Source organism: Dryas octopetala, chromosome 1 (assembly GCF_963921425.1).
Source record: "Dryas octopetala chromosome 1, drDryOcto1.1, whole genome shotgun sequence".
Lineage (NCBI taxonomy): Eukaryota > Viridiplantae > Streptophyta > Magnoliopsida > Rosales > Rosaceae > Dryas > Dryas octopetala.
Genome location: NC_141366.1, coordinates 25,438,694 through 25,507,161, shown reverse-complemented (window position 1 = coordinate 25,507,161; position 68,468 = coordinate 25,438,694). Strand labels below are relative to the sequence as shown.

Sequence of the window (68,468 nt, the reverse complement as noted above, 5' to 3'; positions counted from 1 at the left end):
CCCCAACCAAGCCACCCGCTCGCAGCCCAGCTCTCCGGCGGCTTGCCCAGCCACCCGCGCGCAGACCACCCCTGCCCAGCCACCCACTCGCAGCCCAGCTCTCCGTCGGCTTGCCCAGCCACCCGCGCGCAAACCACCCCAGCCCAGCCACCCGCTCGCAGCCCAGCTCTCCGGCGAAGTCGGTCTTTGTGTTTTCTGTCTTTTCTGTGAGATTTTTGAAGTGGGTATTGTCTACTTACTTGGTTTTTTTCCTGATTGTGCAGTTTGGTTATCTGAGATTTCATTTGGTTGTTGTAATTTTATGAAGTGGGTGTTAAATTTTCTATCTTTTTTGTTATCTGGAATTTCATTTCTGGTTTGCGTATGAGATGGATTCAAATCTGTATCTCCACCTTGTTAGTCCTGCACTACACCAAACATAAAGGCAGTTCTTAGCTAACTTAGTCCATGCCAAGCTAGTCCATGCCAGTCCCTATAGATAATCCATGCCAAGACAGTCCTGTGAAACAAACGAGGCCTTAGATAATAAATACATGCATGACTAAAAGATTAAAAGTCAAACAAAAAAAAGTAAAAAAAAAAGCAAGTAGAGGATCTAGATCAAACCAAGAACTACCTGTAAATTAATCAATAGCTAATTAATCACCGTCAATCAATATTAACTACATTGAAAATTCTCACATGAGCACCTGGGTCATGAGAACCTGGTTCTATACCCGAATACTGTAAGGTGCAGTGGTTTTGGGTGGGCCAACAGTGGCCATGGCCACCCCAACATTTTCAAGAAAAGAACAATACATGTTAATATAGCATATCAATATTAAAAGATGTCAAAATTATTCCAGTTAGTGGCCCTTCCAAAAAATTATATAATCTTGTAAAGTTTTTGCATTTGTAGTAATCATTATTTTATCTTTGTTATATATATAATTATATTTAATATTTATTTACACGTATATGTATATATTAAATTTTTAATGCACAAGATGTTATAATTTTTTTTTTTTATAGTTCTAGTATATATAATTGATTCTCAATGTGAATTGTAGATTATGTTTTTTTATTTTTCTTTGCTTACAATAGGATTCATCTATTGTAAAATTTGTGTGCATGGCATGTACATTTTTTGTTAGTTACACATACATTCTAACTAAACTCTAATATCTAATGGCAAAAAATAAAAAATAAAAACCTCTTGTTTTGAATTAAGCTTCTATTTGTTAGAATCGTTCAAGCTTATTTTATATTTTGGCCCCTGCAAAGTAACACTACTACAAAAAAGGCCTCTAATATCACTAGATAGATATCAGTTTGGAACAAAAGCGATATTATAGAAGTTTAGATATCAGTTGATTTTTCTGATGATATCTAAAACTTATTAAATATCAGCAAGTTTTAAAACTGATATCTATACGTTTACCCATAAACCAAAAAATCCTAAAAACTGATATCTAAAATATTAACTGATATCTTTAATTTCATTAAGTGAATAGGCGCTGAATTTTCCCCCAAACTTAAAATTTTTTTTGCCTACCTCCTACATCCCAGACACAACCCCCCATGACTTAGACTCACTTTACCCATTCGAAGACCGTACCCCCCAACACTTAGACTTAGACTTAGGACGACTCAGACTTAGACTCACTTACCCATTCACAAACTTCATCGATCTACATCCTGCCCTCATCGTTCTCGATCTGCATCCTGCCATTCTCGTTCTCTCCAAGCTCAGTCTCGCCATCCACAAACGCTGCGCGAAGGTCTATCGATCGATTCGTGGGTGTACGGTTGCGGCGTCGTCCACTAGAAATTTCGAAAAAAGGTTGGGTGTTTTATCTCTTCCTCCCCGTCTTCCATTCTCTTGGTTATATGAGCTGTACTTTTATGGTTTAGGGTAAAGAAATTAGGGCTTCGGTGGTTTGGGAGGTTCTAGGTTTTTCCTTGGGTTTCTGAAATTTCCAACATTAATGGTTTGGGTTTTTCTGATTGGGGCTTAATATCTAATTTGGGCAGAAATGAATTGGTAAATTTCAGGTTTGCTGAATGTCATAGAACATGACAGAAATGAATTGGTAAATTCCATTCTCGTTCTCTCCAAGCTCAGTCTCGCCATCCACAAACGCTGCGCGAAGCTGTATCGATTCGTGGGTGTACTGTTGCGGCGTCGTCCACTAGATATTTCGAAAAAAGGTTGGGTGTTCTATCTCTTCCTCCCCGTCTTCCATTCTCTTGGTTATATGAGCTGTGCTTTTATGGTTTAGGGTAAAGAAATTAGGGCTTCGGTGGTTTGGGAGGTTCTAGGTTTTTCTTTGGGTTTCTGAAATTTCCAACATTAATGGTTTGGGCAGAAATAGTTTGACTGCTTATTTGCTAGCCTATGATCATTTGAATGCTTGTGTGATTGATAAATCATGGATGATATTGCATTTGTTTAACTCATAAATCATGGATCATTTGACTGCTATTTAGCTTAATTAGTTGGAAAATGCATTGCTTGTTTATGTTTTGGTACTGTGGCTTATAAGATTGAATGATATGTTATTGCTTGTTTGCAAAACTTGTTTGCAAAACAAGTTTGACTCATATATAGGGGGAATAAAAGAAATTAATTACCTCTTCCATTCTTAGGACAAATAGGTTGTTAACCTGTTTGTTTTTTATGAGCTAAGAAAACTGCATATTTTCTTTATATGTTATATTGAACATGTGTATCTTTATGTGAAGTTCATATTTCTAAGAGCCATGGATAAGGCTTGGATGCATGCTGATAGACGGACCAAGGAATATGATGATGGAGTAGAGAATTTTTTGAGGTTTGGTTTAGGGAATGCTGCCAATCCTGAGTACATTCATTGTCCTTGTGAGAAATGTGGGAACTTGAGTAAGCATAATGTTAGGGTAATAAGGGAGCATCTTTACTTTAATGGTATTGATCAACGATATAAGAATTGGATATGGCATGGTGAAGCTACTGTTAAGCATGAAGGGGTTACGGAACATAGTGTCTTTGGGTCTGAAACAGTTGATATGTGCGAGGGTGCGTTTGATAATTTCAATGATGATCCGGATGAGTTTAGAAGTTTCGTTGATGAGGGAGTGAGACCCTTATATGATAATTGTGATAGGTATAGCAAGCTATCTGCATTGGTTAGGTTGTTCAATTTGAAGGCAAAACATGGGTTGAGTGACAGTAGCTTTTCTGACTTTTTGGTTGCTTTCGGAGATATGCTCCCAAAGGGAAATCTGTTGCCCTTGTCTATGTATGAGGCGAAAAAGACACTTTCTGCTTTAGGAATGGAGTATGAGAAGATACATGCATGCCCGAACGATTGTATATTGTATAGAAATGAGTATGAACATGAAACAAGGTGCCCGAAGTGTGACCTCTCTCGGTGGAAGGTCAATAAGGACGCAATTGAGAAAGAAGGGGTGCCGGCAAAAGTCTTGTGGTACTTTCCACCTATTCCAAGGTTTAAACGAATGTTTAAATCTTGTGAGACATCAAAGAACCTAACTTGGCATGTCGATGAGAGAGTAAGTGACGGCATGATGCGTCATCCAGCTGATTCTCCAGCTTGGAAGTTAGTTGACCATAAGTGGCCAGATTTTGCAAGTGAGCCTAGAAATCTAAGGCTTGCCCTCTCGGCTGATGGGATTAATCCACATAATGAACGTAGCCGATATAGTTGTTGGCCCGTCATCTTGGTGACTTATAACCTTCCTCCATGGTTGTGCATGAAACGGAAGTTTATGATGTTAACTTTGTTGATTTCGGGTCCGAAACAGCCGGGAAATGATATAGATGTTTATTTACAACCATTGATTGATGATTTGAAAGCACTTTGGAAAGGAATTGATGGAGTGTACGATGGATATAGAAAAGACTCATTCACTTTGAGGGCTGCCCTTTTATGGACAATCAATGATTTCCCGGCCTATGGTAACCTGTCTGGCTGCACGGTCAAAGGGTACAAAGCATGTCCCATATGTGGAGAAAACACGGATGCTGTTAGGTTGAGGAATGGTAGGAAAATCAGTTTTCAAGGCCACCGAAGATTCTTGCCACGCCACCACCCTTATAGGAAACAAGCAGCTGCCTTTAATAACCAGGAGGATGATCGGGAAGCTCCTACACCTCTAAGTGGAGAGGAAGTCTTAGAAAAGGTTTCAGTTATCAATTGTAACTTCGGGAAGCAAGTGGCAAAGAGCAGCCAAGGTAGTGAAACCCATGCTCCGTGTTGGAAGAAAAGATCAATATTCTTTGATCTTGAGTATTGGAAGTCTCTTCACATTCGGCATGCCCTAGATGTAATGCACATTGAGAAGAACGTGTGCGATAGTGTTATTGGAACTTTACTAAACATTCCAGGAAAGACAAAGGATGGGGTGGCTGCTCGTTTGGATCTTGTGGAAATGGGGGTAAGACTTGATTTGGCACCAGAAATTAAGAAAAATAGAACATTTTTGCCTGCTGCCCCTTATACGTTGTCTAGGGAGGAGAAAATATCAATATGCAAGTCTTTGTTGGGTATCAAGGTTCCGGAAGGTTACTCTTCTAATGTGAGAAACTTTGTTTCTATGCAAGAGTTGAAATTGTATGGTCTTAAGTCTCATGATTGCCATACCTTGATGCAGCAATTGCTACCAATCGCCATCCGGGGGGTTTTGCCCAAAAATGTGAGATATGCGATCACTAAGCTTTGTTTCTTCTTTAACTCTCTCTGCAGTAAAGTAGTTGATGTGTCGAAGTTGGATAAAATTCAAAATGATCTTGTAGCCACATTGTGCTTGCTTGAGAAGATTTTCCCACCTTCATTCTTTGATATAATGGTTCATTTGACTGTTCACCTTGTTAGAGAGGTTCAATTGTGTGGACCGGTTTATTTTAGATGGATGTATCCATTTGAAAGAGCCATGAAAGTGTTAAAGGGTTACGTACGGAACCGTAATCGACCGGAAGGCTCAATTGCTGAAGGCTATATTGGTGAGGAAGCTGTTGAGTATTGCTCAGAGTATTTATCTGATCTTGATGCCGTTGGAATTCCGTCGTCGCGCATGGGTGATTCAAAGGGCAGTAGACCTCTCTCAGGTGCTAGGGTACGTTCAGTCAGCCGGGAAGAATGGGAACAAGCACACCGTTGTGTATTGGAGAATGCCGCTGAAATTTCTCCTTATGCGGAGTGAGTTATTTTATTTAACTACCACTTAGAACATGGTTTCCAGATTTCAATTGGTTTGATTTTCTAACATCATTTACATGTTTCAATTTTTTTTTTTTGGAAATTTGATTGAAGAGCACATAAGGCCCACTTGAATGCTTTATATTCAAGTAAAAAAAAGAGTGAGAAGTGGCTGCGAGAAGAGCACAACCGAAAATTCATGTATTGGTTACGTGACAAGGTATTATTTCATTACCTTTATAAAGATCCCACACAAATATATAAATTTCAGTTCAAGGATCTTTATTAACCTTTATTCCTATAGGTGGCAGCCGACATAGGTCATGGAGCCAAGAACATCACATCATCGCTGAGGCGGCTATCTCAAGCTCCACCTATGAGTGTTTTAACATATGAGGGTTATGAGATTGGTGGGTGCCATTTTCACACAAAGTCACGTGATAATGTACGTGCTGTCCAAAATAGCGGGGTTAGTTTGGTGGCAAAGACAATGCAAGTGACGAGCGCGAAGGATAAAAATCCCGCTTACACGGATATGTGTTTTTATGGGGTTATCCTAGAAATTTGGGAGCTTGATTATCATGATTTTCGGGTGCCTTTGTTTAAGTGTCAATGGGTAGAGAATAACAAAGGCATAAAAACAGATGACTTAGGGTTTGTTTTGGTTGATCTTAATAGGGTAGGTCACAAGAGAGATGTTTTTACTTTGGCTGCCCAAGTAAAGCAAGTTTTTTATGTTGAAGACCCATTAGACTCTAGGTGGTCAGTGGTACTTGCAGCCCCGAATAGAGATTATAATGATGGTGGTTATGAGGATGAGTTTGGGGACATCGTCGGTGACCATGAATCTTTTAGCAATGGCCTGCCAGAGGTTGAGGAATTTGATGACATCATGGGTGAGGATGGCTCGAGTTACAGGAGAGACAATTGTGAAGGGATTTGGATTGTCCACTCAAAGAAAAAAAAATAACTATGAAGCTAGGCCTGCCAAACCTTGATTATTTGTTGCCATATCATTTGAATTGGAATTCAGACTTATGTGTTGTAATTGTGACTTATTTGATTGAGACTTATGTGTTGTAATTATACTGTGGCTTAAAAAATTAGAATTGACACTTTTGTGTTGTAATTAATAATCTGGTATATATATATCCCATTTTTCTATTACTAATTTGTTATATATATTCTGGTGTCACTAATTTAAAGTGTGGTTCTGCTCTTAACAGTTTTCAGGGTATTGTTATGGCTACCCCAAGAAGAAAGAAACATGTACTGTCTAAATCTAAAGCCACCACAGCACTGCAGCCCAAGAAAGTATCCACTCCCAAGTCCAAGGCCAAGAATGCAACAACACCCAAGTCCAAGGCGAAGACTGCAGCAACACCCAAGTCTAAGAATGTCTCTGCAGCAAAGTCAAAGGATGCAAGTGAGGTACCAGCCAAAGCATGCTCGAGTTCTAAGGCGACTGTGACTAGTGATGGCAATACCATATACACACGTGGTGTTACAAAGATGCACGGCATTGTGTTGAAGAAAGCTTTAGGGAGAAAGACAAATGTTGAGTTTAACCCGTATGGCATGCCCATAGGAGAAACGCGCAAGGCTCTTGCTTCGTACATAGGGGTTTTGGCAAGGACCACGGTGCCAATCATTTACTCCAGCTGGCCGAAGGTGCCGAAAGAAATAAAAGATAAAATATGGGAAGACGTTGAGGTAATTAGAGTACTAAATGTCTGTCTATTGGCCTTTTTTTTGTAGGGTACAGATTTAATGCATATAATGCTTAACATCAATCTAATATAATATAATGTCTAAACCCTTTAGGTTCATATATATTATTCAAACATATTTTAGGGTTTAAGTTTATTTTCTAATGGGTTTTGTTGCTCAATGGTTGTAGGGTTCATTTAACCTTGAATCTACAAGCAGGAAATATGTTCTATCTTCAGCTGGTTGTAAATGGAGGACATTCAAGACTTCATTAACAACCAAATTCATAATGCCATTCAAAGATGATCCAGATGCACTAAAAACCCCACCTGCGGAATATGAAGAAATTGAGCAAACACATTGGACTCAGTTTGTTGCCAGTCGATTGAAAGATGATTTTCAAGTAACTTGGTGTTCCAAATTCCCTAATGAAGGCCTTGAGTGTTATATTGTGTATTTACTAGCTTGGTTTTAGTAAAATGATTTTTGTGGTGGTGCATGTCTTGATTGTAGGAACTGCATAAGGCTCAAAGCCAAAGGGTAGCCAAGAGGAAGTACCATCATAGACTGGCGCGGAAGGGTTACGTTGGATTGGAGGAGGAATTGGTAAGCATTCGTTCAGATTTGACTTATATATTCAATTATTTCCCTTGGTCTAACCATATATGTACTTGTATGGACAGAGAAAACAAATTGGGGCAGAAGAGAACATTGACCGGTCTGTGTTGTGGAAGAAAGCACGCGAGGACTCGAATGGCAACTTGGACGAGGAAGTGTCATCAGTGGCGAAAGTCATAGTAAGTACAGTATCATGTATAGGATAAAGCTTTTTTATATAATCATGCATATATATATATAGCTTGCAGGATCAGTATCTTGTTGAGAACATGATGATGGCATCCACCTTAATTTGGCATGCAGGATGAGTTGTTGGAGAAAAAGAAGAACGGCGAGTTGCAAGTCGAGGGTGCAAACGATATTCTTACTAAGGCTCTTGAGACATCTAAGCATGGTGGTCGGGTTAGAGCTGTGGGGGGATACGTCAACCCCTCTACGTACTTCAACCTCCCAAAAAAGCCAAGGGATGCCATTACAAAAGATGAGATGTTGGGAATGCTCCAAAAGCAAAACAAAGAGTTGTTGGATAGGATTAAAAAGCTAGAGTCACGTGATAATGTGGATGCACTGGCTACACCCAAATTGGTTCCAGGGCAGGGGTAGGTTTCCGATAAAGGAAGTTGCTACTTCCCAGAAAAGGCTAAGGTTAATGCAGATGACGAGGCAGCAGGGAAAAAGAAGGAAAATGATGAAATAGTGGATGTGGAGGAGCTGAAAATTGAAGATCAGGTTAATGAAAAGGCTGGTTGCTTGAAGTTGAATATATATAAATTGGTTCTGTTTTTAAATTAATTAATAACCTCCTAATGAATTGTTATATATGCTTAGGGTCAAACATGCAAGTTGGCAGTAGGTGAAATCACCAACGTGGTTGCGTATGGTAGAGTGGTTGAGTTGGCATCCTCAACCGTGCACGGTGTTCCTTTAGGCGAGGGCAATGTCCGGGTTTCCATTGACCGTGCCACTAACTTGGCTGCCTTGCTTCCAATTCCGGTGAAGGATGAGTTATTAACTGTTGGACAAGCTGTTGGCAGCCATGTAGCTTGGCCGAAGGAACTAGTTATCCAACAAATTGAAAAGGTAAATCTGCCATCACTTTTACTTTTCCATGTACATGTACATGCACTCTTAATTAACACTAGTCTGTTTGTTAAATTCACCTTATAAACAGAAAAATAGGGTTCCTGTGATGGTGAAAGAACTATTCAAGCATGATGCACCCTCAAATAAAGTTCCACTGGACTGCAAATTGCTGTATTGTTTTGCGAGGGATACGATGGCGGCTACTGGCAAAGCTCTAAGGACTGAGTTAGAGGAAGAGGTTTTTGGGGTTGTCCGCAGATTATACATATTAAAGGAGGATATTATGTCTGTGATGGAGATGCAAGAACTATCTGCCTCATGCATAGTTGTTTACATTAGTTAAGTTTTCTGCTTCATTCTTCAAGTGATTTTGTAAATTATTTTGCCATGTGAACTGCTCTAATATGATTTGATTCTAAAAACTGATTAGGCACCTATATGATATGCTTGTGAAGTCACAAATGCATGAAATGGTTGCATTTGTGGACCCATCATGCGTATCTGTTGGAGTGGGAGTCCCTGAAAAAAGATCAACTTACTTAGCAGACCGTTTCCAGCAAGGGAAATCTGATAGGGTATTTTTAGTGCCGTACAATTCGGGGTAAGGCTATTTAATTGATGAACAAGCTTGTGTGTTTTCTGATTTTATGCTTAATTCCCATGGTTTTGCATGCTAATTATCATTAACTTTGAAAGGTCGCACTGGGTTTTAACCATTATTAATGAAGACAAAGACGTGGTCTATATAATGGACCCTCTCCCAAAACTGACCCGTGACCAAGATTGGATGGACATTGTGAACACGTAAGTTGCTGTGCCCTTGCTAGTATATTTAATTACATATGCACTGTGATCAAAGGTTTTTGGAGAATAACTTAAAGTTTTGTTTTGTTATTAAGTGCCATTAGACAATTCAATGGAGTTACAAACAGGACATCTCGTAAAACACCACAATGGAAGAAACTTAATGTAAGTGTTCGATTTATTACTTCAGTTCTTATGTTCCTCAATTAGTGTCTGCAATTGTTGGTTTCCGATGCATACTAAATGTCTCTATCATTGGATTTTGTTCCTTTGTAGTGTCCAAAACAGCCAGGTGGGGTTGAATGTGGCTATTATGTCATGAGATATATGAAGGAGATAATTGAGGATACCAACCTTGCATTTGAGGCAAATGTAAGATTAGAATTCACCCTTTAGTAATTAAATATGCAACCATGAATCTGTTTCTTTTTATTTTTTTGCTTGGTTATTGAGGTTTTGATACCTAACCTTGGATTTTGATCTTCCACTACTTTTTTTATGGGAATGACTGGAAATGATTGGAAATTTGCATTTTTTTTCCTTGTGGTGATGAATTTGAGTTATGCATGTAGTCAATTAAATTCACCACTCTATATAACTCACCCTTATTTATTTTGACTCTGCCATGCATTTTCATGTACTGCATGCATATATGCATTTAAGTTGTTCTCTTGCTGGGTACAAGCTTAATTTTGTCATTAAGTTAAAGTCAAAATTATGTACTAATTAATTTGCTATATATGCTATATATTTTCAGTGGTCTAATCCAAAGCACAGGCGTTGCGGTTACACCGAAGCACAAATTGATGAGGTGCGGGTTGAATGGGGACAGTTTGTCATCTCGACTTATATATAGTCATGTCCGTACGTATGGAGTAGGGTATGTTAGCCATTTTTTGGTATTTAATTAGATGGCCAAGCCAACTTTTTGTAAAGGAAGAACAAGTGCATGCAGATTTTAGAACAATATATGTAGTCAAAGGTTAGGAAAATTGCTGCCATGCCAATATTTTGAAAGTGTAGGCAGCTTTGATTTGGAACAATTGATGGGGTTATGGAATGTTTTGTAAAGGAAGAACAAGTGCATGCATGCAGATTGTAGAACAATGTAGTCAAAGGTTAGGAAAATTGCTGCCATGCCAATATTTTGAAAGTGTAGGCAGCTTTGATTTGGAACAATTGATGGGGTTATGGAATTTTTTTGAAAGTGTAGGCAGCTTTGAATTGGCACAATTGATGGGTTTATGGAATATATTTTGATCATGGCAGCTGTGACTATTGTTTTTGTGGGATTAATTTGTAATCCTTTTATTTTGTACTTAATTGGAATGATTGGATGAATGGAATGCATTTATGTACTTGGAATGTTTGAATGGAAGACAAATTTGTAAATGCACCAATTTCAGGCCACACATTTGTGGACATGCACATTTGTGTACTTGCATGTCCAGGGCATTTATATGAGTTTTTGCACAAAAAAAAAATTATTTCATACCAACCTTACATATCACTTTTTCCAGAGATTTTAATATCGGTTCTATTAAAAAAATTGATATATAAAAATGGGTTTAACATCAGTTAATAACTGAAAAACGATATCAAAGTTAGTTTAGATATCCGTTTAATAGGTAATGCGATATATAAAGATGGGTGTAACATCAGTAGTTTGTAGTGAAAGTACATTTACATATCAGTTTAAATTAAAGAAACGATATTTAAAATATGTTTACATACCAGTTTACTACAAACTACTGATGTTACACCCATCCTTACATATCGCATTACCTATTAAACGGATATCTAAACTAACTTTGATATCGTTTTTCAGTTATTAACTGATGTTAAACCCATCTTTAAAACATGTAAAGATATCATTTTAATAATAAATACGATATATAAAGATCTTTTAGTATCAGTTAATAACTGAAAATCGATATCAAAGACCATTTAAATATCGGTTTAAAATACCAAAACGATATTTAAAATATGTTTAGATATCTGTTTTACCTAAATTCTTACCCTTTTTGACATTTTAGATATCAGTTTGAGATGTTTGGATATCAGTTTTTCCAAACTTCCTGATATTAAAAGTGGAATAGAGATCAGTGTATCACCGATATCTATTCTAGGGGTAGAATAGATATCACCCCTGGAAATATCAGTTTTTTACCCTAATAGATATCGGTGGATTACCGATATTAGAGGCCTTTTTTGTAGTAGTGTAATAAAATCCTAGCTTCGCCCTTGGTACGGTGATACATGATGTTCATCTCATAGTAGAATGGTCTTATACGGCGATACATGGTGCACATCTTATACATGCATAAAGACATTTTTGTATAAAATAAATGTAATATATTAACGTATAGTATCCGGGTTTGGACTAGAGCCTCTTGACCCGGGTGCTCATGAGAGGACTCTTAACTACATAGTAAAAATGTATAAATATATAAGTAGAATTTGAAGCTAGGAATCCACTATATATATAGCTAGCAAAGCAAATGTTTTTTCTTTCTCAGGCCAGACAACAAAGTAAATGCTGGAAGCCTAATTTTGAGTAGTCTTGATCGTACTATTTAAAGCCTTTCGTTGCTTCTGAGACTCAGTTGGAGCTTTGACATCGGTTGCCAATCCAATTGCTTGTAAAAATCTTATTACATACCAAGTCAAGTCAATTTGCCACCACTCCAAACCTTGTCGAGCTGAGTGTTGAAAAGCATGATGATTATTGTGCCAACCTTCTCCAAGTGCAATCAATCCCAACAACCTTATAAACGTACAGTTCAAAATGCATATACAGAACATTTAGTATCTCTCCGACTTAATAATAATAAAAATAAAAATAAAATAATAATTATGAAAAGAACATTTATGAACCATATATAGTCATAGGAGCCAGACCCAGTGGGCCAATTAGGTACAATACCAGTTGTTTCTTGAGGTATCACCAGTTTTATATACTTGCTTTCCCCACAAGTGACCAGCCGAATTTACTAGCAAAGTACTGTGGAAAACACATACCATCCGCACTCCCTGCAATGATATAGAAATTTTAGACATATATAATTAAGGGTTGGGAAATACCAAAGATGATCATTGGTATTTGGTAAATTTAGCTAATTAATTTTTATTTTTTTAATTTAAACAAAAGCATGTATATGGCCTGGGACAAGAGTTGGAACCGTACGTGCGAGAAATAATTTTGTATAATAGACCTATGTATTATAATATGGGTGTACGTTATTAATACTATACCCTACAAATATGAACATGTCGTTTAACAATACATTTACACGTTAAATTGGTTATATCACGTGACGGTATATTGGTTATACCCAATAATTTTTCCTAATTACCTGCAATGCCTTCTCATCATAAGATCGAAACAAGCATAAGTCTAATTTTGTCAAAGCTATGTACATATATCAAAAATGTTCAAGACCTCCCCTAAATCTACATCTACACTTGTTATTTGTCCTTAAAATTTTAGTAATAAGAATTTCTGCTAGACTGCTACCAACAACTTGGCACGATGGCATGCATATATATAGTAGTCAACTATATATCATCCTTCTCAAAGATATTGTGCCAGGAGAATAGTTCAATTTAATTTCATGATCAATATAAGGAAAACCGAAAAGAAAGCTCACCATTCCCCAAACCAAGAAGGAAAGTCCACCAAGGGCATATAGTATACCTCCAGCTACAAGAATTGAATGTATAAGGTAAGTACGATGAAGAAACCTATAGAACGCCTGCTTTTTCAGATCTTCAACGTTCTTTAGTCCTCCATACTGCAAATTTCTCATGTAAGTTGGTGTAGTGCAAGTGTATGTATGTATAATTGTATATATGTATGTGTGTATAGTAAAGATTGAGAGAAAGAGTAGTGTATTTTTTACTTTTCCAAAACGAGTACCGCTATCGAGGATCCAACCCATGTGACTGAACCAAAAACCCTTAAGAGGGCTATGGACATCATTGTCTGTGTCAGTAAACTGGTGGTGGTAACGGTGTGAGCTCACCCATTCAATTGGACTACCCTGCAAACCCAAAACCTACATTAACATAAAGACATGCTACTATATGTATACAAAAGATCATACAAATAAATAGCCCAGAAAAATAAAATAAAATGTAACAAAATGAACTAATGTTGCTAGCTCACAATGAGGTTTGACAAACGTACCTGAAGTGAGAGAACCCCGCAATAGGCACAAAAGTACTCAAGCCATTTTGGAAGCCTAAAACTCCTATGAGTAAGATTTCTATGGAAAGACAGAGTGACTCCTAAACCCGTCACAAGATAGAGTGCACAGGCCACCAAAACTGCAGACCAGTTGAAATGAAAGGGTGCAAATAGACAAAGGCAATGCAGAGTCAAAAACACAATGGTTGTGAGTATGTCTAGTAAATTCCATTTCCTACCCCAATATTCTACACAGGGAGTCATCACAATCTTCACCAAAATCCCCATTATAAAATTGCTGCCTCTGCTTCTTGTATTCTATGGCTTGGCTAGCTTCTATTGTTTCTAAGAGTCTAAGGACTTTGAATGAAAGCTAATGGTTTGAGTTCAGAAAAGTTGGCTAGCTATTATATATACAAGAGTCAATGCTGAAGCAATTAATAGCACATGCAGTAATGTTTTTGCATATATAGTATATATATGGTACTATGGTAGGTGAAACAAAACGAAGTGCTCTTTGCAGTGTTTACTAATTTTGAAATATATTCAATATAGAATTCTTGTGCTAAATTCTCATTTTTGCTGCTTGTAGTTATTTCACTTTGGTAGTTGGCCGGAATTATGAGAGGAGAAAACACAAAAAGATAAAATTGTCCTCGCACGCATAAACTCACATCACCCTTTTATCTACTAATTTCAAGAAATCAATTGTCTTCATTTACAGACATTGTAAGCTAAACAATTTTTAATCATATAAATTCATTAGCCCAAAAATAAATTATATAAATACATTAATAATTATGTCAAATTTTTTTTTTGGCCACTAATTCAGAAAAAATATAATAATAAATAAAAAGAGATGAATACAAAAAAAAGAAGAAGAAATCGGTCCACTTTTTAGTTTTCTTATTGAACATTTGACCACTCTTCTAGGTTTATATCTACGAGTCAATTACTTGTAATTGTTAATCAATTTACTTGTAAATGACTGCATATAACTATTACCCAATGATTAGTCATTCACTTAAATAATTATTTGTATATTTTTTTACATATTACAATGTTAATATAGTTACTACACAACTACATAAAATTAATACAAATAAAATATAATAAATTAAACAGTTACAACCGGTCATGCTAATAATTAACCTACAGTCATAATGAGTGTTCGCACACCAAATAAGCTAGAAGTATTTAAATGCTCGTTTATAAAGTGAATCAAATTTGTTAAATCGTTACTTGAGGGGTTCATTTCTTATTAAAAAATGTGCAACATAATTTGGATCATCAAATCTACGTTCCTTCGATCCATGAACCGCCTACAGTACCCTAACAAGAACATAGTAATTTCTCCAACTACTTGGAGAAATCTAATTAATATGCTACCTGCACGACAGTAACGTACAGCTGAGTTACTTTGAGGACCAACCATGAAGTCGATCATGAACTACCCTGTAGTAATATCATAAATATTATAATAACTTCTCCATTCGTATCCATGGGCCATGCATGGGTCGAACTTTTCAACTAACAGAATTGGGAATCATTATGATGGGAATAATTTTTTAGTTTTTATTCCCATTCTTGTGTTTAAAAATATATAGGAATCATTCTCATTTCATTTATGTGTTTATTAACATCTAAGAAATATTCACATTCTTTATTCTTGTGTTTACTAACATATTGAGAATCAACAGTGATGTGGGGTTCACATAAAATTAGGAATGTGATTCCTAATATTGGAGGAATATGATTCTTTAGGGGGGTCCGGATCGGAAGAAGGGGAATTGGAATGAAGATTTTCATGTCAAAAATACCCGTCCATTTTTTTCTGAAAATTAAAAAATGTCCTCTACATATAAATAGAATTAATTTTAATTGAAGGCATAAAATTAAAAAAATTTAATAAAACTTTTTTAAAATTGAAAAAAATTAAAAAACTAAATATATATATATATATATATATACTTTTTAAAAATCCAGGTTTAATTAGGAAACAAAAGTTTGTGTAGGGTTTAATAAGTATTTAGTAGACTATAAATATAATTTTCTTTTGAGAAATTGTGATTATAAGTAAAAGTAGTTGGTAGAAAATATAATTTTTTTTTGCACCAGGGCGCATCATCTTGGTAGTCAAATTGGTTTTGATTCCAATTCTTGATAATTAGTAAGCGCGTTATTGAGAATGTCTGATTATGATTGTGATTCCTACCCAATTCAATTCCTACTCATTCCGTCATGCTATTCTTATTCATTTTCATTTCGATTTTGCTCATATATTCCATTTTCTTCTTATTCCAATTATGCTCATTCCGATTCATTTTCATTATGAATTCTCCTCATTCCGTATCCTTGTTATAATTCTAGTTTAATAAATTAACATGCCAAAGTCATATGTTTCTATGAATGCACCATGCGTCGAACATAAATTTCTTGGTCTGACAACCAAGAGTTCATCGTCGTCAGATTTATGCTGGAGAAGTGTTCAACTTGACAACTACACTAATAAAGTTGATCCAAAAGTCAAGATCTAAATGCCCGTTGGGACATAACTTCTGTACATATATAGGTTGTTGATCAGCTGCTAGCTACACTGCATTGTTATGATAACCTTGGAATAGAAGCTGGCAAATTAAATAGATACATTAATACTTATAGCCCTATCAGGGTATGTGGTACTTACAAATTTTTAATTGACTTCCGCTACACTAGGCCTTATTTAGGCAGCTGCCCAACTGTCAGGGATGGAGAAGCAATAAAGCCCACTTGGATGATCAGCCCTTACTCCATTTTTCTCTGAAAATATACTATGATATATATTGAAGATTTTATTTTAAAAACTAAACAAATATACTATGACACTTTTGGACTTCATGCCCATAAAAAATGCTTACACATGTCAAGTAAAGCTAGGATCTAAGAATCTCACCTTGTTAAGTAAAGATTATCCACATCTCCTCAATCACCACCGCAAAGTCTCCACATAAGATCTTCTTAGTCCCCTTAAGCACAGTTTTCAATCAATCAAACTAATCCAAGAAGGAACCATATTATAATGGGAAAAATTTACAAACATGACACATACTTTGATGATCATTTTATTATAAGATATTAATTTTGATTCGTGTTAATGAATGACACATACTTTTATTTTGTGTCAATTAAAGACCCTGTTTTATCTCAACTTTGGCCCAACATTGGATCCATCAAAACTCCACCAAATTTAGCAAACTTATATTTGATTTAAAGCTATCCATCTCCTTTTTACAACCATATAAAGATCACTCAAATCAAACATCTATAACTCCAGATAATTGGCCCAAAAGTAGGGTACCCGAAACTGTCCAATCGGATCTCTGGGAAAAAATTTGAAAAATCAGACAATTTCGGGTACCCTACTTTAGAGCCGATTATCTGGAGTTGTAGAGATCCAATTTGGATGATCTTTATATGGTTGTAAAGAGGAGATGCATATCTTTAAACCCAGTATAATTTTTCTGAATTTGGTGAAGTTTTGATGGGTCCAACGTCTGGCCAAAGTTGAGATAAAAACTGAAAAAAAAAATATGATCCTTAATTGACACAAAATGAAAGTCTGTGTCTTTCATTAACACAAAGCAAAATTAATGTCCTAAAATGAAACAATCATCAAAGTATGTGTCCTATTTGTAAATTTTTCCCTTTGTTGAACCATATCAACGGGAAGGACTAAGGAAAGTTTGTCCTTATTCCATTGACAGTTAGTGATAAAAGGATCCACTATAAGAGACAAATCAATAGAATTTTATTGTGTGTCGGGAAGAAGATTATCAAGAGAGAAAGGAAAAGGCAATTAAAAATCCAAAAATTAATAGCTTTACCGTTATCAACCACCTAATACAAACCTCTAAGGGCATGTTTACTAAACTGGAATTGAAATGAGCATTAATCTGAATGAGCATGAATCAGAATGAGTAGAAATCAAAATGAGCAAGAATTCAAATGAGTAGGAATTAGAATGAGCATGAATCGGAATAACCAATTCTCATTAACGTGTTTACTAACTATCAAGAATCGAAATGAAAATAAAACTGATTTTCATAAACGTATTTACTAATTGACAAGAATCGGAATCAAAACCAGTTTAATAACTAAAATGCCCTCATTCAAGATTAATTATATTTATGTCAACTATTAAATAATCACAATTTTTAAAATGAAAACAAAATTCATTTTACTATAAACAAATTGTACCTCAATATATTGAAAAAATTAATTTGTATACTTTTAATTATAACTGATAATATTTTGAAAATATTCACTACAAGAAAAACTACATTTAGCGACGACTTTTTGGGCGACCGATCTCAATTTCGTCACCTATATGTGTAATTAGCGACCAAATATATTATCTCGTCGTCTATGATTTTATGTTTGGAAAACTAATATGTAAATTCATTGGCGATGAAACAAATACAAATTGGCGACATAATATTTTGTCGCCTATATATTATTGGGCGACGAAATAAACATTTGGTTGCCAATGCCTTGGCGGTCTACGCCCGAAGTGACTGAACTTTAGGGCGACCAAATGATTGGTCGCCTATTGTATTTAGGTTGGTCGCGTATAATTAAGGCGCCAAATTTTGGCTCCCAGAATATTTTTCCCCTAGTTTTTTTCCTTTTCAATTTTTTTTAATGATTTTTTACATTTCCCAAAAAGAAACTTCTCTTGTTCTGAAGACTCTTTCAGAAAGAATTCTTTCTCATTTGTCCTAATTTATCTTTCACTCTCTCTTTCTCTTGCTCACTCCGATTCGGCCCACTCCGACGGCGGCGCTTGATTCTCAGCATATCTTCCCAATCTACAAGCGCCGAGCGTATTGGTTAGCTGAGAGGTCTTCCATTGTTTGTCTTCAGGTTTGCATTTCCTAAACCCTCTGTGTTTGTTTAGCCGTATGTCTGAGTTGGAATGGCTGTTTGGTTAATTTTCATGGATTAGAAAGGAAATGGGGATGCAGTATTTCTCTTTTCGATAACTACATGGAATGAAAATTGCATAAGATTGCCCTTTATCATTCGAAAACCATACAAATAAAAAATAAAAACTAGAAACCTTCTTTATCAGAGTCGCGTATAGCCTCTAGTAAATTGGTTCTTCACTCTGTATCTTATTGGTCTCTGAAAATAACTATATTATTTTCAAACCAAAGACAAAGTAAAAACTTAAATTATCTAGATCTCTAGCAACCTTTTGAAAAGTCTAAACCAAAATGTGCTCTGCTAGTGCTGCCTTCTCCAAATTTCTCATTATTTCATTCTCTCCCTTCGTTCCTAATTGACTTGTCATGAGTCTCGATGACAAATGTTTTTTTTGCTCTTTCTAAGTATTTATTTATTTTGGGGTGCTGCTTTTTTTTTTTTTTTCCTGCTCTTTCTATGTAGTAGAATAGCAATCTGGACTGTATTGAAAATGTTCCTCCTCCGTGCCAAGTTGTTGGACTTGCTGGACAAGTTGGTCAACAAGTTGAAGAAGTAAAAGTTTATGAACAAGTTGTTGGATTTGCTGAAAAAATTGCTGTAGAAGTTTCTGAAGAATCATTGTTTAGTTTAGGTTGAGTGCTTGTAAGTTTTAAGGCACATGTCCTATAACACTGAGAAAAGGCTTTCTTTTAGCTTTTAGTTGGGGACATGGCCATCCCACTTTTATCTAGGGAATGCTAAAAGGGAATAATGTTGATTTGTAAAATGGGTTCGTCCAATATTTGCTTGGCTGGTCTACTTACGCTAAGACACTCTTATGTTGGCTTACTGTTAATGGGGAGGTATTACTAGAGTGAAGGTTCTCTATAAGAAAGGATGTAGGCAATGAGAGACATGGCAAGTTATTATTTAAACAGTCTTATGATGAAGGCTGTTGCGGAGGCCCATTCCTAGCCCATTTAGGTTGTATTCAATAGCTATCTTTGGTTTTGAATTGCCAGCCTGTTGTTCAATAGAGGTTATAAGATTGGATGTAGAGCAAATTTCTTTGTTGTTGTGTGTGTGGTGAGGCAAGAGGTAAGTGGTAAAGCTTTCCTTTTTAGTCTCATTATGGAGATTCCCCCTTTTCTCATTTTTTATCTTAAAGGATTTTGGTTTATATGTCACTTCCTCCAATAACAAATAATGGAGAGTTAATTATAACATCCTGCCTCTTCATTCCAAAATTATACAAAACCCAGATTGCCATTACAACCCATAACAAGATTGACCAGCAGATTATATACATACCCATGATATGTTACTAAAAAAAGAAAAAGAGACAAGAATTATGTTGCCAATCAGGTTTATATTTGACGAAATCCAAACAAATCAACAAGGGTCAACCCAATATGCTTGCATAACACAAATGAATTGATCTTTCCATTACTTTTACAGTTTTACAGAAACAGAACACATTTTTCATATATTAGTTCGAATGAGTGTTAATGGTATCCTGAATGTTTTCAAAAATTTGGAATTAAGATGATTTGTATTAAGTTCTTCTTTATTAGTACATTGCTATTTTTCTTTTCATGCTGAATTTGAGTACGTGGTAGATTTTGCTATATAAATTACAGATTCACCAATGAGTACTTATATGTATGTGTGTGTGTGTGTGTGTGTGTGTGTGTGTGTGTGTTTTTTTTTTTTTTCTTTAAGAAATGGAATTAATCACACGGAGAATAATTAACATGTTAAAATTTGTCTAAATAGTTTGTATATATGCCCAATTTCCAAATAAATTAAGGTAATGTTAATGTAAATGTACCAGTAGCTAGCTAGCTTAGTTATTACTTTTATCGCTGCTTTATATATTAAAGAGTAACCAATTATATGTGTGAGTGCATACAGTTTATAGACATCTTGGGTGGATAAAATGAAATGATATCTTCTTCTGGAGTCCATGGTCATTTTTTAACCCCTTCTTTATCACAGCAAGGAGGACTGCCCATTTCACCTTTGTTTTTCTTTTCTTAATTTATTTCTCTCTTTATATTGATGATTTTCACCACTACACTAGCCTCCTAAGTTTCTTCTTATGCTCAACAAATAGGAACAGGTCTTCCCTAAATAGATAGATAGATATAGCTAATAGCCCCTCTCTCTTAAACTAAACTATGTTTTTCTTCTCCTTGGAAAATGCTGAGAGTAAATAATAAAAAAAAAAAACCTTAAAACTGCTGTCCTTTGGCGCTCTTAGTGTTCATGATTGATTGAAGATATTTTACATTATAAAAATGTAGAGTAGACAAATACTAAAGGGATTTGTTTCATATGCATTGCAACTTTGCAAATGTAAAATACTAAAGATATGACGCAAACTTTGCAATTATAGGGATGACTTTAGTACTTTATTGACTTTAATATTGCCCAGCTAAAGATATGATGCAAGCTTTGCAAAGATATGACTTTAGTAGTCAGTACTACTCTACCTCTAATATTTGCAAAGATATGACTATATTGACTTTAGTACTACTCTACCTTTAATATTTGCAAAGATATGACGCAAGCTTTGCAAACAAAAATTTAATATTTAATTGAATAATGTGCTTTCAGCTGACTCTACTCCTAGTAAAAACCAACACCTCTAGTAATGTTTTGCAAGCAGAGTCTTTATCTCTCTGTCAATTAAATCGTTGCCTCCAAAGTCCAAAGCATTTATGCTCACTTTTATGTTCCTTTTTCTTTTTTACTAAAAACAAATACCATGTTAAGGTTTTCTAGAAAAGCTAATAAACGGACGGTATTGCTTGTGCTTGTGCCTGTGCATGATTTCGCTTGTGATTGCCTTGTGCTTGTGTGTTGCTGCCTTATTGATTGAGACAATTAACCTTAAAAATTAAAATTAAAAGTAGCAGTAAGACTGCAAGCACATAAATACCATTAATTCAAATCGTATGAAAGAATACTTACATTATGTAAACGATTTAACATAGATGCAATGCTTAACTAGACTAAATATTTTTTGACAAATCTGGGTATGTTTCTTCAACCTTGAATTTAGCTTGCTTTTTTTTTTTTTTTCCTCTTTCAGCTCTTTAGTCTCTCCTCATCGGTCAAATCTCAGCTTGGAAATTGCAATCGAGACGAATTGAGCAGCTGATTGTAGGTAAATAGGCCTATCAAACCATATTAATTGAATTGTAATGTGTGCATAGTCAGCTCTGTTTATTTAAAAATTAACAAAAATAGGTTTCTAATTGTCATGCACAACACAAACCAAATGGGAACCTCTAGTAGCAGCAAATGCATATTAGTCAAATTGGGAACTTGTATTTTAGTCATTTTTGTTTGTGTGTTGTACTGGAATGTATCTGCACTCTCCTGAAATGTTCTTACACTCTTGCGACAACTTCTTATACTCTTATGAATGAAAGCAAAAAAATTAAATAGGTTATGAATATCTGATTTTAATTTGTGAATGACTAGTTAAAGTTCATTGATTGATTGAATATATTTTTTTAAATTTGTGAAGTTGACAAATGTGTAGCTTGTTGTTTATTAACGATTGAAAATGATCAGACTTGGTAGCTAGATTAGAAGAATAATCAATCAGTTCAAGATGGATAGAGGATGGATTCACAATCCCAATAGAGTGAGTCAGCAATATATAGAAGGTATTCAATCATTCATAGAAGTTGCAGGCCAACATGTGAACTCTAGTAATGAGACTCCATGTCCATGTGTGAAGTGTCAGAATCTGAAATGGTAGTCTTTATCGGTTATTGAGAACAAAGACCATCAGAAGACGAGGAAGATAGTGTCCAAAGTGATGAATTTAGTGATTTAGAATGGATCTAAGCAAATGTATTTACAATTTAATTTTTGTCAAACTTGTCATTTTCTATCTATTTACAATGTAATATGTACTGCTATATTAACTTATTTTTCATTGTTAATGCTTAGGATGACTAATTTAACAGGTCCTGGAAAGAGGAAAAAGAAGACATCATCTGGGCCACAGCAGCCAGCAACCTCTGCCCTAGATGTAGGGTCAAGCTTGAGAGGTAATTCCAATTTCCAACATGTTACCTTAATTTTTTGTAATTATTATTGTAACTCATGACAAAACTGTAAATTGTTTTTTCTTTTTAGTTACAAGGGGGACATCAGCTAGGCTGCCACCACCGGAACCACAGCCAGATTCACCAACTACCAAGAGTATATATTCAGTTGCATGTTTAATTTTTTGGTATTTTAAGTATGTATTCAATATATTTTTCATTTGTTGGCAAATTTAGGAGGGTCAACAAATTACATATATTGAGAATTGGGGCAATATGTATAAGAGCAAATCTGGCAACTGGAGGGACGAGAAAGCCAAGGAAAAACATGTAAGGGATTAATTACACAAATCTGCTAGGCATATGACTAAATCCTTGTGTTTGCAGTTGTTTGTTTTTTATAATTATAGGGTCAGTTAATGATTGCAGCTTAATTGAGAGTCTTTTATGATTACCAATATGAATGAGTCTTAATCTTAATTGTAGCTTAAATTAATTCATGAAATGTCTCTTAATCTTAATTATATGGAGTAATTTTTAATGAACTATAACAGACAGTAAGCATGCCACATAATTTACATAAACAATAGATTGGAGATTGGCCATTTTTATAGTTATCATTATGGGAAAGGTTTCTTCAAAAAATGGGAAAGGAATATAAGAATCAAACGGTTAGAAATTCTTGATCATCATAGTCATCTTAGATGGAATGATAAGGGATACATGCATTCATTAACTAACAGGCAATGCTTTGAACATCCTACAAATTTGGTGCACATTTGAAACGTTTGGTGAACTGGGTAGGCAATATACACATATATATATATATATATATATATACTGGAGTTGGTATAGGAGTTTAGCTAAAAAACTCACCTGCGTTTATGGGAACAGGGCTCCAGCAGCTATGGTCATTTTATAGGATGTGGTTTCGAAGCCTTTGGTCTTTTTCAGGAGACCACAATTCGTTTCTGTGCTTTGGCTTTGGGTTTTGCTTATCTGATTACTTGCAGCCCATTTTGCCACCAATAGAAGAACTCTACAGCTAATTGTATATATATGTGTTCTGAATTATGAGAGACAGCGAGATACATGCAGAGAGCTAATTAAGTTAGGCTATGATGGGGTTGTACATGAAAGAGCAATGAATAGCTGACCTCTGCTTTACTTGGGCATTCAGTTAGCCCCTAAATTGTTTTTCTTCTTTTCTAATATAGTTTGTTATACCTATTCACATTGAACAATCAGCTGAGCTTGTCAGATGGTTACCAGGAGTGAAGAATTGCAAATTTACTTTTTGTGGTGTTTTGCAGTAATTAAAATACGTTGTGAAGAATTTTTGTAGTTTTTTTATGACCCTTTAGACTTGTTTCTTTGTTTGTGTTAAGGCAACTATCAAATATGTGTGTGTGTGTGTGTGTGTACTGCAGCAAAGAATTTTCCTTTTCTTTTTTGGAGGGATTGCATTATGAGGAAAACAGTGTACAAATTGAGCATGTTGATATTGTTGGATATGCTTTTGAATAGTCCTTCACAACAATAATAAGGCCTTTTCTATTTAGTAATTATTGCTTCCAACCTTGAAATCCCTAATTTTTGGTCACTTGAATATTCAATGGTAACTTTGGGATTATTTAGATAAGGAACTAAATGGAAAATAGAGAAATTGTTTGTTTTGTTCTTTAGCTCAACTTTGGGATTTATTTCTTCTTGTATTGTAGGATAAGATGGTGGCAGAGTTGATTGAAAAGAAGAATGAGCTGGCTGAGAGTGCACCTGAGGGTACCCCACTTGAGGAAATCATTGTACCTGTTGAAGATCAGTTGGAGATCTTGGGGAGAGGAGTTGGGGTTGCTAAAGGTACGACTATTCGAGGTGTGGGATATGGTCCTTGCCGAGAAACTACTTCTCACATGCATACCACATCAATTGCTTCAGCTGCTGCAAGAGATAAGAAAATTGAGGAGCTTACAGGAAAGGTGGATGAGCTTACCTCTTATATTATGCAGATGAAAGATGAGCTTGCTGCCATTCGAGGTTCCCAACAAAACAATTCTCATGGTGTTTTTGGTAATGATGTTGGTGAAAATGATGACACCTTTGATGATCTTGAGTATATTAGGTCTACTTAGGCTGTTACACTTTTACTTGTGAATATGGTATGTGTTTTGGGTATTTTGATATTGTGGTCTTTTGGCTTCATGCAGACCATTTGGTAATCATTAAGTAAGTTAGATGTGCAGTAGAAGTGCATTAGATATGTGCCAAATCAGATCTACATGCATTAGGTAAAATGCTAGCTTTCAATATTTTTGAATTGTTTATAAACTTTGCTCCTTTTGAAGTGTAATTAGATACTTCGATCCTAGATGAAGTGTTCAGATATTTAGGTCCCTTTGGCATGTATATATTCATAGGCTTTGGTCCTTTTGAAGTGTTGGAACACTTGTGTATGTGTAAGTTGTATGTTACATTTAAACTAAAATTATCTTTATCTTTATTTTAGTATTTGTTTCATATTAATATTTACATAAATTTCATTTATATTTTATAATATGATTTAAAATTTCTATTAATTTATAAATGAAAATATAATAAAATGAATCCAAAAAATAAAGAATATGAATTAAATACAAAAAAAAAAAAGCAATAAATAAATGAATTGGCGACAAAATTAGCTTTCCTCGCTTTTGACAAATTCATCATTTTGCAACAAAATGAACATAATTGGCATCAAAATTTTGCGACGAAATGAATATAATTGGCGACGACACTTGCTGCCAAACATGTGTAGTTCGCGCCATATCCAGGAAAATTGGCGACGAAATTTTTACAATAGGCGACCAATTTTGGCGCCAAAATTTAAATCTCGCGCACTTTTTATTGGCATATTGGCGACGAAATAATGCTATTCGACGACGAAATATAAGTTCGTCTCAGAAAGTAATCCACGACGAAATCCTTTTTTCTTGGCCAATTATCAAGGGCAATGCCCTATAGGCGACGAAACGGGCGACGAAATATTTCGGTCGCCAAACGTTTTTCGCGACGAAACATCAGTTTTTAACGACGAAATTGGTTTGTCGCTAAATGTGATGTTTCTTGTAGTGATTCATGTGGTGTAAAAAGAAAAAATAGATATCGCATTCTGATGTTTACGAACATTTGGGAATCATTCTCATTCTCATTCCTGTGTTTATTTAATATTTGTGAATCATTCTCATTCACATTCTTGTGTTTACTAATATATGAAGGAATGAGAATGGATGTAAGGCTCACATGAAATTAGGAATGAAATTCCTAATTTTGGAGGAATTGAATTCCTTAGGGGGGGTCCGAATTGGGAGAGGGACAATCATAATGGAAATTTTATGCCCAAAATACCCTCACATATTTTTTGATAGTAAAAAAAGAGGGAAATATTCCCTAAAGTCAACTAGGAGATTCGTGAATTAATGACTCAGGGCTATTTCAATTAATGGGCATGATTATTAGTAAAACATTAATGGGCTATCCCTAAAGCTTACATTTGTTGTTATGATTACATTAGAATAATGTGTCCCTAGATCTCTGCGAGATGAAACATGATGAGCCATGGGAGAGTATTTAAGACTCATGTTATTTGAATCCCAGATTTCCTTAATGTTCCTAGTCGAGAGAATGTTAATTGGGGTGTTAACATTCCAACCTAGAAGAAGACTAGCACGTGCTAATGCTTTTCTCATTAGAGGAGTTGGCAAGTCTCGAGCCACAGTGAAGAGTCACTAGAGCAGACATGTAGGTGCGTGCTAGTAGACACGTACACTAAATAGACCAACAGAGAGAACTTGCATGGTGTGTTTATGATGTGTCAAACAAGCTCCTCTAGGGTTATGACAGGTATGAAATAGTCCTTAGCTAGACCTGAGGCACCATCGATGCCTTGTGTGTGGCATCAATGTACTTTGATTGTATAAAATAGACCAACGCAATTAATTAAGCACAATTTATGTACGTATGTTGGGTATAGTGGCACACACATGAAGGCATATGAGTGCACGACATGGAATCTCTCAACTTTCATAAATGAAGGAAATGTCCAAGGGAGTGTTGACTCGTAAAGTCTTTGGCCAAAGCATTAGAATCGTGAATATTGATTATATGTTATAGGCAATGAGATTGACACTCACACCATGCCCACAGTTATAGTCATATGGACATGAATGAGAGAAGGACGTAATCATACCGATCGTACTCATAATCAAATAGGTTCTCACACTGTCATTCTTCTTAGTTTAGGTAGCCATGATGCATAGCTAAGTGCCAATCATGAGCCTATGGAGCCCAAAGAATTAATACAAGGTTTTATTAATTCTAATTATTGGGAAAAGTTAAAAGGGTTTAACTTGGTTTAAATTCCATGGCCAAATTAAGAGGAACCCATGGAGTCTCACACCTATAGATGAATGATGGAAATGACACATGTGGAATGAGAAAATAAATTGGAGAATTTATTCTAGAGAACAACTATTTAAATTAGTGATCAATGTATGAGAATTAATAGGATTAATTTCTCATAAGGTATAATGTGTAACATATACTTTAGGACTTTGACTAGTCAAAGACATGAGGTCACAAACATAATTTTAAATAGTTAGTGGGTTAAAAGAGAAAATGACAAAAGGACAAAAGTTCCAATGAACAAGGATGAGTCACTTTAATCTAATGGCCATGAGAAAAGATGGAAATTGATAAAAGAGAGCTTTGAGGGTTCAAACCCTAATTCTCTCCATGCTTGTTGCACCCCTCTCACAATCCTTTCTATCTCATTTTTTTCTCTCTTTTCTTCTCTACCTACTTCATAGAGATCAAAGAGAAATTTAGCAACTCTTTTCTATACCCATTATATTAGGCCCCAAATTGGGGCCCAGGCAGAGGCACCCGCCCCAAGAATCTTAGAATACGATACCACGCCTTAGCATATGAGTTGAGCCATTTATTGATGGAAAATGGGTTGGATCGGAGAATAAAGTACACAACGAATATCACAAATACATGCTTCAAAATATAATTAGAATAAGCCAACCTAGTAGGGTACTTAGAGTTATACAAAAATAACCCTTAGCACAACATGTCATCAGTAAAGATCATGTTTGTATAACAAAAACCCAAAACGGGATACCAACCGAATACTAGAAAGATGTTCCATGTAATTACAAACTGGATAAAACGATAGGTACTAAAATGGGTAGAAAACCCAACAAAACAACATGTTTAAACATGAGGAAGACCTGAGAATGCCCAGCAAGATATATGAGTGCATCGCTCAACCGATTAATCAAGATCGTCAACCGGAACATTATCTGTGATCATAAACAAAGAACAAAACAAACAACGTAGAAACATCACATACGATCATAGCTTCCTCTCGGGAAACCCTGGTTGAGTTTGAAAATAGTAAGTTAAATAATTAATAAATATAGCAAATGATAAAACAGTTCAAGTAGATTCACCAACAATCCAATATTAAAGTTTAATCATTGAAATCCATGAAACCTTTGATAATGAGCATGCAACTTCTTTAAAAGGTTTATGGAATCCCAAAGTATCATTATCTGATAATCTGACAAGGAAAGAGAGAGGAGAAGGAAAGGAAGAGAGTGGTGGTCATCTCGCTGGCCACACTCGCCGGACAGCGAGAAGGATAAGAGATCCAGTTCGCAGGGGGGGAGAGAGAGAGAGAGAGAGGGTTAGTGTCTAACAGTCTGTTTGTGGGTTTGTGGGTGTGTGTGTTTTGGGTTTGTGGGTTTGTGTCTGAGCTTTGTGAGGGTTAGTGTCTAACAGTCTGGTAGGACAATAATTTTAAGTGGGGTCATACTATGTAGATAAAATATTAGTTGACATGTTAGACTTTATAAAATATAAAGAAAAATTAAAACATTAGATATCAGGTGATTTGGGTGGTAGGAAAAAAAACTTATAAGTAGTGTGTTAAGATATCAGTTGACAGTCTAAACTGATGTTTTACAAAATTTTAGAAAAAGGGAAAACATTATATATCAGATGGAAAAAAAACATGTGATTTCTATTAGAAATTAGATATTAGCAAAGAAATTAACTGATATTATAACTTTTACAATATCAGTTTTTTCAAATCTGATATAAAAGAGGTGATATCTATTGATATTTTTCTTATAGTGACAACCAAATGTTCGAATTAAGATTAGAGTAATTGGGAGTTGACTTATATCATAAAGAAAAAGGATAGGCCCAATTTAATGTAGCAGAGAGAAGTAAATTAATTAAAGGGAAAATTCGAGCAAAAGGATGTGACATTAACACCCATTTGCAATTGAGAATTGATCTGACTATTATTTCATACATTTTTATACTCTTGTTCTTGGATTCTTATTATATTTTTAGGTGAATTTAGTTCGTTTTAACTTAGTTTTGTATTTTTATAGATTTGAAGAGCAAAGAAGAGAAAACAAAGCAAAAAGGACACTTTTGGAGCAGAAATTCTTGTGCAGATCAGCCAGCTTGCCGAAATAAACTGCACCTCCTCGAAACAAACCAGATATCGAACCTTATACCGTTAGAAAGATATGGATGTTAGCTTTCTAAGAAATTTTACGGTTCATGATTTTCATTTTTCTATGAGGAGTTATGGCTATTTGAGTGAAGATGGTTTAGGCAGGAGGTTTTGTGCGAAAATGCAGAGTAATTCCTTTTAGATTTCTTTCTTGGAGCCCAATTGATGTTACATGTATTTGGGAAGTATCTAGAAGGATCCAAATTTATTTTCTAATGTCTGATCCTATTTTTTTTAGAATTTTGGATGCCAACTCATAAATGACAATTCATCAAAAGAATAAACTCAATCAAACAAGAAAAGTCTTTACCAAATAAAAAAAGGTTTTGTTTCTTATTTAAAAGGAGGAGATCATCATCTCAGGACAGTCTTTGGTGGTGAGAGAAGAGAAGAAGTGGCTGCCATCATCGGTTTCTTTCATCCATCGTCGTAGTTTATAAGTTTTTAATGCTTTATAGATTTTTAATTATGTTTTCTTAATTTGAACATGAATAGCTAAACTTTTTTTCTAGGGATAGGATGATGTTCTAGCATGAATGTTTATGATTTTAAATATATATTAAATGGATTTCTAGTTTCTTTAGATGAATGGTTAACCACTGTTTTAATTGTTGCTATTTGTTAAGTTCTTTGACTGCATACCTTAGGGCTTTGCATCTAGTAAATTTGAAGTCGAATTTGAGGCTGGGAAGCAATATAATTTGAATTAGCTTCTTGTGGTTGAGTGTGGTAAATTACATTGTTGCTCGAGAGAGAATAATGATTTTCTTGGTTATCTTGTTTTCTAGAGCGTAATGAATCCTACTTGTTAAATTTGCACTTGAGAAGGATAAATTGCATGTTAAGGTATATGACCTTTGCCTGAGAAGGAAAGAATCACGCACTTAAGGAAAACTATGGTCTAAGTGTCTGAGAGGAATTTAGATACGAGAATTATCATCTAAAGTATCAAAGGAATTTTTTGAATGTACGTATTAAAACCTAAATTGAATTGCTTGTGGTTGATTCTGAATTCCTAATTCTTCCAATTGATTGTTAAACAATATTCTTGTATTTTCATTAATTTACTTATTGTTCTTGATCTTTGTTTTTAATTGTTGCGTTTTCGTTTTTAAATTACTCTTATCACAATAATCTTCTCAAAGTCGTTTTTAATTTTGAAGTTGTGTTTTAGTTAGAACTAGATAGGGAATTTAAGTTCTTGAATTGAATTAAAAATCCTTGTGGGTACGACAACTCTTTTCCATATACTATACTATCTCCACCCTGTATACTTGCAGGAATCCGATCAAGAATGCGACATTCAAAGTGTTCCAATTAAGTAACTTTTACTTACAATTCAATCAAGGACTTTTCGTTAACTCTGTTATAACATCCGTTAAAAATTAATCATGTGCTAGGCACATGACCAATTTTTAGGGGTAAATGTGTAAAAGTGTCTATTCTTCTAAAAAATAATTATAAAAATAAAACTAAATAATTACAAAAAAACAAAACAAAACAAATTAAACAAACAAAACTAAAACTAAAACAAATACAAAAAAATTAAACTAAAATAATTAGAACAAAATTAAACTAAAATAAACTTAAAAATTAAACTAAACTAAAACTAAAAAACTAAACCCACCACCCAGCGTCGGCGGCCTCTCTCTCCCAGTGGCATCAGCGACCGCTCTCCCCTCTGCTTCCTCTCTCTCTCTCTCTCTCTCTCTCTAATCTTTCTCTAATCAATTTCTTACTCTTAATTAATATGTTGCTCCTTTTTGTAGAACTTGTTTTACTTGGAATTAGAATTGAATATCAAGTTGTAGCTCGCAAGTATACGTATCGCTTGGTGTAAGCATATCGTATAAGTACGAGGTCGATCCCACGAAGAAAGTATTGATCATAATACTAATTAATTCACTTAACTAGCATTTATTGAAAGTATTAAAAAGCAGGGGGTTGAGAAGTGATGACTAACCTAAGTGCATAAAAAGTAAAAGGTATTCCATTGACAAATAGCATTCAAAATTCACCCTAAATCTCAATCCTACCCCAAGTTATAGTGTAACCTCAATTCAAATACAATCTACTAAAGTTTTGTCTACCAACTACTATTGACAACTAGCGACGACTGTCACCTACCGCTAAGTTAGTCACTAGTGATAACTGTTATTTACTAGATAGATCTAGTAGTATTGTCATCTACCAACTAAGCCTACCAAATTATTAGTAGCAAATATTCAGATTTGTGTTTCCTTAAGCATGAACTTAAGGATTTGATTATTTCCTTTAAGCAGTTAACTACACATGTTTCCCCTTCGTGCGGTCAACAATCTCGGAGCTGTTAACCATGCATAGAGTCATTAAGCTTTGTGAAACAGCAAAACTTGTAGACCTTCGAGTTTTGATTATTCTCCCTAACCATCTACAAAACCTAATCCCATGAGCAATGTGATGAAGGCGTCAATTTCATGTATGACAAGCCATTTTTAACTTGTGCATGATTTTAGTATCTTTGATTATTTCACACTTAAACCTAACAAATTACTAGATGCATAAAACCCTAAGGTGACCAGTCCTAGAGAAATAACACACTAGCATATTTAAACAGAGATTAAGAATTTAACATATGCAATTTATTGAATTAAAGATACAATTATCTACTTCTAGGGAATTAAGTAGCATACCAAGATTAGGGTTTCATCCTAGTTCTAGCATGGCAATGAGATTATAAATTAAATCATATTAAAAAGGAATTCTGAAACCAAACTTCCATTAAATAATCAAACATCCAATCCATAATTGAAAGTAATAAACTAAGAAGAAACAAGAAAACACAAGAAGAACATGAGAAGAAACAAAGATGGTTGCGGCAAGGGCTTAAGCACAAGCTAGGGTTTGGCAATTTTCCTCTTCCCTTTCCTTGTGGCGCCTCACTCTCTCTCTAATGCTTTCTAAAATTTCAGAAAATAAAACCCTAGAATAACAATGTCAAGTATCCTTCTATTTGTGAGAGAATGATGGTCTTATATAGTAGTGAAGAGGTGGAGAGGTTGCACTAATATTTCAATGTGGGACAAGTGCATTCCTTGCACCTTAAGGCTTAGAATTTTCGACAATAAATGGGCCTTGGGCTAATTTGGGCGTCACTTATTTTTCTGGCAGCGGAATTACTGCGCTACCTTCACTAAAATGGCCATATCTTGAGCTAGACACCTCGGTATCGAGATCCGTAAAATTTCATGCGAAGCTAACGAATTTATCTTTTCAACCATATATTATATAACATCTTGAACGATATGAAAGATACAGACTTAAAGTCAAAGTTGGTGCTCTATTTTCCAGGGTTTCCTTTCCTTTATTATCTTAGATTCCTTAATATCTTTGACTAAATCTTCCAAGATTTTCCTTACACATGAAGAATTCCTTGCAAACTAAGACAAGTAAATGGGCTCTTTCTTTGGGCTAAGGTTGGGCGCATGGCCTATGTGAGGTTCATGTCATGTGATGATGTGGCATGTTTGACCATTGACTTTTGACCAAAAGTCAACTTTGACAAAAAAGATTCCTCCAAAGATTATGTCCAAGATTCCTCCAAGATTCTAGATTCTCATAAAAGATTACCTTAAGATTCATTTTTCCATTTTTAGCTCTAAATTGCCCATTATGTTTCATTTTCATTCTTTGCTTCATTTAACCTATAAAACAATAAAACAAACAAAAAGACACAAAAGTATAGAGTTCTTGCACTCTAGGTTAGGGAGTTAGTATCATAAAATAACGGAAATTGAGCACTCAACATATATACGATTTAGTTGTTGAATTCGATTTCTGGTTGTGGGTTTGTTGCAGAAAACTAAGACAAAAGAAGGTTGTGGGAGTTGCAGCTATAAGTTTAAAAATGGCGGATATTCCACCTGATGATTACTCTCTCTTGGAGAAAGTACGGACATGAACCCATCAAGGGTTCTCCACATCCAAGGTATACACATATTTTCCAATTTTAATTTCGCCCAATATTTCAATCCGGCCAAATAGATGATCATTATGCTCAAACGTTGACCTTTCAAGTTCAAATACTTGTTTGATTGAAACGCCGTTTTCATATTTCTTGTTTTAATTTGGGAGGTGGTTTTTTATAACAGGGGGTACTACAAGTGCAGCAGTGTTAGAGGCGAGAAGGACAGCCTGAGGTGGGTCATATTGGAGAGGGACGATGGAGTCTTCTTGGGGGGGAGGAAGGAGGAGAAGTAGCCATGGATATGGAGCTTTTTGAGGGGTTTGGTTTGTTTGGGTTGTTGTTATGGTGGAGGAGGAGGAGGAGGAGGAGGAGGAGGAGATTGTTTTTTGCATAACTATCATTATGATTCTTATGTTCTAGATAAATTATTCTCTTTTGAGTTAAGTTACATACCCTTTTTATTTATTTTGCAAGACCTTTTATTTCACAAAATTATTTGAAACTAACAGAATCACAAAACAGTTTTGTTTTAAAAACTTATAGGTATTATGATAGCGGGGAAGAGAATAACAATGATGAAGTTCAGACCTATCTCAACAATGCTTTGAGAAATGCTTCAGAGGAGCTAGATTCCACTGAAGGAAGTGGAAGCTATGGACCAACTTATGATGGAAGTAGGAGCTGGAGAAGCAAGAGTAGTGGAAGAAGGAAATATGGAGCTGCATGATAATCTTAATGAAAGTGGGGAATCTGAGATATATAGAACCATCTGATGAAATTGAATTTGAGGAATCAATTGATGAAGTTGGGGACTCTTGTAGAGTAGGCATCGAAGAACAAGAATATTCCAATGATGATATGGATATGCAGTCTGAAAAAGGGGAGGCTGGATTTGGATTAGGATTGATGGGAGATGTTGTGTTTGATGACGAAGGTAACCTTGTAGATAAGGAACTTAAAATGTTGATTGATTTACATAAGAGCAATGGAGAGGAACACTCGTTTTCTGTGAATGTTAGTGGAAGTAGACTAGCTAAATGGAAGGGAACTAGATGGTCCTGTGCAGGTTAATCAAGGCAATATTGGTGGAGACTTTACAAGGGAATGCAGTGCAAGCCCTACTAACCAAAAGGATGGCCTCATTTTCACTATCAATAATTATGGTGACCATCAGTCTAACCCCGAAGCAGATGTTTTTTATCCAGCTTATAAGGATCAATTGGATGCCCTTAAGGGACTTAAGTATTGTAAAATTTTATTTACTTCAAATATACGAGTCTAGTAGTATATTAACGAGGTCGAACCTCAAGGAGCTAGTAATGCAAAATGATACACTAAGCTTAAACTTAGTTAATTTAAACTAACCTAGTTTTGGAAATTTTGTTGGTTTGTGAGGCAACTTAAAATAAAATGCAACTAAATTAAAAAGCAAATAAAGTAGATGAAAATAGAATAAAGTAAACAAAGGTGCAAGAATTTAAATATTAAATCTAGAAAGGAAAGTAACAACTTTTTGGTTTTAGAAGAAACAATGGTATAAGAACCAAGGTTAGGGTTCCACACCACTTATGAACATATTAAGTGAGATTTTTAGTCATTTCCCAAAAAGGAGGACACCCAAGAGTCACTTGATGCTCTCTTACAAAGATAAATATGAATTAAGTACAAAAGTTGAAGATTTATATGGTAGATCTTGATTTTGCTTAGAAAATACAAACTTTAAGCAACTCAAGTGAACCACAACTAAGGAACAATTAGAGTTCAAAAAAGTTTGTGTTTAAAAAAATTAACCATAAAGCTAAAATGTGGAAAAATGATCTAACTACCCATAATCACTACTAGGAAATACCCCATTAGATATCAGTGGAACACTGATGTCTATTAGGTTTGCGACCGATAAGGGCAGACGTGATATCTAATGTACCCTATTTTCAATATCAGTTTTGGGCCGATGTCTATATCAAATTAGACATCCTATTTGTTAAATATCCGATATTGTTAATAAATAATATATATCGAATTTTTCAAGTTTCCACTATCTAAATGAACGGATTCCGATATGTAATATTCTTTCAATATCATTATTTTTTCAAGAACTAACATTAAAAGGTATATTAAATATCGGTTTGGTTCTATTTTTCAATATTATAAACTCATCAAAAGCTATATTTGGTAGGTTGTTACATCACTTTTTTATTTTTATCAAAGCGATATATAATATTTTTAACATATCGAATTTGTAACTAAAACCGATATATATGTACACATTAGATATCTGTTTGTTCGTTGTTTTAGATATTATAAGTCTCTTAAACATCATGTTTGAGTTAGAATGTGAAATAAAAATAACATTATATATCGGTGTTATTTGTTATTTCGATATATATACCTATATAAATATCAGATTTAATACATATTAGATATCAGTGTTTAACTGATATTGTAAATTTTTTTGAATTAAAAAAAATAAAATAAAATGGGTTGTTTGTTAGACATCAGTTTCTCCTGCCATGCAACATCCAGTTTGTGCAATTTAAATCATTCCATAAATTTCATCCAACATTCTCATACATTTCCAACATCCAATTTCAACCTATATTCAAGTTAACAAAAATGAATTACAAATCCCTCTACAAGTTGGGATAACCCTAATCCATATATAACCCCCTAAGCAACTTCTAAAATTTGCACAAAATATAAGACAAGGCTGGTTCTAAATTATGCACACTAGCTAGCTAGCTAGTTCTAAAATCTGCACACTAACTAGTTCTAAATTCTGCCTTTTCCTTTACAAAAGATTGGAATGGCAGCACTAATACCATATCCATAAAATGTACGTCAAGAAAGCATACCAACATGTCTAAAAATAATTCTCGGTGACATAGTCTCCCCATTCAACTCGGACTTCATCAATCTGAGCTTGGGTGTAACCAGTCCACTTATTCTTCGTCTTAGACCCCACTGAAAACATTAAAGACAAGTGCATGATCAGCCACCAAAAGATATTGTGTAACCACTCTGAAATGTGAAAAGCCTTGTGAAACATTACAAAATGTCAGAAATGTGACAGAAGGTCAAAATTGTGGTCTAAATATAATCATATGCTGCACTTTTTATTCTTGATCCTGAAAGAGCACATTTACAACAACCATAGGATACCAAGTCCTACCCAACAGTACTTAATTGCAAACATAAATGTGTGTGTTAGAGTACATGTGTTACTTGGTCGGTGTGTGCATTTGTATGGGCATTTGTATGGCCATACCACAGTCCCTTAATCATAAACTCCTCACCCCTATAACACTGATTCTCCCCAATCTGAGAATATTACAGAAAAATATAACTCCCTAACATGTCTCTACTAACGAGTTAATCTCATAAGAACACCAGAAATAAAAAAGGAATGCCTTTATGCATGTTGCTATGAGAAAACTACAAAAAAAAAAATTCACACTCAGTAACCAAAATAAGAACTATTATGCTTTACCAATCTAAAGTTTTTCTTTTACACTGTTTTACAGCAGAGTATATTATTAAAGAATAACTAAATGGAATAGTAGGGTAGTAAGAAACATAGTATTGAATCCCTTTACCCCCTTAACAGAAGCAACACTTCCTAAGAAATTTGCTTCACCTAGTACACTGATGCAAAATGGGAAACGTTAGAAAAATAAAAAAGATTATTCATAACAAACTTTACTCCTAGTAGATCAGAATATTGGTCCATCACATATACTATTCTCACATTATGGTTTTCATAAATTGTGTATCAATATCACCAGACAGAGTATGTCATTAATAGAAGAGAATTGAATCACAGACAAACTAGAAGCCACTGAGTACTATTTAAAATTAAATGCTCTATTGTACACATAGCTGCTTCCTATATTTCTTTTTCTAGTTTGCAAGTTTCAGAGGATATAGGCATGAGAGAGGTTTGTTTTCTTAAAAAATGAAGAACCAACCTAATAACTTTTAATAATGATGGTTGAGCTGAGAACGTACACATCTGATCATTTCCAGTGAGAGAGGGAGGCAAAGTCAGTTCGAATAACAACCCAAAAATCCAGAATATATTTTGGTACTGGAACAAAAAGGAAAAAAAAAAGACAATAAAAATTACCATTACAAAATATACTCTTGGTGATTAAAACATCTGTTGAATAAAATGAACTTAGAAATACAATAAAGACAACTAACCATGTAATATTTCACAAAAGAACCACCATCATTAACCTGGGAAATTAATAGTGACAATTTGAAAAAATCAACTGGATGTAGCAGGACATTAGACTATGTGAATCTTAACATGATCAGTCAATTAACGTAGGTGCTCTCAAAATGTAGATCAAACTTTAGGCTACTCCAAATAAAGAGCCAAATATCTGCCAAGTTGGGATTGCGTAATTATTACAAAATCAAATTTCAAATTCCTTGTCAACTTTATGCAACCATCTTTTGGATGCCTATAATACTTACAACTTTACTTTCCAAGAGCCATAAAAAACACTAATGGCTTTACATTGAGCTCTCTTTCTATGTTTTGGTTCACTCTCCCTATTTATGCTAGTAACAAGTGAAATTAGAACATCTCTTTGAAGTACTTAATTAGCAATAGAGAGTTCAAGAAACCACCAAAAAAGAATGTTGCAAAAATTTCACTCCTAGTGAGAAATAGCAGTGAGGAAATTAATTATACAGTGCTTGCTAATATATGATGGCCATAAACTATAGGTACATTATATAAATTATGAGACCAAAATTCTGGATTTTCTTGATGCATACTTCTAAGAAGGCAGCTGACAAAAGTCCACCCTACTGAATTGCATTTTAAGAACCTATGGAGCATGCAATTCAACTACAATCCATAACCATGTTAATGACCTGCCATGCATCTTGAGATTTCTTATTAATTCACTAACGCACACAACAAGGTACATAAGTTTTAAGCAATTTCAATGCAAACTCATTACCTAGATACCAAGAATCAATTTGATGTGAAGGTGAACCCTTATAATTAATTCGGACAGAATGATGTTAAATAAATTAAGATTTCTATTTTCTTTTAAAAAGATGTAAACCAGTACATCCTTAGCCAAAAAAAGATGTATTATATATACAAAGTGCATAAAATTCCCATACATTTCTGCTTTACCTATCTAAAAAGATCAGTACAATAATTGCAGTGAGAGAGAGAGAGAGAGTGAGGGAGGGAGGGAGATGAAATTACTTGCAGAGGCACAGTTGCAGACAATCCTTGTACTTTTACTAAAAATATTGTTATAATGGAGTTAAAGAGTTCTATATCTTTCCAAGGATATTTTACATACGAGTAATGCTTGAGACACTAAAAACAAATCCCAAATAATGTGGAAGTGGTTCTTGTTCATATTTGGGCCTACTTTGAACCTCATTTATTTCTTACAAGCATAACAGTGGCATTTTATTTATCACATCATTTGGTGACTCTAGTATTATTGTTTACATTTTAATTAAATGCAAAATATTTACGTGAATCTTTACCCATCTTTCGGACAGAAAAATTGTGTAATAGTATGAGTGCTAGATAAAAAGAAAGAAAGCTGCTTTCAGTCCGTTACTCACCTTTACAAAGAGGGTACTAGGAGCCAATATAGAATGAGCATCTACACCATTGAGATATGCTTTCACCTCAGGTATGCCAGAGCCTGTTGCTGCAGGGGCAATGTAGGTTCAAAGAGCAGCAGCAGCAGCCAAGACCATGTTACAACAAGCGAATGCTGCAAATGCCTGGTAATACCTGCATGTACTGGAGTTAACATAACATCATAGTTACTCAAAAATATATTAAAGTATGGGAATATCACAAGCATATAAGTTCTCTGGAACGCATAGCAATTAGTAGGTTACTAGGACAATGATTACATCTTCGAAATTTTTATATGTAAATGGTAAAAAATTCAAGAAGATATATTTTTTCAGGTGAAAATATATAAGAAAAACTTTAGCATTTATTTAACACAACTTGAGTTCAAATGTCTTGCAAGAGGTTATACAGTTTCCCTTTTTCTCATCATGATTTTATCCTGCACTCCTAAACAAGGCCCCGTCCCTAACCAAGCATAGTCATGCACTCAAATTTCATTTCAGTGAAAGGTATTACAACGTAACTAAGATGAAATAGCATTGTAAAATTTACCAAGCTATTTTCACTTTTCAGTAATGAGATTCTGAACAGGTTCTACTACATTGCCAGTCCAGTATCTATAAGGCAAGCAATCAATACAAGATATAAAACAATAAACATAAAATATGCATTTCAACCGCAAAAAAAAAAAAAAAAAGAATATTTATGTCATGGTTATGTCAAATATTTAAACTTAAAGCTTGAAAGTAGAGGATTAAAGTTCACAGAACATAATCATTAGTTTATCTCATGCAACAAAATCCAAAGATATACGCACCCGAAACAATATAAATAGAATCTTTCAAGAAAGGGAAGGGGCAAAGGTTTTATTGCATTGAAACTCAGAGGGGTACTAAGGCAGTAACAGCTAGGCTTACTTTTCCTGACGCATGAGCTTGTTGGTAATTAAGCAAAAATTTGAAACCAGCAATATTCTCGATAGCCATGTTATTGAAAAAGCCAACTAACCCAATTTTTAGCAAGACTAAGGAATGTTAGATCATATTGAATACAACTAAGATCAATTAAGTAAAAAAAAAAAAAGCCAAAACAAATGCCTAACCTGTGCTTTCTGCAATTTTACCATCTTTAAATCTCCTGAGCTCTGCCTTCTCCCCCCCATAACTTGCGGAATTTGAGAGCCTAGTGAGAGAACATGAGTAAAATCATTACATTCATAAAAAGAAATTAATAATAGACTTATAATTCCAAACAGGTACTTATATACCTCCTCTTTATTATCAGCATCTGGACCAATATCAACAACCCTAAAAGCTTTATCTAAAGAGCTAACTGAAATTCCAATAAGCAATGGCTCTGCATTGAGTGTTGACAAGCCCTGGAGTCACAAACCAAATTTAAACAAGCTGATCTGATACATAAACGTATCTTTGACATGATATGCTAAAGTTAAATACTTGATGCCATACCTTTTCTATGATGCATTCAGATAACAGAGAGCATGTGAGAGCTCAGAAAGGGAAAGATAGCAGAGAAAGAGAGAGCCGAAACCACCTGCAACCAAAAAATAAATAAAATTTGTCAGAAACTAATAGTAGAGAAAATTTGTCTAAATTCAACCAAAATTCCCAAAAATAATAGAGAAAATCAGGCTTCCGAAGGAAGAGTATAGCAAGCCAACAAGGTGAATAAAAAACACAAAAAGCAAGAGCGAGAGAGAGTACCTGAGAGAGCTCTCGGAGAACAGAGTCGGAGTTGGATGGGTGTTACACAAAAAGCTAGACGATGGATACTAGGCGGTGGGTGTTGGACGATGGGTGATAGATCTCGTCGTCGATCATTGGTCCCGAGGTCTCGTCGTTCCCTTCCATCGGTGAGAGAAAGTGAAACCCTAGAATTTGGGGGTTTTACAATTTTGGATGAGTGAATCGTGTTTAGGAGGAAGAGAAAAGAGAGAGACATAGAAATAGAGAGATCGAAGGAGAGTTTGGTCGATCTGAGTTTGGTCTCAGTGAGCGAGGGTGAAAGAGAAGGAGCTGAGTTTGGTCTGATGGAGTCTGAGTGAATGTGTCTGCGAGTGAAGAGTTGTCAAGCCTTTGGGAATTTTTGAGAAGCAGGATCGATGAGGTAGAGACCTCATGGATTCTGGTCTGGGGGAATTTGAAGCAAAATCACAGCAACGGCGAGGGCTGCGGGTGTGAGAGAGAGAGAGAGAGAGAGAGAGAGAGAGAGAGAGAGAGAGAGCTCGGGGTGAGAGGGAGTGTTTGAGAGGGGGGTATCGAGTCTAACTTAAGTCAAAACATTTAAGTTGTCAAAAAAATTTGTATATTTGATTTTTAGCCGAATTAATTAATATCAGTTCATGGATTAGATATCGGTTATCATAGAATTTTAATTTCTATCCAAAAATTTAGATATCGAATTTGCAAACTTGGTGATATATAAATGTATTTAGACATCATTTTTAGAAAACTAAAAATCCAACTGATATAAAAAACTTTGACAATATCGATTTTTTTAAAATTGATATATTTTTAGTGATATCTAATGGGGTATTTCCTAGTATTGAATATATGACATTATGGGTGAAAGAGGATCTCTTTCTCATTTTAATATCAAAATCTAGAGCTTGTAGGATCTTAAACAAGGGAAAAATTAACATAAAGACCTCACTTAATAATGTTCATAGTGGTGCTTCCCCCTTACCTTGGTAAGAGGGTTTAGTGACCACCCATAAGCAAGGAGTAAAATTTCGGTTTCGAGGAAATTTTCGATGGAAATTTCGACGGAAATTTTCGTGGAAATTTCGATTAAAATTTCGATTTCGATAAAATTAGATAAAAACGACGAAAATTGCTATTAAAATACGGAAATTTTGAATGAAACTTGACCATATGCTTATTTAACATATTATCTACTGTATTGATAAAAAACATTGAAAAAATCAAATTATATAGTAGGTTTTATGTAATATAAGATGAATATAATGCGCGCTGGTGATAAATACTATTAAAAAAATGGGTCACTAATTAATAATTATATAAATAACACCTCACATTTGCTCAGTCTGACCTATGTACCCCACTGTAACTCTATTATTTTATTAATCTTCAGATCCAAAACTAACTTGCTGTGTAGCCTGTGTTATGTCTTTTTTCGTTTTTTTACTAATATACCATATTATGTTTTTTTTTAAATAAATAATAGTAATGGACTAAGTTGACTAACCGACTAAGTACTATTTAGTATTTAGTATTTACTAATCAAAGTTATCAAACTCGGACAAAAAAAAAAAGTACTAATCAATTTATATATATTAATCACTGGGGCTGCTGTATACTAGAGGGATAGGAAAATATCTAAGTTTATTTGGCACGTGTGCACATCTAAGTGGAGTGGCTATGGTCACGTTAGGAGAGAGGAATTCTAAGTAAAATAATTATTTTAATATTTAATGAAATTGGAAGAGGAACAATTTCTAAGAAGTAAGAAGCCTGTATATCAGTATATGGAAACTGTAAATCCAAACTTTTCTTTTTTTTGGCCACTAGCGTAAATCCAAACTTAAATGAATAAAAAACTATCATAATATTTTTGTTTATTAATCAACAATTGTCTCTATGAGATACTGATGTAATCACTAGACCAAATTTGACAAAGACAATTCGGGATCAAGCACAGACTCCTCACCCAAACGACCACCACCAGAGGCGAGCCGCCATTGAAGAAGCTCCAGAAGAAGTTCGCCAAGAACGAGGACAACTACGGCGACTGCGAGAAGCTCGCCAAGGTTTTCCTGCAGGAGCTCAACACGTTCGAGATCCCCCTCCTCAAGAGCAAAGCCGTGGTGGAGGCGAATGTCAGGGAGAAGCCCAACTTCGACGAGTTGAGGGAGGAGATCAACACGCAGATATTGCAGGCGGAGAAGACAGAGTGAAGAGTGAGAGAGAGTCACGCCGCGCCGGAGAAGGAGGCAACTGGGAGAGAAATCTTGTGCGCAGGGGAGAAGAAGAAATTTCGTCGAAATTTCGTCAAATTTCGCTAAAATTTCGACGAAATTTTACAGAAATGCATGTGAGGGGGATCGAAAATTTCGGCTGCCGAAATTTCGGCGAAATTTTCGAAATTTCGCCGAAAAATTACCGAAAATTAAGGGTAATGTAATAAAATTTCGGGATCCCTGAAAAACGAAAATTTCGGCGAAATTTCGCCGAAATTTTCGAAATTTCAATCCTTGCCCATAAGCTTATATCTTAAATAAAAATAAAGAAAGAAATAATGAGCATGTAATTTAAAAAACAATAAAATAAATAACACTACTAATAATAAAGTAAATAACTACATAAAATAAAAGGCATAAAGTAAATAAAAGATTAGGAAAATAGAGAAGAGAGACATAGTAAAGTGCTTGAATTTATTTCAATGACCCAAGAAGAAAAATATGAGGAATTCTCATAAACCTTATAGTTGAAAGATGACGTACAGTAAGAAATTTTGATTCAGTTTCGTATGGTTCTTATATTGTTGTTTTGTGCCTAATGTTATGATTCAGTAAATGGAATCCTTTGGATTGAATTTTACTATTAGAAAATTATTTTTCTTATCCTATTTTCTGTTAGAATTTTTATTTAAAACCACAAAGGGAAAATTTTATGTTTTACTGACCCCAAACTTGGGAAGAAAGTAAATGGACCTCTTTGACTATAATAGGTATCCCACTGTTGTCGACCCTTGGTAAGACTCAAACCGTGGAATTCTTGTTTTTATCCAAAGAAGATTTATTTGAAAATATCATTAGCATTTAGTATTTTTAAGAAAAATATTTACTGAAAAAGCTTCTTCATTTTTCATCCTTCCTAGATTTAATTATCTCTGCATTTTAGTTAATCTCAAAGACCTTGAGAATTGTTATTTTGAAACAAAAGAAAAAGGACTAAATAGTAGAAGAACTTTCCTCTTTAAAACCTTGTCTTTTTGACTTAAGATAACCTGTGATTTATTAGTTTGAGGACTTGAAACCCCAAACTGTTTTAAAACTATCTCAAATAAATTTCAATAATTATTTTCATGTTATTTAGAACCTCAATTGATTTTATAACCATATTCGAATAGGTGATTTCTCTAGACTTTACACTTACAGCACAAGCCCAGCTTTTGATTTTATAAACCTTTCTTTCTTAAGGAATTTCGACTCTTTTAACTTTGTACAATACATTGTGCGCCCAGATAAGCTTCAAAACTTGAAGAGAGAGCTCTTAAGCTTCCATCACAAAACCAGGTAAGGGGAGCCGATCCACCAAATTAATTCCTCTATACATAAAACACAACCAATTTGATTTGTTTGGTATTAACTTGATTTTCTGTGAGTTGTGTTGCTATTTAATTGTATTGAATGAAGGGATGCTGTGTTAATTTCCTATATCTTGTTAATTCGGATTTTGAGGAAAGAATGGATAAAAAATGTTGTGATTTTAACATAAAATTTGAAATAGGAACCAGCCAAGGTATCTACATAACTTGTGAGAAGTAAAGTCCGTAGTTTTAGTTTGTTAGTATAAGTCAATTACTTGGGAATCGTACACTTGAAAATTATGTCTTAAATCTGATAGGAAACGTGCAGGTCTTATTTTGCACTAGAGCTAAGGGAGGAGAATCCTAGCTTGGTCAGGTTGTTAATAGGAATTAATAAGGGACATATTGATCATATTTAATAAAAAGACATTTGTAGTTTTATTACTTCTTTCCTATTCAGAATTATCTCTATCATTAGTAGACTGACAACCTAAAGTCTTAAATCAATTCATTCTTGCCCACAAATTCTAGACTTAACATAAACTGGGAATTATCTTAGTACTTATATTGAGAAATAATCCCACCTGCTATTTATTAATCTTAGTCCACCAAGGGAGAGTATAATATATGCAGATATCATAAATTGCTCAGTCAGGTAGTAAACAATATTAGAGCAGTGTTGCAGCTCTTTTTATGCTGTCAATGTCAAAACTCTAGGTTTGGGAATAATTTTCTGATATATTTCATAGACACCACAAAGTGGTATATATACAGAGCCTAAGCCACAATTACAGGAAACAAATCAATTTATAATTACACCCATATATCTCTACCTAATTACAAGGTTTGACCTTGTTATCAACTAATTACAGTAATTAATTGAAAGAGTTGACTCACGGCAACACTCCCCCTCAAGTTGGTGCATGGATATCGCACATGCCCAACTTGACAAGTGAGTCAAGAAATACCCTGCTAGCCACTGCTTTGGTAAGTACATCTGCTAGTTGATCTTCGGACTTCACAAATGGAAAGCTAATGATTCCTGCTTCAAGCTTTTCTTTGATAAAATGTCTGTCAATTTCCACATGTTTTGTTCGATCATGCTGAATAGGGTTGTGGGCAATATCAATGGCTGACTTGTTATCACAGTATAGATTCATTGCCATTCTTGGTTTAAATCCCAAGTCCTTCAGTAAGTTTTTCAACCAGAGCAACTCACATACCCCAAATGCCATACCTCTATACTCAGCTTCGGCACTTGATCTTGCTACTACTGGTTGCTTCTTACTTCTCCACGTCACAAGGTTTTCACCTACAAAGGTGAAGTATCCTGAGGTAGACCTTCTGTTGTCAGCCGACCCTGCCCAATCAGCATCAGTATATTCTTCAACCTTCAGGTGACCATGATTAGAGAATAATAGACCTTTGCCTGGAGCAGATTTCAAATATCTCAGTAAGCGCTCTACATCCTCCATGTGGGGTTTACGTGGGTCATGCATGAACTGACTCACCACACTTACTGCATATGCAATATCAGGTCTGGTATGAGATAAATAAATCAATTTTCCTACAAGCCTCTGGTATCTCCCTTTGTCAGTAGATGATGCACTCAAACATTCAAATAGCTTGTGGTTCTGTTCAATAGGAGTATCAGCTGGTTTACACCCAAGCATCCCTGTTTCAGATAACAAATCCATGACATATTTTCGTTGGGATAAAAGAATACCATGCTTCGATCGAGCCACTTCAATCCCAAGAAAATATTTCAAGTCTCCAAGCTGCTTCATCTCAAACTCAGAAGCTAAATACTGCTGTAAACTAGACATCTCCTCATGATCATCTCCTGTGACCACCATATCATCAACATAGATAATCAAAGCAGTAATTTTACCTCTTCTTTGCTTCAAGAACAAAGTATGATCTGAATTACTTTGTTTGTAGCCAAAATTCTTCATAGCTTTGGTGAACCTGCCAAACCAAGCCCTTGGTGACTGCTTCAATCCATAAAGAGCCTTCTTCAGTCTACACACCATTCCTGTGTCTGAATACTCTGATATACCTGGAGGAGGATCCATATATACTTCTTCAGTGAGGTCTCCATGCAAGAAAGCATTTTTGACATCAAACTGGAGAAGTGGCCAATTCTGATTGGCAGCTAACGATAAAAGCACTCTGACTGTATTCAGCTTGGCAACTGGTGCAAAAGTCTCTTGATAGTCAACACCATAAGACTGAGTGTACCCTTTTGCAACCAACCGAGCTTTGAACCTTTCAATGGATCCATCTGCTCTATGTTTCACTGCAAATACCCATCTACATCCTACGGTTCTCTTTCCCTTCGGTAGGAGAACAAGTTCCCAAGTTCCATTTTTCTTCAATGCTTCCATTTCCTCTGTCATCGCTTTGGTCCACCTAGAATCTGCTAGAGCATCCTGCAATTTACTAGGAATAAATGCAGAGGATAATTGATGTACATAAGATGCATATGACTTGGATAACCTATGGGATGAAACGTGATTATTAATTGGATATTTGACTTTGGCTTTAAGATCAAGTTCATACATAACAGGAGGAATACCTCGAGTACTACGAGGTGGAAGTTGATATTTTGGAGAATTAGACACAGAATCAGACAAATCAGAAGAAGGTACCTCAAGAAGCACATCTGGAGATGATTGTACTAGTGGTTCAATAGAGGGAGTTGTATTATCATGGACATCACCAGAAATAATATGTTCAGGAGCATGCTGTTCACCATCCCCTTTTGGAGTTGAATGTTCGGATGAGCGTTCAGGACGACCGTGATCACTAGAAGAAGTAGAATGCTCAGATTCAATTTCCTTTGTTTCTTCTAAAGGCTCTTTCATCTTGAATGTATCATAAAACCCCAAGTCTAAAACCCATTCGGTCTGAGTCGTCGCTTCACCATTCGTCTCCCCCGGAAGGGACGAATCAGTACTTGTCATAGGATAAAATAACTCATGTTCATGGAAGGTAACGTCCATAGTCACATAGAATCTCTGAGTTGAAGGATCATAACATCGATAACCTTTTTGGTTAGAGCCATAACCCACAAAGATACATTTGAGAGGACGAGGATGAAGCTTGTCACGCTGATGAGGATGTATGTGGACGAAAACCACACAACCAAATACCCGAGGCTCCAAATGTAAAATAGAGGGAAGAGCAATTTTATCAGACAAAACATCCAAAGGCCGACGAAACTCCAAAACACTGGATGGAGTTCGATTAATGAGATAAACAGCAGAACTAAGGGCAGCACCCCACAGATAAGTAGGTACACGTCCACCAATCAACAATGCTCGAGCAACTTCCAACAAATGTCGATTTTTCCTCTCAGCAACCCCATTTTGTTGGGGAGTGTGAGAGCATGAAGTCTGATGAAGGACGCCATGAGAATCAAAGAAATCACGTAACTCATGATTGACAAATTCACCTCCATTATCAGAACGAAGAATTTGAATACGAGACTGAAATTGGGTTTGAACCATGTGATAAAAAGACTTAATTGCAGCACAAGCATCAGATTTATATCGGAGAAACTGAACCCACACCATTCTAGTACAATCATCAATGAAAGTAATAAACCAGTGCATACCGTGAGTAGTAGTCAGTGGAGCGGGCCCCCAAACATCAGAATGAACGAGTTGGAAAAGAGCAGTAGCCCGATGATCACTTGGAGTAAACGAAGTACGGTGACTTTTAGCCATCACACAAGTTGTACACCGAAAGTCTGAAGCACGACAACCAATGAACAAGGAGGGAAATAACCGTCGAAGATAAGAAAATGAAGGATGGCGTAATCGGCGATGCCACAACCAAACCAGCTTCTTATTCCCCAAGACCTTGTCATCAATTAAATGAGCATGTCCAAAGCGGTCTAAATTTCCATCACTGTCTAGATAATACAAGCCCCCTCTTCGAGTACCACTACCAATTCTCTCTTGTGTGCGGATGTTCTGAAAAATACAATGAGTGGGAAAAAAAGTTGCAACACAATTGAGGGACTTGGTTAGTTGACTAACAGAAATAAGATTGCAATTTAGCGACGGAACAAAGAGCGTATTAGATAAAGACAAAGATGGAGACAAGGACACAGTACCGACTCCTACAACGGGAGAGGACACACCATTGGCATTAGTAATAAAATGTGGAGAAATAGGTTTTGACAAAGACTGAATCACATACTGATTATTAGTCATATGGTCAGAAGCACCGGAATCAATTATCCAAGCATTATCACATGTAAATTGAGGAGTACTCAAAGAAGAATTAGGTGTACCTGACGTGGCAACAAAGCCGGAAGTAGAGACAAAATTTTGACTAGGAACCGACGTCTCCACCTTAGAGTCAGAGGCTGCCAAATATGTCTTATCGGAAGTAATTAAGAAAGACATATCTTGAGTATCTAAAAATTTCCTTCCTTTTTTTTTATTTTTTTATTTTTGGGTTAAATATGAAATAACATAAGGAAAGGAAAAAAAATGCTGTACCGGTCCCTTGTGGTATGTTGGTTTTGTGTAACAATCAAAGTCCAATAAGTCCTTGGTTCGATCTAGCAACGAAGGAAAGAGAGAGCACAGATCAGCAAGTACTCGGCGTCACAGCGACGCACCCAGACCAGCAAGCAATGGCCGTCACTGCGAACGGCGTCACGGCGAGTGAGAGATTGGCGCACCAGTGAGCAGACGACGCTCGGGAAGTGGTCGGCGTCTCTGGAGAGGGTCGGCGCGCACAGGCAGGCGGACGGGCTGGGCTCTAGGAGCGTGGCTGGGCTCGGCGAGAAAGGCACCTACAAAGGCCAGTCGCACCGCCTTCACTCAGACCGTCGCACAGCAGGACCAACTGGACCAAGAGGCTGGCGTGGGGTAGATGCGAGATCGGAGTCGCCGGCGGCAGAGGAACGACGATCAGAGATCGACTTGGAGCGGCAGATGCAGCAGAGGCAGGCAGCAGATGTATGCAGCGAGCGACGTCAGTGAACAGAGAGCCAACGACGGTGGCAGATTTTGCAGCGGAAGGGAACAATCAACAACTAGGTAGAGTAATAGAATTTTTCTGGAAAAAAATTCTTCAAAAACCAGTAGGATAGGTAAATAGAATTTTTCTGGAAAAAATTCTTCAAAAACCAATAGGATAGGTAAATAAAACTAAACCTAGAAATCAAGTAAAAAAGGCCAGTTCATAGAACCATGCTCTGATACCATGTCAAAACTCTAGGTTTGGGAATAATTTTCTGATATATTTCATAGACACCACAAAGTGGTATATATACAGAGCCTAAGCCACAATTACAGGAAACAAATCAATTTATAATTACACCCATATATCTCTACCTAATTACAAGGTTTGACCTTGTTATCAACTAATTACAGTAATTAATTGAAAGAGTTGACTCACGGCAACAGTCAATTTATTACTCTTGTATTTTAGTAATTGATTTCTTTTTAAACCTAGTATCCAAGTTACAAATTTTTATTTAATTAGTGTTGTAACAATATATAACCTGGAGTATCTAGACATCTTTTATTTGTTTGTTCTACTCTTTGAATATATAGACAAATCATACACTCACAGTACTAGACAAAAAATAAAGAAAGAATTGAATGACTGCTTAGAATGCTGAATTAAATTGATTATCTCTCTAAATGGATGTATGTTTTATTATAGGAAATAGATTGTATGTAGTCTTATTAATTTAATTTGAAATAATATTATATGCTGCCAATATACTTTCAAGGAATTGAAGTGCTCATTCATGACATTTTCCATGTTGGAACTATCTTTTTTTATACTAATATGAGTTTAAGTGTTTGGACTCTCCTAGTTTGAGATGAAGGGTCATGTTTATTGACCTAGGGTTCGATCCCCTGAACCACCGTGGGTTACCTAGAGTATACATTTCTTTTCTTGTATGCTAGGGGTTTGATTACATGCCTTTGGCCTATGAGAATCAAATCAGTACGTAGGACATCTCACTACTCAGTTCCTATCATTTGTATAGGATAGGAAATATGGGGCAGTTGATAAGTTAAATAATCGATTAGGAGGTCCAATGTTGTTTACAAATTTTTCAGGTACTACAACCTCGTTATTAAAAGGTATGCTTGCATGATTTTGATTAATCATATGCATATCCATACCTTGCATTGAATGAATATTATGTATGAAATGAAAGCTATAAACTTAGTTTAATTATGTGATGTTTTCTGAATAAGTGGATCTCTTTATTGACTTGTATTTTCAATTGCAAGTGGTGTGATTTATATTTGATGATGTATGCAACCTTATAGAAGTTTGAAATTGCTATAGATGCTTGTGCCATCTTCTTGGATAGTTTTAAAAAAACTTAACTTGATGTGTGACTAAAAGACTTGGATTGGTTGAGCAAAGGATCAGTGGTTTAGTGATGCTCACCCCTACACAAAAACTTCAGTCTTACCAGTACCATTTGAGGAAATGGTAGGCCCCATTATAATCTCTGATTCCGACACCGAGCCAGAACCGAATGAATATCCTCCGGCTCCCCCAAACAATCCAGATTCAAATGAGACTAGCGATGAAGAAGATCCATCTATTGTGGAGTCAGTCCTAACCTTCCCTTTTTCTAACTACGTTAGACATTTCCTTTTATTATTACAAGTTTACTCCAAATTTTCATTCTTATAAGGATTATAAAATTTTAAACTTAATTTTTATGTTTCGACAAATATCCCTGGCAATAGAATGAGTATATATATTTATTCATATAGATATATATTTATCCATTTTGTCCCTGATTTGGATCACTTGAGACCACACATCAAAAAGAAAGATAACTACATACACATATGTTTTAATTTGATCTAAATACAACTCAGGCTTAATGTCTAATTTAAAATGAGGTAGATATACAATCCATTGGGGCAAACTAGTTGTTTGAGAATTCTGACAACGCACTACAAGAAAAACCTTAATATATATCAGTGATAAACCGATATCTATTTAGGTTTCCAACCGATATATTGAGTACCGATATCTATTCTCCCATATTACATATCGGTTATACACTGATATCTATAGTATATTAGATATCGTATTTGTTTGATAATCTGATATGATATACCACCATCGTTATCAGATATTAATCATTTCTGATATCTTAAAAACTTCATATGTAAGATACTTATGATATCATTAGTAATTTTGAAACCGATATAAAAAATGTATTCAATATCAGTACATGTCTTTGGCCTATGAGAATCAAATCAGTACGTAGGACGTCTCGCTACTCAGTTCCTATCATTTGTATAGGATAAGAAATGTGGGGTAGTTGATAAGTCAAATTATCGATTAGGAGGTCCACTGTGGTTTACAAATTTTTCAGGTACTACAACCTCGTTATTAAAAGGTATAGTTGCATGATTTTGATTAATCATATGCATATCCATACCTTGCATTGAATGAAGATTATGTATGAAATGAAAGCTATAAACTTAGTTTATGTGATGTTTTCTGAATAAGTGGATCTCTTTACTGACTTGTATTTTCAATTGCAAGTGGTGTGATTCATATTTGATGATGTATGCAACCTTAGGCCTTCCACTATGCCACTTGAAAATATGACCCAAAACCCATTTTGGGTCACAAATGGCTCACACTCAAGCATTATGGGCTGGAAAATATGACCCAAAAGAAGGAGTAACCCAAAGTGTAACCCAGATCTGGGTCTCAATGTGAGCCAAAATGGTTGTGACCCAATTGCAAAAGTGGCCCACCCACGTGAGGAGAGAGAGTGTGCTACAGCCGAAAATTTGGTGGGCCCCACCTGCAACAGTTGTTAACCACTTGCTTTGGTGTGACGCGTGCAACAATGATGGGTGATCACCAACGGTCTAGATTAAATGACCATTGGTGATCTAAGGCTGCCACTCATTTTGTCCTTTGTTTAATTTAAAGTGGCCAGATTGAAATTAAAGAGCCTAGATTAATGGACCGTTGATAATCAATAGTCCAGATCGCCCAAGCTTTTTTTTTTTAAAACAAATAATTAATAAATCATTTAAAATTGAAATAATAACCGAAAAATTGCCAAAAAATTTCAAAAAAATGAATAAAAATTCCTCAAACCCTCCAACAGCTATATTCTCAAATGAGTCTATATATATCATACAACACTCATAGTTTTTCATCATAAACTACAACCTTTGTTTACCAAATTTGCACAAATTTTTTTTTTCTTTGTCATGGCTCCTAGAGGAAATGCTTGGAGGGTAGCTAAAGATGAAGCCCTAGTGATGACATACCTATAGAATTTTTTTATTTTAAATATATTCAATATTGACATTATTTTAAAGATCTCATTAAAATAAGACCAATATAATAATTTTTATTATAATTTAAATTTTAAATTATAAATTAAACATCACTTAATCAATATTAATCATATTTTAAATATGTATAAAACACTGTGATCCAAAATGGGTCACAATAACATTGTAGTGAGAATTGAGTCACACTATTATTTGTGACCCACAAAAAATGGGTCTTACCATAGTGGAAGGCCTAATAGAAGCTAGTTTTGAAATTGCTATAGATGCTTGTGCCATCTTCTTGGATAGTTTTAAAATAACTTAACTTGATGTGTGACTAAAAGACTTGGATTGGTTGAGCAAAGGATCAGTGGTTTAGTGATGCTCATGACCCCTACACAAAAACTTCAGTCTTACAAGTACCATTTGAGGAAATGGTAGACCCCATTATAATCTCTGATTTCGACACCAAGCCAGAACCGAATGAATATCCTCCGGCTCCACCAAACAATCCAGATTCAAATGAGACTAACGAAGAAGAAGATCCATCTATTGTGGAGTCAGTCCTAACCTTCCCTTTTTCTAACTACGTTAGACCTTTCCTTTTATTATTACAAGTTTACTCCAAATTTTCATTCTTATAAGGATTATAGAATTTTAAACTTAATTTTTATGTTTTGACAAATATCCCTGGCAATAGAATGAGTATATATATTTATTCATATAGATATATATTTATCCATTTTGTCCCTGATTTGGATCACTTGAGACCACACATCAAAAAGAAAGATAACTACATACACATATGTTTTAATTTGATCTAAATACAACTCAGGCTTAATGTGTAATTTAAAATTAGGTAGATATACAATCCATTGGGGCAAACTAGTTGTTTGAGAATTCCGACAATGCATTCTAACATTTAGTTCTACAAGGAAAAAAAAAATATAGCCTTGTATTATTTAAGCAATTTGAAAAAAGATTGTCTTAGTGTGATAATTTGTTTTTGAGTTGTTTGAATAATAGGGCGGCTGCCACGTGCCTAAACTATCTAAGCCCTGGTTTGAGACATGACAGTTAAAATGGTATCAAAGCATGATTTGGGCCATACACTCGTGAACTCATACTATCTAAATAGAATTTTGCTGCATAACTATCATTATGATTCTTATGTTCTAGATAAATTATTCTCTTTTGAGTTAAGTTAGACATAACCTTTTTATTTATTTTGCAAGACCTTTTATTTCACAAAATTATTTGAAACAAACAGAATCACAAAACTGTTTTGTTTTAAAAACTTATAGATATTATAATAGTGGGGAAGAGAATAACAATGATGAAGGTCAGACCTATCTCAACAATGCTTTGAGAAATGCTTCAGAGGAGATTCCATTGGAGCAAGTGGAAGCTATGGACCAACTTATGATGGAAGTAGGAGCTGGAGAAGCAAGAGCAGTGGAAGAAGGAAATATGGAGCTGCATGATAATCTCAATAAAAGTGGGGAATTTGAGACAGAACCATCTGATGAAATTGAATTTGAGGAATCAGTTGATGAAGCTGGGGACTCTTTTAGAGTAGGAATGGAAGAACAAGATTATTCCAATGATGATATATATGGATATGTAGTCTGAAAAAGGGGAAGCTGGATTTGGATTAGGATTGATGGGAGATGTTTTGTTTGATGACGAAGGTAACCTTGTAGATAAGGAACTTAAAATGTTGATTGATTTATAGAAGAGCAATGGAGAGGAACACTCACTCATATTCGGAGCCTAAGTCTCTCAAAACTGTGGTTTCAAGATGAATATCAGAGAAAGGAGCATCAATAGCCACAAGAGAGAAAAAGTCTTAGCATGCATGTTGAAGGTATTCATAAATTGTTTTGGAGCCTTTCTTCATGCCAAGAATCTGGAAACGGGTATTGGCCTCATTCGTATCAGAATGTTGCCCAAAGTGTTGGTGCAAGAAATTCCATATGCCACCAGAAGTGTCATGTCCAACGGTCATTGCAAGAATAGGTTCGGAGAGCGTGGTGCTGAGATAGTTGACGATGAGCTGCTTAGTTTGATACCAGGTGGTGTAGGCAAGATTGAGAGAGGTGGAAGCTGCAGCACCCGTAGTAGCATCAGCTGGTGTAGCGACGGTTAAAGGAGGATCCAGATCAAAACCGTCAACGAACATCCAAAGATGGTGTCCAACACGGAAAGGACGCATTTGACTTTTCAAAAAGAGATAGTTGGACTCAGTTAGCTTCAAGAACTGTGCAATATTAGGACCAGGAAGGGTGGAAGGGGTAGTGGAAGAAGATGCCATGAGATAGGCAAGAAAAAAAAAAAAAAAAAAAAAAGGAACGGCTAGGGTTGTCGGCTTGGGTTTTGAGAGAAGAAAGGGAGAGGGTGCGACTAAAAACTTAGGGCTCTTGATACCATGTAAAAACATTTGTTACTCATTAATTAGCATGTAACCAAGTACAAGTATTTACATGATACAATGGTGTAACCCTCGAGACATCTTAATACATAAGGAAGCTATAACTAGGAAAGTGTAAGCCAATCTAAGAAATCCTAGGACTCCTTGATTACCAAATAAGTCATGCTATCATATATATATATATATATATATATATATATATATATATATATAGGCCCTTTCCGTTGAGGTATACCTCAATTTAAACATGATGAGATATGGTTTGTGAGACCCACTCCGCCTTGTAATTTGATGATCAAAGCCATCTATTTTATAAGTCTCTATACAAAAATCATCCTTGCAAAACATTAGGTAAATCGAAAACCATTAAGGCATTTAATTGTAATAGAATAAATAGACGAATATATTGATTTCATTAATACTTGAAATGATGGTCTTTTAATCAAATGGTTAAACGATTTTCGATTGATCTAATTTTTTGCAAGGATGCTCCTTGTATATAGACTTAAAAAATAAACGGTCAACTTTAATCATCGAATTACAATGCGGAATGGGTTATACAAGCCATACCTCTCATATATATTTAAGTTGAGGTATACCTCAACGGAAGGGACATATATATATCATGTACGTGCTTCATTTAGTTTAGAGTTCTTATATTAAATGTTGGGATTAATGCCATTTTGCTCCCCCGACTATAACACTTGTATCAGTTTGCTCCCCAGACTTCTAATTTGGAAAATTAAGGACTCTGACTTTTTCAATTTTGCCAATTGAGGTTTTTTTGTCACTTTACACATTTTTTATCCAAATCTTTGAGGGCAAAATGGTCCCTTCCAATTAGATCTTATCATTTTTTTCTCATGCATAATTTTTCCTCTTTTATTTGTTGCTAAATTTTGCTTGATAAATTGACGGAATATCCTAAATTGGCTAAATTGACAAAGTCAAGGTCCTTATTTTTCTAAATTAATAGTCTGGGGAGCAAACTGATACCAGTGTCATAGTTTGGGGAGCAAAATGGCATTAATCCCTTAAATGTTTGTATTCCTTCCACTTCAGTTATTGTAATTTTGTTTCCTTATTTACTATTGAAGCTGAATATATTGCAGTTGAGAGTTGTTGCACCCAATTGAGTTAATTATCCATGAATGTCTTACTAAACATCATGCATATCATATGCTTCATTTAGTCTACATTTATGTGAGAATGTGGAGTATTGTCTCACATTGGAAAAGTATTATGAGAAAATTTTAGTTAAAGGACTCCAACTATACCACATGGAACTCTATTTAGGTTATGAATTTTATTTTGTGTCAACTAAGGACTGCAACTTTCATTTTGTGTCAATTAAGGACCTTTTTTTTTTTTTTTTTTTCAGGTTTTATTCTAACTTTGGCCCGACATTGAACCCATCAAACCTCCACCAAATTCAGCAAATTTATACTGACTTTAAAGCTATGCATCTTCTCTTTACAATCATATAAAGATCACTTAAATCGAATATCTACAACTCTAGATAATCGGCCCCAAAATAGGATACTTGAAACTGTCCAATCAGATCTCTGGGAAAATATCTGGAAAATTAGACAGATTTAGGTACCCTACTTTGGGAGTGATTATCTGGAGTTGTAGGGGTCCAATTGAGTGATATTTATATGGTTGTAAAGAAGATATGCATATCTTTAAACCCAGTATAAGTTTGCTGAATTTGGTAGAGGTTTGATGGGTCCAATGTTGGGCCAAAGTTAAGATAAAAATTTTAAAAAACAGAGTCCTTAATTGACACAAAATAAAAGTTGCAGTTCTCAGTTGACACAAAGTGTAATTCATGTCCTGAATAGAGACATGGGATATAGTTGCATGGAGTACTTTAGCTAAAATTTTATCAAGTATAATTTTGCATAGTGACTTATAAGGGTCTTGAGATACTCCTCCTATTGCCAATTGGTTTTGATATGCATGCCTAGATTTCTTTATGGTATCAGAGCAGGTTCACCTACGTGTGTTAGGCTGTGTGGCCACATGTGTTCCACGTCACCCAATATGAGTATGAATGTCCACGTGTTTGGCTTAAAGTGATGTCACACGTGTGGAGGCGTGTGAAAATGTAAAATATTATTCTACATTGAAAAAGTATAACCTTGTATAATGACTTATAAGGGTTTTTGGCTACTCCTCCTATTTGACTTGAACTTTTTGTATTCCTTCCATTTCAGTTATTGGATTGTTTTTGTTTCTATCGATCTTTTAACTTGCTCATCTTCAAAACAAACAAAAATATAGAAATGTACGTGGTTGAGTTTTTTTTTTTTTTTTTTAAGAAAAAAAAAATTGCCTATGCGATACCCTATTATTAAAGACAGTGAAAAAAAATGTAAGAAAGTGGGTGAACTTGTTGACCATTTGTGTTTGTAAAGAGTTTGGATTAGGTGTTGATAATGTGGTGAGAAAAATGGTGTACCGGGTACCTGACCCCACAATACCAATTAAAACAGAGATGTGTCTTTCACAGTAGGGTCTTTGTAGGAATATAGATATGGAGTCAGCAGAAGATTCAACTGACAATATACATCACCTTCTCCAAAAGTAGTGGTGAAATGAGCTCCAGCTAAGATAAAATGTCTTTTCTCTCCCTTTTTTTTGAATTTTCCACAACCCACAATATTTAAAAAAGGCTCACTTGATCTACAGATCTGCTTGACTTGAGACCACAACAGTGGCCAAAAAAAAAAAAAAAAACTTGAGACCACAACGTAAGATGACCAAAACCTAACTCTTTCATGTATTGCGCTACAGCTATAACGCATCTCATATATATCATCGACCCATCTCATATACATCATATATAACCCATCTCATATATCTAATATTTGTGAGTATATAAAGTATCATAATTAAAATATAATCTTAATTTAATCTAACATTCAAAATGAAAATTTATTTAATCTTAACAAATAAAATCTATACATCTTAGTAAGAATTAGTTCTTTTCAGTTATTTTCATGCATATAGAAATAACATGTCGGCATGTGTACGGACAACCATTGTTCAACGAGTGATGCAACCTGTCACGTGCTCACTGGCTTACCAGTTACCATGGGGAGATAAACGTGAGAGATTAATTTAATGAAATAATTAATTCCAAGAGAAAGATCAAGATGGGTAATATTATCTAGAGTTGGAGATCCTAAATTTGGGATAATAATTAATAAATTAGTAATTAATAATTATAAATAAATATGAGGGCTTCAACTATCATGCATATTCCAACTTCATCATTCCAATAGCAAGTCATTACCAGAATGCATAAAACGTTGTATTTATTAATTTTTCTAACACGGACCATATGCCTCACCAGCATTAACACTTAGGATCACTAGATTAATTAAGCAGTTAATTACTAGCACAGCAAAAAAACCAACAAGAAAGCCAGTAAAATGGCAACACGTGGACGGGAAACCCTTGAACTTGAGCTAGGCTGGTCTACTGGTCGGTGGCTTCTTGTTCGGCGCCGGAGGGTGGCTGCAGGCAGAGTCTTCTTCATGGGTTTTAGGCGGTGGTGGGTTTTTGGAGCTTTCATGAGTTGTACTGACAGTGGTACTTGCAGTACTACTATGAGAAGCAACACCAGAGATAGTGTTCTGGCCCAGGTCATGTAGCTCGTCGCCGGCTATCAGCTCCGGCGGAAGGACCTGGGAGGCCTGGCGTCGATGGCGCGAGTCACGAGACATAGCTGAGAGAGAGAGAGAGAGAGAGAGAGAGAGAGAGAGAGAGAGAGAGAGTGAAGCTAGGTTGTGAGATTTTTTGGTGAATTTATGATGTGGGTGTGTCACATAGAAGCGTGGAAAGAGTGATCTCATTCTGTCGTTCACGTGCCTGGCGAGGAGGAAAAAAAATAAATTTATACAGACTTACTAGTCGTGCGTGGTCAAACTCTACCACGCATGGAGGAATCAAGTTATCTCTTTGGTTTTTGGGCTCCTAAATGACCATACCCTCCAATTGATTTTTTATGCGCAAATTACACACAAATAGTTCAACTAATCACACATTTTTCACTTGAGTACCCCAATAAAAAAAAAATTGCTCAGAGGTACCTCAATTACTAATTTTACACACCCAGGTACCCCTATCACCTTTTCCGTCTAAGAAGTCGTTAACTGCCTACGTGGCGTGTTGATATAGTTTCAAAAAAATGCCACGTGGATAAAAAAATAAAAAAAATTAAATAAACTTTAAAAAACTGAAATAATGATTAAGAAAACTTAAAAAAAAAACCCAATAATTAAATTAATTAAAAAAAGAGCTGAGAAGAACCGAGCAACCTCGCATCCCCGATCATTCCTCCCTCCACCTCCCCCCGTCGGCCACTCAACCCACCCACCTCCCTCCCTCCCTCCCCCTCCCTTTACAGCCACCAGCTCCACCCCTCCCCTTCCCTTCCGCACCACCTTCACTGTAGATCGCATCGGCCACCCAACCAGTGTCGAGCCCTCCTTCTTCTTCTTCTTCTTTTTATTCTGCAAACACCTCTAGCCATGGCTGCAAATCGAAGGGACCAGATCAAAGTCCGAGAACCAAATCTAGCCCTGCCCCTCACCAATCCCCAGCCCCAACCTCGCCTTGCCCAGATCTACTCGCTGCGCCCAGCCTTGCCCCGTCCAGCCACGCCGAGCCTTGCCATGCCCAGCCGCTCCCAACCTTGCCACGGCTAGCCGCACCCAGCCTTGCCATGCCCCGATCAGCCCCACGCATCCCAGCCTCGCCCTACCCCACCCAGCCTAGGCCCCGCCCCACCAGGTAGGTCCGGCGTCCGAGCTACACATGGTGGGCAAGAGAGAAAGAGAGTGAGAGAGAAAGAGTGACAGAAAGAGAGAAAGAAAGATAAATAGAGAAATGGAGTTGGTGGCTAGAGAAGGGGAGGGAGATGGCTGGGTTGGGTGGTCGACGCGGGGGAGGCGGAGGAACGAGGGCTGGAGCTGCGCGAGCAGGTTTTCATATTTTTTTTATTTTTAAATTTAATTATTGAGTTTTTATTTTTTTTAGTTTTCTTAATCATTATTTCATTTTTTAAAGTTTATTTATTTTATTTTTTGTCCACGTGGCATTTTTTTAAAACCATGTCAGCGCGCCACATAGGCAGTTAACGATCTCCAGACGGAAAAGTTGACGGAGGTACTTGTGTGTGCAAAATTAGTAATTGAGGTACCTCTAAGCAACTTTTTTTTATTGGGGTACTCAAGTGAAAATTGATGGTTAGTTGAGATACTTGCGTGTAATTTGCCCATTTTTTATCTATGTGTGGGGCCCAATTCTTGTGGGTCTTCTCAGATTTACATTGGGCCAGGAAGTGGGCTTCAAAGATGGTTCTCGGCTTAAACTCAAGTTATAAGTAGAAGACCAAGGCCCAAGTCAAATAATTATTACATGTGCTGAATTATTTGATCACATGTCTCTAAATTGCATAATAAAACATCTGGTTATATTATATGCCCACAAACCCACGATCTCATGAGCTCTTCCCACGCACATCATACATGGCCTGCATGAGTAGTGGAGACGTGGAGATAGTGGTATCTTGAGGATTAGGTAATTCGATTCTATAAATACTTACAATGGAAAATATCTAAGGTACGTACGCAATTCAAATCTATTGACAAAGCAAGTACTTGAGCGAATTCTCATTTAGGCATCAGAGTGTCATTGCAGGTACACACCCCTCTTCCATTTTTTTGCAATTGAGGTCAAATTGTTCATTTCCCTTTATGGAGACTTAGAGTCCAGTCCACTTTATGAGTCTTTCTTACACTAAGACCGATAGTGATTTATGATTTTTAATTAAGTCCTTTTATTTTTTCTTTTTGACGACTTTATATTAGGTTTTAACACCAAGATTTTGGGCTCCGGAGTTAAAACTTAACATGCTGCCTCTACAAAGCCCACTCTACACCTTAGGAGGGGAAATATCCTTCAAATAGGGAGAAATACCTTCAAATCGGGGAATGACTTTATTATGAATTAAAAATATTTTCTTATAAATTAAAAGAACTTTATTATGAATTAATGGTGCGTTTGGATGAAGTAGTTTGAAACTACTTAGGAATTCACAAATGACGGAATTTAAAATGACGTTATTTAAAATTCTAGAATTTGTAAATTCTCTTGTTTGGATAAATGTAATCATAATGAAATTTAAATACGGAATTTATAATAGTTTTATAAAAGAGTGATGGTGATGCATGGTGGCAACAATAAAAATAATGCTTGTGGTCAGTTGACGATGGTAGTAGGGGTAATGGTCCACGAGCGGTGGAAGAAATGGTGACGGCGAAAATTGAAGTATTGGAGGTGGCGGCAACAGCGGCATTGGCGGTGGTGGCGGTGGTGTTAGTGTCGGTAGTGGTGGTGGTGGTGGTGGTGGCGGTGTCAGTTGTGGTGATGGTGGCGGCGGTGGCGGTAGTGGTGGCATAGGTGGTGGCGGCAGAGGTGGTGTTGGTGGTTGTGGTGGCGGTGGTGATGGCGGTGGCGGTGGTGACGGCGGTGGCGGCGGTGACGGTGGTGGTGGTTGTGGTAGTGGCGACAGTGGTGGTGGTAGTGGTGGCAGAGGTGGTGGTAGTGGCAGCAGAGGTGGTGGTGGCGACAGTGGTGGTGGCGGCAGAGGTGGTGGTAGCGGCGGCATGGTGGTAGTGGTGATGGTATTGTGATTAATTGGCAAGGTGATGGGTGAACACAACTTTTTCTTTTTTATAAAAACTGGAATTTTGAAAATGACACCAATTTAGGTGGAATTTAAACTTGGAATTTATAGCCTTCAAATCCCAAATTTTTTTCCACATAGAATTTACAAAATTCTGTATTTATGTACCCAAACAAGGAAATTAGAGCATATAATTTCTTAAATGCTGAGTTTTATTTAAATTCCAAGTTTTTTTTCTCCATCCAAACGCAACATAAAAGAACTTTATTATAAATTAAAAGAATTTTCTTATAAATTTTAAAACACCCTCGATCTCCATCTAAAAACTATTTTTCTAAAGAACCTAAGTCTAATTATCTCTTTCGTTTATTGGTTGATTAATTATCTTTTTCAGAGATTTTTAGCATCAACAATTGGCGCTGTCTATGGGAATGAAAAACAAAGAAATCATGAACGGAGGTGACGAAGCTGTGGTCACACCTCAAAGCTAGGTGGAGATGATGGCTCTCCTTTGAACGATGGCCAATGAAGTGAAAGAAGCCACTCGCATGGCTAGCGAAGCGCTAGCCGCGACGAGGCAGGAACAACCACCACCAAGTACGTACTAACGTGAACAACAAGAGAAAGCTGGTAGGAGGAAGTTCAGATAACTCCTGCCATAACAGTGAGCTCAAGGATGGAGAGTTCATGATCGGCATGGTAGGAGGAAGTTCAGATAGCTCCGGATCTCATAAGAAAGCTAGCGACGTGGAGAACCTGCACAAACTCCTCTCAAACTATTGAACCCTGACTCTAGCCCAGCTCGCCGTCGAAGCCGCTCGGGGAATAGGGGATCCCTTAGATCACATTTTTCATTTCCAGTAGCAGTTGGTTTTGGAATTGGAGAATGAAGCCTTCCAATGCAAACTTTTTCTTTCGAGTTTAATTGGATTAGCTATGACCTGGTTCAGACAGCTAAAGCCAAGAACCATTAAAGGCTTCATCAAAATCTGTGAAGTGTTCATTTCGCAATATGTCTGTAACCAGAAGCGCAAAAATAACATCATTGATGAGTGTTCATTTTACGTCATTTTATGATACTAACTCTCTAACTTAGAGTGTTATAACTCGATACTTTTGTGTCTGTTATCTTGTTTTTGTGTTTTTAGGTCAAATGAAGCATAAATAAGAAATATGAGCAAATTGAGCTGTTTTGGGACATTTCTTGGTCAAACTAGGAAAAGAGCAGAAATCCTAGTCAAATGAGGATTTCTAATCGTACAAGGAAACATAAAGCCCAGAACCATCATTGTCAAAACAGAAATGAAAAATCTTAATTAGAGCAAGAATTCCTAGTTGAACTAGGAAACCTAACCCTACTAAGGAAAGGAGTTCTAATGAGACTATGAGTCACTAGGGGCAATATGGTCATTATGAGAAGTTGAAATGGACAAGGAATCCTAGTTGGACTAGAAAAAGTGTGGTCAAAGTCAACTCTATCAAATCAAAGTTCCAGAAGCTTCTAGAAGGTATTGGACATCCATGGAATCAAATGGGGTGAAGAAATGAATTCGAATCCAAGAGGGAGAGAGGGGCGAAATTGGAAGTCAACGTCAATGGTCAAGGGTCAACAATGCTAAGTCATGAAGTCAATTGGGCTTTGGGCCTAGGAGAAGTCAAAATGAGAAGGATTGTGAGGTGGTAGCCCATCACGCCATTTGCATATAGCCCATGCAACCCATGCACAAGCTTGCAGCCCATCACGCCAACCCTAGCTGATAAGGAGGGAGCCTAAGTCAACACTCAAAGAGCCCAAGTCGTGCAACCTAGGGTCCACAAGCCCAGGTATGTCTCACCACACATCTAATCCAAGGCCCAAAGTTAGAGAGAGAGAGAGAGAAGTTGGCGCAAGGAGGAGGAGGGGACAGCAGTGCCCTAGTCGCATCTTCCTTGAGTTTTTCTTTATTTTCTTTCCCTTGTCTTTTTCTTTTGATTTTCTTCTTTTTCTTTAGTTATTTAGTTTGTTCTTGCTTTCATTATGGATTTAATGATTATAGGAAGTTAGATTTTTTATTTTCTTTATTATTATGTTTTGAGTTTTAATTGCTTTGCTAAGTTGGATGATGAAACTTTAATTGTGAGTTATGCAATGGTGACACTTGTGATTTAATTTGATATATGTAGTAAATCCTTGATGTCTAGTAAAATTGATTCTATTTGTTTGCACCCTTTGACTAGCTACCTTAGGGTAATTGCGTCTAGATTATGTTGTGAAATTAAATAAGCTCAAAAGGATGATAATTTCAATTGGCAGCAAGTTAGTATCCTAAGAACGTACTCATGAGAAAAGGGATCATTGGATGTTCATAGGTTACATTAAGGTGGGTCTATGCTCCATGTGTTTACCATTTTCACAAAACTTAATGACTCTTGCATGAATAACAGTTGCCTTAGGTACGCTTAGGGAACATGCAAGTTAACTGACTAGAGGAGGCCTAAGAAGCTCTTAGTTTATGCATAAGGAGAACGATAATTAGTAGTGTCCCTGAAAAGGACTTCGACTAGTAAACTTTATTACATTTATGCGTTCTCTTGAATTGCTTGGTTGTATTTGCATCAATTGGTGGTGGATTCTGAATTCTTGGCATTGCAATTGTGTGTGCGTGTGTGTGTATGTGGTGTGCGTGAGTTTCACAATCTACAGACCCTCTGCCGTGTGTGTGTGTTTAGTGATTCTAATAGGTAAGTTGAATTGGTTTGATGTATATTTATCTAGTCCTCGTGGGATCGACCTCATACTTATACGATATGCTTACATGAGCGATTCGTATACTTGCGAGCTATAACTTGGTATTCGTTTCTAAATTCCAAGTAAAACAAGTTGAACAAAAAGGAACAACAATCATCGCCCTGTGAAACACCAATCAGGAACAGAAAAACGAGAAGCTCAAAGACTACATGTCTCGCTTCGTAGTGGAGATGTCATCTCTTGATGAATGTCCCAGAGAAATTGCGACCTCCGCATTCCAAATAGGGCTCTTGCCAAGCTCCAAGCTGCACGACGATATTATCATGCACTTACCTCACAACATGAAAGAATGTATTGCCATGGCTGGGCCATACATCTGCCTCGAGGAAGATGTAGCGAGTCACCGAAAGTTTTCAACAATAACCCAGGAGCATGTATCTGAGCCCATGAGCATGTATCTAAGAAGAAGGGAAAGTTTTAAGGAGATCGAGACAAGCTTTCTGACCTCAACCTCACTTGCAACATCTCCAAAATTTATCATGAAAATAATAAGAACAAAGGCATATTCCGAGAGCCACCACTGCTGAGGAGCTCACCCGAAAAGTGAGACAAGACCAAGCATTGCTCGCTGCACAATGACTTCACTACAACATTTTCTACCAAAGGTCACCAATTTTTATTGCTATCTATTGAGTCAACTGCCACTAGTTTTGGTTTGGATTGTCATTTGCCACCCTGCAGTCACTATAAAACATGCTGGAGGTATTTGTTGGGGTGGCAAGGGAGCTAAGGACACCCAAAGGTAGGAATGGTGGAAGATTAAGACATAAACTGTCATGACTGTCTGACAGGGTGGCTGCTGACTTATGCTGCAGTTAGTTGCTGTATTGGTGGAGCATTTATATCATTAAACAATGCCTCCATGAACTTTGGTGACTAATTAATTAGGATTCAAAATGCATTTTCCCACCAAATATATCTTGTAGTGGGATTGAAGTTCATGCAGTGAAAAATTAAAATTAAAATTGAAGCTATTTGACCATTTTCCCACCCTATTATTTCCAAATGGTGCATGCTGATATTTGCATTGCAGCAAAACTTACGCAGAAAGTCAGATCATGGCACAATATGCCAATTGAATCTTACATTACAACTCATTCCATGCAAGAAAGGGGTTTGGTCTTTTAAAAGAAGATGTTATAGTTGTTTGGAGGAAAAACTGAAGAGTCACCTTTTCAGTTGGCGTGGGAAAGGATTCAAGGCTGGGTGTCAGGTTTTATTTCTCCTAAGAGGGTTCTGATTTGGGTTTAACTAATCCCTTAAGGCATACTAAAATGTATAATTACCTAAGAGACTAGGCTTAACAGCCCATTAGCTAATCCAAGGCCCTTCCATATTTTAATTATCCTATTTAACCTCCATCCACTACAAGAATATTGTCAATAGATATCACCCATTTTATATCAGATTTGAATATGACTGATATTATAAAACTTATAATATCAAATAATTTTTTAGCTGATTTCTAAACTCTATAAGATATCACATGGTTTTTTTCAACTGATATATAATATTTTCATTTTTCTAAGAACTTATAAAGACATCAGTATAAATTGTTAACTGATATCTTAAAACAATACTTATAATTTTTTATCCTAACACTGATATGTAATGTATTTTTTCTGACTTAAATTTTTTTGTCCTACTCCCAAGTCCCAACACTTAGACATATACAGATATACTAAAAATTAAAAACCTAGGTCTAGCCCCAATTTGGCCAAACTCCCAGACCCTTCACTCTCGATCTACCTCACCCAAAAAGGCAAAAACCTAAAACAGAAACACTCACGCTCTTGCGCTGCCCTCTCTCTGTCTCCCTCAGTCGCCTCTCTCGTCGTCGACTCTCAGCCTCCATCGATTACTAAAATCAACCCAGACCCTCACTCTCGATCTACCTCATCCAAAAATCACACTCTCTCAGACTCTCACTCTCTCTTCTCTCAGAAAGCCAGAAACCCAGAGGTCCACCGTCATCTCGCCCCTCTGTCTCGCCGTCATCTCGCCCTCCTCAGTCCAGAGGTCCACCTTCGCCGCCGCTTCGCTGCTTTGAACCCGTCGACTTGGTTGGGACTTCTTCACCGTCGCTTCGCAACTCAGCATCTGTCCGGCCGTTGCCGTTGCATCGCACCCTAGCCTCTCTCCACCCCAGCCTTTTTGGTGTTCTATATGTGTTTGGGTTGATTTTGCAGGTTAATTGATTTTATGCTATTTTTCTCTTTGAATAATTGGTTGATTTGGTGTTCTATATGTGTTTGGGTTGATTTATTTGCAGATTATAATCTGCAACGATTATGAAGATGGCCATCAGACAATGACTCCACCCATCTCCAATCCAAAGATATCCTAAGCAAGGTACTTTGCCCATTGATAATCTCTTACACTCGCTCATTTTCAGTGATTTGAATATGAATTGCAGCCTTTGTTGGGTTTCATTGTTTTGTCTTCTGTGTTAGCTGTGTAGCTCGGTAACTGTTTGATATAACTCCTGAATACTTGGGTTTCTTATTACTCTAAACTAAATGACTGAAAATGTTAGTTCTTTTGGCTCTCAGACTCCTCAAAATGTATGAAAAAAAGTGGATTTGAAAGCTTACCTTATGATTTGTGTACAGAGAGTTAATTCAGCGAGACCATATTGCACCTACTTTAGTATGTGGGTGTGCAGTATGGTCTGTATACTATAGTACTACTAGTATACAGGTTTCATACTCTCAAGTTGTGATTTCATTACAATGTTTTGGGGATTTGAATCAACTATGGCTTTATTCTGTCGAAACTTATTTAGAATTTCAATAGGAGATTGCATCTTTGCAAAATATTAATCAATTTCTTATATTCAAGGAAAATATGCTACTCCTCAGTCCAGAGGTCCACCGTCGCTGCCACCTCGCCGCTTTGAACCTGTCGACTTGGTTGCGACTTCTTTGTAGTCGCATCGCACCCCGGCATCTCTCTGGCCGTCGCAGTTGCTTCGCACCCCAGCCTCTCTCCACTCCAGGTCTCTGGCCGTCGCCGTTGTTTAAGCATTAATTTATTTTTCTCTTATCTGGGTATGTTCTTTAATTTTTTTTTTTTTTTGGGCTTTGAATTTTTTTTAATTGTTCTGAGATGGGTACCTGTTAAATTATTGATTTTGGGTGATTTGAATTATGAAAATGGGATGGAATTTGGTGTAGATGAATGCATGGAGGGACAGGAGTGCGGCTTGGCCCGTGGCCAACCCTGTTGTGACTTGTGCTTCAGTTACTGATGCTGGTTTCCCAAGTAATTTTGTTGCTGATCCCTTCCTCTATGTACAGGTAAAAGGGGTGAATAATGTATGAGTGTACCATATTTTAGAGTGCAGTGGGTGCATAATGGAAGTGTACAATAAAACCCATGTGTTCTATCTAGCATGTCTGTGTACCAGATTCAATTTTTGTGGTTGAATATCAGAACAAGCTTTCATCACATATACGAACCTATGTTTTTTTTTTTTACTGTTTAATTATTTTGTTCAATATGATCACCCTTTTTCAGATTCATTTGGAATGTGAGCATGTGAGTTTTTTAGGGGATGAACCATTTCATTAGGAGGGTGCATGCTTAGTCTCCTCGGATGCCACCAGCTGAGCAATGATCCAGCTAGCCTGTCTAATGGGTGATGAGTTCACGTTTGTAGCTATACTTGCAAACATGGTCACCCTAACAAATGAAAATTTATATATTGTTTCATATGTTGCAGGTATTCCTGATTTTGCTGAAGTTTATAGCTTCATTGGGAGTGTTTTTGATCTAGACACAAAGGGCCATGCTCAGAAACTCAAGGAAATGAATCCCATCAATTTCGAAACTGTGAGTTGGATTAAACTATATCACTTTCAGTGATTTATTCTTGCTAGTTTAAAATCTATAATGCTTGAAATTGTGTAAGATTTGCCTGTCTAGCATTTTTACAGAGAAAAGTTTATTGTCATCAGATAGAGGAAAGGACCCTGTATAATGGTGGTTTTTGGCCAATAAATAAATAGCGAGGGCAGGTGTGCCTATAATTATTATAATTATGAGAGGTGATGTGACTGTAATTGTAATTGGTTATTTCTACAGGTTTTGCTGTTGATGAGAAACCTCAGCATGAACTTGTCTAGTCCAGGCTTTGAGCCAATTGTAAGTATTACTATTTCTTGTTGTTATAATTGTAATTTTCATTTGAGCAAGTTATATGTTT

General features: G+C 36.0%; 4 protein-coding genes and 2 long non-coding RNA genes across 15 annotated transcripts; 4 read left to right on the top strand and 2 right to left on the bottom strand.

The window, feature by feature from the left end:
- The first annotated feature begins 2,742 nt into the window (after window positions 1–2,742).
- Window positions 2,743–5,184, top strand: LOC147299422 (uncharacterized). The gene has a single exon (XM_086233097.1). It carries the CDS (start codon window positions 2,743–2,745, stop codon window positions 5,182–5,184), a length of 2,442 nt encoding a protein of 813 aa, XP_086089223.1.
- Window positions 5,185–8,241: 3,057 nt separating this feature from the next.
- On the top strand, window positions 8,242–10,251 carry LOC147299421 (uncharacterized). Its single transcript, XM_086230445.1, has 8 exons — window positions 8,242–8,253; window positions 8,337–8,588; window positions 8,680–8,916; window positions 9,047–9,192; window positions 9,288–9,395; window positions 9,491–9,560; window positions 9,672–9,767; window positions 10,153–10,251. The coding sequence occupies exons 1-8, from the start codon at window positions 8,242–8,244 to the stop codon at window positions 10,249–10,251; spliced, it is 1,020 nt and encodes a 339-aa protein (XP_086086571.1).
- Window positions 10,252–11,875: 1,624 nt separating this feature from the next.
- LOC147299420 (delta-9 acyl-lipid desaturase 1-like) lies at window positions 11,876–13,883 on the bottom strand. Of its 2 annotated transcripts, XR_015120527.1 has the most exons (5): window positions 13,585–13,883; window positions 13,298–13,438; window positions 13,046–13,098; window positions 12,322–12,428; window positions 12,053–12,162 (listed from the first exon to the last, which is right to left on the bottom strand). XR_015120527.1 is itself a non-coding variant. In XM_086233107.1 (4 exons), exons 1-4 carry the CDS (start codon window positions 13,870–13,872, stop codon window positions 11,943–11,945), a joined length of 1,008 nt encoding a protein of 335 aa, XP_086089233.1. In that variant the 5' UTR covers window positions 13,873–13,883; the 3' UTR covers window positions 11,876–11,942. The 2 variants fall into 2 exon arrangements, 1 of the variants encoding a protein (XP_086089233.1); XM_086233107.1 differs by having other exon boundaries at window positions 11,876–12,162; window positions 13,046–13,438.
- Window positions 13,884–17,889: 4,006 nt separating this feature from the next.
- LOC147299419 (uncharacterized) lies at window positions 17,890–24,762 on the top strand. Of its 8 annotated transcripts, none has more exons than XM_086233141.1 (7): window positions 17,890–18,486; window positions 21,626–21,700; window positions 22,114–22,186; window positions 22,498–22,598; window positions 22,687–22,752; window positions 22,833–22,925; window positions 24,317–24,762. In XM_086233141.1, exons 6-7 carry the CDS (start codon window positions 22,872–22,874, stop codon window positions 24,725–24,727), a joined length of 465 nt encoding a protein of 154 aa, XP_086089267.1. In that variant the 5' UTR covers window positions 17,890–18,486; window positions 21,626–21,700; window positions 22,114–22,186; window positions 22,498–22,598; window positions 22,687–22,752; window positions 22,833–22,871; the 3' UTR covers window positions 24,728–24,762. The 8 variants fall into 8 exon arrangements, with proteins under 8 accessions (XP_086089267.1, XP_086089292.1, XP_086089257.1 ...); XM_086233166.1 differs by having other exon boundaries at window positions 22,114–22,208; window positions 22,515–22,598; XM_086233131.1 differs by having other exon boundaries at window positions 22,114–22,208.
- A 15,130-nt stretch (window positions 24,763–39,892) lies between these two features.
- LOC147299418 (uncharacterized) lies at window positions 39,893–40,930 on the bottom strand. 2 transcript variants are annotated; one of them, XR_015120019.1, is made up of 3 exons: window positions 40,463–40,930; window positions 40,208–40,292; window positions 39,893–39,920 (listed from the first exon to the last, which is right to left on the bottom strand). It is a non-coding gene; the product is annotated as an uncharacterized LOC147299418 (long non-coding RNA). The 2 variants fall into 2 exon arrangements; XR_015120018.1 differs by lacking the exon at window positions 39,893–39,920 and adding an exon at window positions 40,005–40,116.
- Window positions 40,931–67,226: 26,296 nt separating this feature from the next.
- Window positions 67,227–67,903, top strand: LOC147299417 (uncharacterized). The gene is made up of 3 exons (XR_015120689.1): window positions 67,227–67,311; window positions 67,438–67,560; window positions 67,781–67,903. It is a non-coding gene; the product is annotated as an uncharacterized LOC147299417 (long non-coding RNA).
- The last annotated feature ends 565 nt before the right edge of the window (window positions 67,904–68,468 follow it).

Coding starts and splice junctions, on each gene's coding strand:
- LOC147299422 (XM_086233097.1), top strand. CDS start 2,743: ATGGATAAGGCTTGGATGCATGCTGATAGACGGACCAAGGAATATGAT.
- LOC147299421 (XM_086230445.1), top strand. Junction 9,561..9,671: donor CACAATGGAAGAAACTTAAT/GTAAGTGTTCGA, acceptor GTTCCTTTGTAG/TGTCCAAAACAGCCAGGTGG. Junction 9,768..10,152: donor ACCTTGCATTTGAGGCAAAT/GTAAGATTAGAA, acceptor ATATATTTTCAG/TGGTCTAATCCAAAGCACAG.
- LOC147299420 (XM_086233107.1), bottom strand. CDS start 13,872: ATGGGGATTTTGGTGAAGATTGTGATGACTCCCTGTGTAGAATATTGG. Junction 13,439..13,584: donor GCGGGGTTCTCTCACTTCAG/GTACGTTTGTCA, acceptor TTGGGTTTGCAG/GGTAGTCCAATTGAATGGGT. Junction 12,163..12,321: donor GATACCTCAAGAAACAACTG/GTATTGTACCTA, acceptor TACGTTTATAAG/GTTGTTGGGATTGATTGCAC.
- LOC147299419 (XM_086233150.1), top strand. CDS start 22,872: ATGTATAAGAGCAAATCTGGCAACTGGAGGGACGAGAAAGCCAAGGAA. Junction 22,926..24,316: donor AGAAAGCCAAGGAAAAACAT/GTAAGGGATTAA, acceptor CTTGTATTGTAG/GATAAGATGGTGGCAGAGTT.